The sequence below is a fragment of the Carcharodon carcharias genome, chromosome 15, assembly GCF_017639515.1.
Source record: "Carcharodon carcharias isolate sCarCar2 chromosome 15, sCarCar2.pri, whole genome shotgun sequence".
In the NCBI taxonomy this organism is placed as follows: Eukaryota; Metazoa; Chordata; class Chondrichthyes; order Lamniformes; family Lamnidae; genus Carcharodon; species Carcharodon carcharias.
The window spans coordinates 47683786-47755874 of NC_054481.1; the positions used below are offsets into that span (position 1 = coordinate 47683786).

General features: G+C 43.1%; 2 protein-coding genes across 6 annotated transcripts in view; one reads left to right on the forward strand and one right to left on the reverse strand.

The window, feature by feature from the left end:
- The first annotated feature begins 14346 nt into the window (after window positions 1-14346).
- On the forward strand, window positions 14347-49716 carry dhrs7b (dehydrogenase/reductase (SDR family) member 7B). 5 transcript variants are annotated; one of them, XM_041207334.1, is made up of 7 exons: window positions 14347-14399; window positions 30625-30800; window positions 34192-34307; window positions 39458-39668; window positions 46746-46838; window positions 47855-48007; window positions 48949-49716. In XM_041207334.1, the coding sequence occupies exons 1-7, from the start codon at window positions 14380-14382 to the stop codon at window positions 49152-49154; spliced, it is 975 nt and encodes a 324-aa protein (XP_041063268.1). In that variant the 5' UTR covers window positions 14347-14379; the 3' UTR covers window positions 49155-49716. The 5 variants fall into 5 exon arrangements, with proteins under 5 accessions (XP_041063268.1, XP_041063270.1, XP_041063272.1 ...); XM_041207336.1 differs by having other exon boundaries at window positions 14375-14508; XM_041207338.1 differs by lacking the exon at window positions 14347-14399 and adding an exon at window positions 17149-17168.
- A 20188-nt stretch (window positions 49717-69904) lies between these two features.
- Window positions 69905-72089, reverse strand: part of tmem11 (transmembrane protein 11) — a 27317-nt gene continuing 25132 nt past the window's right edge. The window contains exon 2 of the mRNA XM_041207158.1: window positions 69905-71972. Within this exon, the coding sequence (XP_041063092.1) occupies window positions 71456-71972 (517 nt within the window). The 3' untranslated portion in view covers window positions 69905-71455. The remainder of the gene's footprint in view (window positions 71973-72089) is intronic.

Below are 72089 nucleotides of genomic sequence, written 5' to 3' on the forward strand. Positions count from 1 at the left end.
TCCTGGAACTCCCTTCCTAACAGCACTGTGCCTGTACCTACATCAGATGGATGGCAGTGGTTCAAGAAAGCAGCTCACCACCACCAAGGGCAATTAGGGATAGGCTATAATTGCTGGCCTAGCTAGTGACACCCACATCCCATGAATGAATTTTTTAAACATGGAGAGAGAGACTGCAGAATGTTGTGCTACATAGGATCTGGGTGTCCACATGAATCATAAAAAGTTAGCATGCAGGTATAGCAAGTAATTAGGAAGGCAAATAGAATGTTGGCCTTTAGTGCAAGGCCGATGGAGTATAAAAGTAAGGGAGTATTGGCGCAACAGTACAAGGCACTGTTGAGACCACTCCTGGAGTACTGCGCAGTTTCGGTCTCCTTAATTGAGGAGGGGTATAATTGGATTGGAAGCCGTTCAGAGAAGTTTCACTAGGCTGATTCCTGGGATGAAGGTGTTGTCTTCTGAAAAAAGGTTGAGACTATACTCATTGGAATTTAGAAGAATGAGATGTGATCTTATTGAAACATTTGAGGTTCTGAGGAGGCTTGACAGGATAGTTGCTGAGAGGATGTTTCCCTCGTCAGAGAATCGAGAACTAGAGGAGACAGTTTAAAAATAACGGGTCTCCCGTTTGAGGCAGAGATGGGAGGAATTTCTTCTCTGAGGGTTGTTAATCTTTGGAATTCTCTGGGATAGAGAGTAGTGGAGGCTGGGTTATTGAATATATTCAAGACTGAGTTAGACAGATTTTTGATCAACAGGGAAGTCAAGGTTTATGGGAAGTTGACAGGAAAGTGGAGTTAAGGCCACAATCAGATCAGCCATGATCTCATTCAGAATCACAGAATTTTAACAGCATGCGAGGAGGCCATTCAGCCCATTGTGTCTGCACTGGCTCTCCAAATGAGCATTTTGACCTAGTGCCATTTCCCTGCCTTTCCCCGTACCCCTGCACATTGTTTCTATTCAAATAATCATCTAATGCCCTCTTGAATGCCTCGATTGAACCTGCCTCCACCACACTTCCAGGCAGTGCATTCCACACCAGAACCACTCATTGTGTGAAGAAGATTTTTCTCATGTCACATTTGCTTCTTATGCAAATCATTTTAAATCTGTGCCTTCTCATTCTTGATCCTTTTTTGAGCAGGAACAGCTCCTTCCCATCTACTCTGTCCAGCCCCCTCATGATTTTGAACATCTCTATCAAATCTCCAAAGATGGTTTACAAATTGATAGCAAATGGATAACTAAGGAAACAGTAGGACCAATTAGGGACTAAAAAGGTAACTTGTGAGAGGAACATGTAGACATTATAGTTAAGGAGGAGGAGTGCAAAATGTTGGATGGGATAAACGAGGTGAGGGAGGAAATAGTAAGGTGTTTCGTATCCTTGAAAGTGAATAATTCACCAGGTCCAGATGTAGTCTATCCCAGGCTGCTAACAAGGGAAGAAATAGAGGAGGCTCTGACCATAATTTTCTAATCCTCTCCGGACAAGGGTGTAGAACCAGGACTGCTAACACTTTACCATTGTTTAAAAAATGAGGAAGGAATAGCCCGAGTAACTATGGGCTAGTCAGCCTAACCTCATTGGTGGGAAAATTATTGGAAAAATTCTAAGAGACAACATAAATCATCACTTGGGCACAGATTAATCAAAGACAGTCAGCATGAATTTATTCCAGGAAAGTAATGGCTGACTAACTTGACTGAATTTTTTGAGGTGGTAACCAGGAAGTCTACATTTGATGAAGTCTACATGGATTTTCGCAAGGCTTTGGACAAGGTCCTTGTGGCAGAGTAAAAGTTCATGGGATCCAAGGGAGAGTGGAAAGTTGGATTCAAAATAGCTCAGTGGCAGGAAGCCAAGGGTTATGGTTGATGGGTGCCTTTGCGACAGGGAGGCTGTTTTTAGGGTTCAGTTCTGGTTCCCTTGCTGTTTGTGGTACATGTCACTGATTTAGGCTTAAATATGGAAGAGGCATGATTAAGAAGTTTGCAAATGATATGAAAATTGGCTGTGTGATTGATGGAGAGGAAGAGAGCTGTAGACTGCAGGAAGATATCAATGGACTGGTCAGGTGGGCAGAAAAATAGCAAATGGAATTCAATCTGGAGAAGTGAGAGCTAATCCATTTTGGGAAAATAATCAAGGTAAGGGAATATACAACAAATGGTAGGATTTCAAGAAGTGTAGAGGAACAGGGAGATCTTGGATTGTATGTCTACAGATCCCTAAAGGTAGTAGAACAGACAGATAAGATAGTTAAGAAAGCACATAGAATCCTTTCCTTTATTGGCTGAAGCCTAGAGTATAAGAACAGGGAGGTTATACTAGAACTGTAAAAAAAAAAGACCAGTTGGACCGCAGCTCGAGCACTGTGCACGGTTTTGCTCAGTGCATTACAGGAAGGAAGTGATCATTCGCACTAGACAGTATGGAGGAGATTTATGAGGATGTTGTCAGGAATAGAGAATTTTAGCCATGAGGAAAGATTGGATAGGCTGGGGTTGTTTTCTTTGAAACAGAGGAAGCTGAGGGAAATTCAACTGATGTGTATAAAATACAAAATTATGGGGGACCTAGATAGATCGGATAGGAAAGGCCTATTTCCATTAGCAGAGAGGTCAATAACCAGGGTTACAGTAATTGGTGGAAGGATTAGAGGGGGAGTTGAGGTGTAATTCTACCTGGGGCTCTGGAACAAACTGCCTGAAAGGGTGGCAGAAGCAGAAACCCTTGGATATGCACTTGAGGTGTGGCAACCTAAGGGCTCTGGACCTAGAATTGGAAGGTTGGATTAGGCTGGATAGCTCTTTATGCGTTGGCCCGAAGGCAATGGGCTGAATGGTCTCTTTCTGCGCTATAAATCTTTCTATGTTTCCTGTCTACCTCATTATTCACTGGGAAATGAAGTGCAGCATGAGACAGTCAAAAAACACAACAAAAAACAAATTATGAATTATATTCCAATCTTTAAATTTTAATTTTAATTTTTACTGAAGGGGATTTGCACCAATGTATTGAATGGGAAAAGAACTTTCTGATATAGATTCATTTAGAGGAAGCTAGATAAACTGGTGAGGAAAAAAAGGATTGAAGGTTATGCTGATAGAGTGAGATGCGTTAGAGTGGGGGAAGGCTCACGTGGAGCATAAATACTGGCACAGACCAGTTGTCTTAAATGGCTTGTTCCTGTTGTGGATTCTAAATTGTAAATGATATCAGCTGGATTTTGTTTCCCCCTCATGGAGAGTCTCTGAGCTTGGAAAATGTGCTAAAAAAGGAAGATGACAAGCATTTTCCCCCAGGAAGAGAACATAGGAGCTGATTCCCTGACATCCTCCCTAAGTCACTGTTGATTGCATCCAGTCGGACAACACCAGCGGTTACCCACCCTCAAGGATTGAGGCACCAGCTATTGTGAACATTATAGGAACAGGAGTAGGCCATTCAGCCCTATGAGCCTGTTCCATCGTCCAGTTAGATCATGGTTGATCTGTATTTTGGCGTAATACCCTTAACTGGAAAATATCTATCGATCCCACATTTAAAATTATTAATTGAGTTATTACCTTTTTGTGGGAGAGAGTTCCACACTTCTACCACTCTTTGCTTTAAAGAGTATCTCCTAACTTCTATCCTGAATGACCTGCCTCTCCTTTTGAGAGTCTCCCACCAACAGAAAAACAATTCTTTCTACCCTAGCAATTCTGTCCTACTGAGTTCTTTAAAATTCCTAAAAACCTCAATCTAATCATTGTTTAACTTCCTTTATTAAAGGGAATACAAGCCTAGTTTATGTAATCTCTCCTCGTGATCTAACCCTTGGAACTCTGATAACGTTCTGGTGAATCTGCACTGTACTCCTTCCAAAATCAATATATTCTTTCTATGATGTGGTGCCCGATATACAGTACTCCAGGTTATCCTAACCATAGTTTGGTGATATAGAAATACTTCCTCCCCTTTATATTTTAGCTGTCCAGTTATAAAAGCTACAATACCGTTAACCTTTTTGACTATTTTGTGTACTGGCTACATTTTAATGATTCGGGAAGCCAGTAAAAAGAAAAAAAGGGAAGAAAATGAAACCTTTTTTTAAGGTAAAAGAAGAGGAAATTACCTCTGTGCCAGGCAGGTTAACGACTGGATCTGCAGCCTCGATACCCCGAATATGAATGTTACTTTATGAAATATTTCTACTGGTGTGAGAAGAGACGAAGTCACAGATTCTCTGAGCACTCTGTGAAGCACTAATATGCCATTAAAAATGAGCCCAAAGCTGGATGTGGGGCTTCCACCTGACCACTAAATATAGAGACAGAAAATGCTGGAAATGGTCAGCAGCTGTGGTAGCGTCTATGGAGAGAGAAACAGAGTTAAAGTTTCAGGTCAAATAATTGCTTTGAACACAGATGCTGCCAGACCATATATCCCAGTGAGGGAGAAGGATTCTTGGAAGGGGATAAACCAACCATGGTTAACCAAGGAAGTGAAGGATAGTATCAAATATATAATGTGGCAAAGAATAGCAGTAAGCCAGAGGGTGGAACTTTCCATACCCACTGGTAGTGGGTGTGATAGGTGGCATGAGCGGACAATATGGCGCAAGTGGTTTCACAATGCTGGGAAGGCAGATCGTGATTGTCCGCTCAGCCTGCTGATGGTGGGCCATGTTTCCAGCTATCGATTGTCAGGAACCTCATTGTAATACATCAGCATATCATTATCGAGCCATCCTACTAGGCTCTTGCAGCCCTGCTGGATCATCCATCCACGTCTGTGGGAAAGCACGCTGACATGTTTCACAACAGCACAGAGGCAATGTGCACCTGGCAGCCTGCACTTTGAGTGAACTGGAGATGAGTGCACAGCAACATTCTGCAGAGTTTGCCAGGGCCGCCTGTTGCTTTGCAGGCTTCAGGGGCACTGGAGAGGTCGTGGTTAAGTGTTACCCTGCCTCTGAGGCAACTTTTGAGGGGGATCAGGGGGGCGAGTGCTGTCCTGCCTCAGAGGCAACTTGCGAGGGTGACGGGGAATGGGGGCAAGTGCAGCCTTGCCGTTGAGGTGACTTGTGATGGGGGTAAGTGCAGCCCTGCCGTGGAATATAGTGCATAAGCATTAATGGTGGTGGGGTAGTGTGGGCAGGGAAGTGGCCACACATTCGGGAAACCTGTAGAAAGTGACTGTTCAGGCATAGCCACATTGGTGTGATTGGGGTTGGTCTCCTAGCTTATCTGCCCACTGGAGCAACACAGAGGCATCAAAATGCTTCCAAGTTCTCCAGAGCTTCCCCCACACCGCACCCACTCCCTCTGCCCACCAGGCACATTCATGAGCACTTTAGTGGACTGCAGAGCAGTTGGACTGCACACGTTGTACAATCTACTTGCTAAAACTGGCCATGTAACAATCACTGGTGGAGGCACTCACAGCCTCTTGCAATGTCAGCATCCCAGTTGGACCAGTCTCCCACATGGTTCAAGTTAACAGGGCAGCCTTGCAGTGCACTAATCTCTGGCCATCCAAGTGGTGGTCAGCATGCTCCAGGAAGCGTTAAGGGGCCGTCACACTTAACCAGGACAGGTTCATAGTACACCCATGTCTCTTCCTTTCATTCTGCAGGAAGAATACATCAGGATCATGGAGCCTGGTGAGCTAGCTGTTTGTCTGATAACCTACAGAGTGCGAAGAAGACAATGGAGAGAGTGACTGAGGCTCCTGGCTGTGCAAAGGCAGGAGCATCATCCTCAGGAAGAACGGGTGGCTGGGGCTCCTGCACACGTCTCCAAAGAACCACAGCGAGCCATCACAGGCTGGTGCCTATAGACACCCAGGGTCTATAGACATCTCCTTTCATTCCTGCAGATGACCGAGAAGCAGTGTCGCTGAAGACTGCAAATGTCCAGGGAACTGGTTGCTCACATCTGCCAGTTAATACAGGATTTGGTGCCACGGGGACATGGAGGGCATCCACTGCCAATGGCTGTGAAAGAGACTATGGCGCTCAATTTCTAGGACAGTGGCTTCTTTCAGGGCTCCACACATGACCTCTGTGGGATTTCTCAAGCCTCCACCCACAAGCGCATCCATGAGGTCATCGATGCCACCTTCTCCATGGCACACAACTTTCTGCATTTTGCCTGGCACCAGGACAGCCAGGATGCAAGATTCGCCCGGATCATGGGTTTCCCTTGGGCAGGGTGCGATTGACTGCACCCATGTGGCACTCAGATCTCTGTCGCAACACACAGTGGACTACATCAACCTCAAGGGCTTCCATTCACTGAATGTGCAGCTGGTATGTGACCATCAGAAACACATCCTGCAGGTCTGCGCATGGTTTCCAGGGAATATGCACGACGCCTACGTCCTCAGTCGGTCACAGTTTCCTGTAGTCTTCCAGGGTCCACAGAGGCTGTAGGGTTGGCTTCTCAGGGAAGGGCTATCTGCAGAGGCCTGGCTGATGACACCCGTGCGGTGGCCTCAGACTGCAGCAGAGCGGAGATGTAATGACACTCATGCTGCAGTTTGCACCTTGGTGGAACAAACCATCGGGATGCTGAAGGTGAGGTTCTGGTGCCTGGACCGGTCTTGTGGAGTCCTGCAATACAGCCTGTAGAAGGTGTCATGCATCGTTGTAGTCTGCTGCGCCCTTTACAACCTGGAGTTCCAAAGGGGAGATGAGATGAGGAGGAGCAGGAGCTGCACATCTCCTCCAATGAGGAGGTCGCCGACAGGGATGAGGATGAGGAGGTCCTTGGAGGCGACGATAACAAGGATGAGGCCCTCGCACTGGCTAGACAAGGCAGGCGCGCTCGGGAGGCCTTAAGTAACTGCTAGATTTGTAGAGGATGTTGGTGACATGCAGTGAGGTGGCCACTTAGTTCCTCACATCGCATTTATGAACATTTGATTCCAGTCTGGCTTATGGCAGTGCGAATACCCTCTGAGAATCTTCCTGTCATGGAGATGTAGTGAAGGCCCTAATAGTCACTCGATCGCAGGAGGATGATGACAACATGCAGTGAGGGTACTCCACAGATCTTCTCTCAGCCTCTGAGAATGTCTGATTCCTGTCTGGCCCAGGGCAGCTCGCTTGTGCTCTGCGATCATGGTCATATCACAGAGACACAGCCATGAAACTTTAGAAGCATCTGATGCTTTGTCCGCCTTCAGCACCTGAGCCCTTCAGATGCTGAAGAGATGGGGGCCAGCCTCTCCATAAAGGTGCTGAGAGCACACAGAGAGATTGAGAGAACTCTGTGACACCTGCATTCTGGCAGCAAAGACCAGCACCGCCGAGGTGCAGGCATCAGTAACGTTTCCAGGGAGTGTGAGGCCGGACCATCACTTTGGCCTGAAGGCAGCAGAGGGGACAGGGAAGAGGCATTGGACTGAGATACTTGCCTTTTGTGCAGAAAGGTTTCACATCTGAGTGACCAGAACACTGCTCATCAGAACAAGGAACCACAGGCAGGGTGACATTCTTGGGAGTTTATTGACAATAGTGAACAATATGTACAAGTGATGAACACCCATGCACAGGCTGTGCAACTAATTCTCCTTAACTGTCCTAACCCTGCCACTACGTCTTGGTGCTCCCCAGACATCCACAGTGGAGGTGGAGGCAGCTTGCTGTCTGTGACGTCCTGTCTGTGATACCTTGGCGAGCATTCTCTGGAGGGCCAAGACTTGGAGGGCCCCAGCCTGCTTTCAGGGTCCTGCTGTGTGGCAGTGGCACCCTCCTCGTCCTGTGCAGCTGGAGCTGCTGAGGTCACAGGAAGAGGGGCTGTGGGATGGGCTGGACACTTGGAGATAATGGATGGGCCCAGTGTGTGCACCTGCTGATCCTTCTCCCTATGGGTGCCCGGGGGCCCCAGGCTGTCTCCTTGAGGAACAGGGTTAGCTGGAGTGAGATTGAACTGCCTGGCACCCCTCTCGCATACACACCAGAGGTCAACTATGGCATCAGCGATGGAGTTGAGCCTGTGCAGCAGTGCAGGAGCGAAGTCCTGGACCAAGGTCTCCATGGCAGCCACCATCCTACCAGTGTTGACCTGGGTGCATTGGCATGGCAGCGCTATCACCTCAGAGTGAAGGTGGACGGACTCCTCCATCATGCCTTGTAATCAGAGGATTGCAGTGGACATCCCTTCCTGATGTTCCCTAGCTTGCCTTTGCAGCTCCAGCAACTGTGACATTATCGAGTGCAGATGCTCGTCATCTGACTTGGATTCAGCAACGTTCTGGCCTCCAGCAGTCCTCCGAGTGCCGGGGACCTGGGAAGTCCCTGCCTCCGCCTGCTATGGATCAGAAAGAGAGATGTGCTCACTAGATTGCAATCCCAAATCTACTCTAAAGCTTGGTCCCACCAAAGTGTGTGTCTCTGCTCTGGTGGAGGGTGTGGTTGAACGCTGTGATAGGTCTTCAAGGAGGGCGCCTCCAGATTCCTCTTCAGAGGTTTCTTCAGGGCTTAATTGGAGGCCCTGGATCGAGGACTCCATCGGCTGTTTGGCAGATGTGCCTGTGAAAGCAAGGGGAGATAATTAGTACATGGAAGTGGCCTGTGAAAGAGGACACATCACTCACGGCATGATTGTCTGATGGATGTTGCAATGCTGGATCCTCACTTGGTAGAGCAGCGCTGACCTCACCGTCAGCACAGGACCGGTCTCGATCCTTGCCGGCCAGCTGGATGGCTCTGTTTTCAAAGTCCATGGGGACCTTGATTTGAGGTATTCTGCCATCGGTCTGCGAACTGTCTCTCTTGTTGTGTGCCAGCTTGTCTTGCATGGATAGCAATGAAGAAAGCATAAGCAGGACACCTGCCTGGTCTGATGACAAGTATGTTTGGCCTTTGTGGGTGTTGAGTGGTCCCATGGACGGGATGAGGACAATGATGGTGAGTGTGAGAGAGTGAATGGTGATGTCCCTTAAACTGGCATGTGTGCTGGGTTTGTGAGCGTGTGAGTTGAGAGTGTTGAAAAGAGTGACTTACCCTGGCGTAACAGAGGGGATCATTCATCCTCTTGTGGCACTGGGTGGCTGTCCTCTTCTGAAGATTGTTGGCACTGACCAGCACTGCCACTGCCTCCCAAGCCAAATTGGTCACATCGATGCCCATCCAGTGGCCAGAGAGGGGGTACAGGACATCCCTCGTGGAGGACAGGGCCTCCAAGGCATCCAAAAGTCGCTTGAGAGACCCGTCATTAAACCGGGGGGCTTCAGTCTTCTTCAGTTTCAGGCCATGTCTTCCATGCAGCAGTGGTGAGCTGGAAGCAATGAGATGTGTGCTTGCAGCTGGACTTTAAACATGGTGCCCGGCATGATGCATGGCGAGCTAATGGCGGTGGGTGAATGAGATCCTGCCCGCCATGAAAATGGCATGTTTCCCATGAGTGCATAAATAGTGAGGTGGGTTTGGGATGATACGCCATGAAAACCCACCATCACGGCCGACAGGTAAAATGTTGTTTTACCCCGTGCTACTGCACTTAGTTTAAATTTGGGAAAATTCTGCCCAGAGGATTGGCAAAGTTTTAAAAACCAACAAAAGATGACCAAAAAAAAAAACAAAGAGGGAGAAAATAAACTTTCAGTGTCGAGTAGCAAGTAATATAAAAATGGACAGTAAAAGCTTCTTTAAATATCTGAAAAGGGAGAGACAGGCCAAAGTGAACCTAGGTTCCTTAGAGAAGGGTGGGGAAATAATAATGGGGACCCAGGAAATGGCAGAGCAACTGAATAAATACTTTGCATCAGTCTTCACAGTAGAAGACACTAATAACATTCCAAAAATACTAAATAATCAAGGGGCAAAAGCAGGGGAGGAAATAAATACAATAACTATCACCGGAGAGAAAGTACTAGGAAAATTAATGGGGCTAAAGGCCGATAAGTCCCCTGGTCCTGATGGGTTGCATCTTAGGATATTAAAGGAAGTAGCTACACAAATAGTGGATGCACTGGTAATAATCTTCCAAGAATCCTTAGATTCTGGAAAAGTTCCAGAAGATTGGAAAACTGCCAATGTAATGTCCTGATTCAAAAAGGGAGTCAAAAAACAGGTAACTATAAGCCAGTTAGCTTAACATCCATCATTGGGAAAATGTTAAAGTTTATTATAAAGGATGTAATAGCAAAGCACTTAGAAATGCATTATATAATCAAGCAGAGTCAACATGGCTTCATGAAGGAGAAATCATTGCTGACAAATTTATTAGAATTCTTTGAGGAGGTAACAAGCAGGATAGATAATGGAGAACCAGTAGATGTAACATATTTGGATTTCCAAAAGGTGTTCGATAAGGTACCACACATAAGTCTACTTAATAAGATAAGACCCCATGGTGTTGGGGGTAGTATATCAGCATGGATAGAGGATTGGCTAACAAATAGAAAACAGAGTTGGGATAAGGGGGGCATTTTCAGGATGGCAACCTGTAACTAGTGGAATGCCACAGGGATCAGTGCTGGAGCCACAATTATTTACAACATGTATTAATGACTTAGATGAGGGAAGCAAATGTACTATTGCCAAGTTTGCAGATGACACAAAAATAGGTGGGAAGGCAAGAGGTGAGGATGACACAAAGAGTCTACAGAGGAGTATAGACAGATTCAGTGAATGAGCAAAAACTTGGCAGATGGAATATAATGTGGGAAAATGTGAGGTTATGCACTTTGGCAGGAAGAATAGAGGAGCTGAATATTATTTAAATGGAGAAAGACTGCAGAAAGCTGCAACACAGGGATTTGGAAGTCCTTGTCCATGAATCCTAAAAAGCTAGCATAAAGTTCAGCAGGTAATAGGAAAGGCAAATGGAATGTTGGCCTCTATTTTAAAGGGAATGGAGTATAAAATTAGGGAAGTCTTGCTAAAACTATACAAGACACTACAAATACAGAATTACCTGGAAAAACTCAGCAGGTCTGGCAGCATCGGCGGAGAAGAAAGGAGTTGACGTTTCGAGTCCTCATGACCCTTCGACTGAGTTCGGTCGAAGGGTCATGAGGACTCGAAACGTCAACTCTTTTCTTCTCCGCCGATGCTGCCAGACCTGCTGAGTTTTTCCAGGTAATTCTGTTTTTGTTTTGGATTTCCAGCATCCGCAGTTTTTTTGTTTTTATACAAGGCACTAGTTAGACCACACCTAGAATACTGTGAACAGTTTTGGTCCTCTTATCTAAGGAAAGATATACTGGCATTGGAGGCAGTCCAGAGAACGTTCACTAGGATGATCCCAGGTATGGAGGGATTTTCTTATGAGGAGTGGTTGAGTAGGTTGGGCCTGTACTCACCAGGGTTTAAAAGAATGAGAGGCCACCTTATTGAAACATGTAAGATTCTTAGGGGCCTTGACAGGGTAGATGCTGAGAGGTTGTTTCCCCTTGTGGGAAAGCCTAGCACCAGAGGGCATAATTTCAGAGTAATGTCGCCCATTTAAGACAGATGAGGAAGAATTTCTTCTTTTAGAGGGTAATGAATCTGTGGAATTCTTTACCATAGAGGTTTGGTCATTAAGTATCCTCAAGGCTGAAACAGACAGATTTTTAATCAGTAAGGGAATAAAAGGTTATGGGGAAAAGGCAGGAAAGTGGAGTTGAAGATTATCAGATCAGCCAAGATCTCATTGAATGACGGAGCAGACTTGATGGCTGAATGGCCTACTTCTGCTCCTATGTCTTATGGTCCACAGATTCACTACCCTCTGAAAGAAGAAATTCTTCCTCATCAGTCATCAACCCTCAGACCAAAAAGGTGTTCTGCCTGCCACACAATTCGTTGTGAATGAATTTCAGTGCCAGTGTGATGCCAAGCGTTCTTGTCTGGAGTACAGGGTCATTGCGCCCTCACCGCTCATTCATCTTTGGCCTGTCCAACATATCTCTCTAATGCCTAAGATATCAAGCTGATAACCTATCTCACAGCCTCTGGGACATTTTCCCACAACGGAATAGTGTTTGGACATTCCAAGTGTCGATTCTGGTGTTAATTTTGGCTTTGAAGATTGGGCTTCTTTTTGGCTTCCATCCTGTCCCATCATACACACATCCTTGGATGTATGACCCTTTCTTTGCTGGGATTTACCTGCATGGCTAGTTCTTGCTGTTTCTGTAATGGTGATGGGTTTACAGGCTGAGGGTGCTAGCCTTATGCCCAGCCCTGCTCCCTTTTCAACCAGGCTTGGAACTGGCTTTGGCAGAATTACTGGGATTAAAGCATCAAAGTTGGTCTACGCATCAGCTGCAAGAAGACCAAGTCAGTGACGGCTGGGCAGCAATAAGGCCCTCCCATCACCAACAGAGGGCAGAACTTCGAGGAAGTCAACCACTTCCTCTACCTAGGAAGCAACTCCTCCAGAGAGGGTGATGTAGTGATCGATGTCCACACAAGAATCAGCAAAGCAGCATTGGTCTTCCAGCAACTCCATAGTCTGGGCATCCAACACCATCAACGCAGCCATGAAACTGCAACTTTATATGTCCATTGTAGTACAAGCTGGAATCTACGCCAGTGAGACGCGGAAAAGAACTGCAAAGGTGTTACATAAGTTGGATGTCGTTGACCAGTAATGCCTACATAAGATCCTGGGCATCACATGGAGAGACAACATCACCAATGAAGAAGTGTTACAGAAACCGGTCAGAGGCATCTAAGGCACATTGTGACAGAAAGATGACTGAGACTGGCAGAACATGAATTTCACCTCCTGGTTGTACAACCGCCAAAGTGGCAGTAGAATGGACACCATAAAATGGAAAAAGAAGACTGGGCCAGCCAAAGAAGACCTGATGAAGTACATTTAAGGAGGACCTTCCAGAGTGGGACACCACCTGGGCTGGAGCGAAATAAATTGTGATGAACCGGAGCCAGTGATGGAGTCTTACTACCCATTGTCCCGCATGGGACCAGAGGAACTAAGTCTAAGTAAGTGATGCCAGGAACGTAGGCCATACATCCCAACAATTGTCTACTTGAATCAAACAACATGTTCCTCTTACTGGTTGTACTAGGCAGAGTACAGACCATTCTTAACCAGGCCGCACTTCAAAACTCAAAACAAAACATCTACTGTTAGATGTGATTCCATGATTAGGCAGCACTTGTGGAACAATCCTCAGTGCACTAATAGCTAAACTATCAATCAATTTAAGATAATCAGTCAAGCTCATAATGTGGCTCATTTACACTTGTTAGAAGTGACATCCATTCAAACGGAGGGACCCATTCTCTGCAAAGAGAATACGTCCAAGCCTTCCGCTTGTAAAAAAAACCTAACCCTGTTGCTTTCTCCATGGCAATGCCTCGGCCAATCAGAGTTGACTTTCAAATAATCAGCACCCTTTTCTCATGTGACTCAAATTGTTATGATTGTTTAAAATTTGGCATTCTTGCGTTTGTCCTGATGAGTGCAAGAAGAAAAGCTTCAGCAAGATGTGTCTCTTTTGTCCAATATTAAGATTACTATATGTTGGTATCCAGAGGACATCGAGTGTCCTTATACATAAATCACTGTAAATTAACATGCGGGTACAGCAAGCTATTAGAAGGGCAAATGGTATATTATCCTTTATTGAAAGGGGGTTGGAGTCTAAAAATGAAGTCGTGCAACAATTATATTGGGGTTTGGTGAGACCGCATCTGGAGTACTGTTTACAGTTTTGGTCTCCTTACCCAAGGTAGGATGTACTTGTTTTACAGGAGGAACAAGGTTCACAGGAATGATTCTTGGGATAACAGGGCTGTACCATGAGGATAGTGTAGAATGGTCCGATGTTCTTTCGAGTATAGAAGAATATGAGGCAGTATCATTGAAAAGCAAAAAAAAAATCTTAAAGAGTACTTGACTAGATGCATCACCTTGTTGAAGATTCTAGACCCAGGTGTGATAGTCTCAGGAGAAAGGGTCAGACATTTAGGATTGAGATGAGGACATTGGAGGTACATGTCCAGGAAAGGGAAGGGAAGCTATGCCAGGTGATGCTCTGGCTATAATTAGATAAGAATGGAACTAGGTAAGCGCAGTCCCGCCCAGGAGGATCACAGTGGAGAGGCGTTGGAGGAGGATGGTGTCATCAACCATGTTATATATATATATATATATATATGTGAGTATTTTTTTAAGGAGTAAATAATCTTAATTTATTAAATATAAGATCCCAGGACAAGTGGAACCAATCTCGCCTCCTCTCAGGTTCACTACGGAAATTATTTACTCTCATGTTTCCCTGGTTTGTAGAGAATTAATATCCGGGTCTGGAACCCCGCCCACTAACCCCACTGATTGGCTATCATGAGCTAGCGCTGCGAACAGCGTAACTGTTGATTGGCTGTCGCTCACTGTGATTGACAACTGGCGGGGAGGATGTTATGTCAACTGAGCAGGTGAGTGCGAGTCTGGCCGGCTGGGATTAAGCGCCTGTGGGGCGGCTGCTCTGCCGGCAGTACCGGACTCCCGCTGGTCATTGTTCAGTGGCTGGATTTTACTGCCCAGGTTTGTTCTCTTGCAGGATCCTGTGGGCCATTCTGCCCGCGGTGTGCAATGGTCATTCATCATGGAGTCTGCACTGTGATTGGGTTAGGGCCTCATTGACAACAACAAATTACATTTATATAGCACCTTTAACATAGTAAACCATGCCAAGAACTTCACAGAAATGTTATCAAACAAAATTAGACATGGAGGTGATGTTAGGACAGGTGACCTACCTGTCTGGTTTTATACTGGGCAGTTTGGTTTTTCAGTTGGTCTGGCCACTATCCCATATCAATGGTTTTATGTCTGTTATGCTTTGCCTTAGAACACTTTTCAGTGAAGCACTCGCAGGGCATAATACTTGTTCCTTTCTCAGTCGGCAGCAGCCTCAATTTACCAACTGAGACATTGAAAACAGGTTTCTATAATCCCTCCCCCAATTCTGCCCCCTTTTAACCCCCCTGCCTGCCCGATTGTGTGACCCTCTCACACTTGTAATTGGGCCTTTTTCATTTGAACTGCAATAAATCTCTATGTGATGATGTCTCCAAGATGTTCAGTATTGGCCTCTGGCAGTGGTCACCCTAAGGTGGCCAACAGCTTGGTCGAAATGGTAGGATTCAAGAAGCACCTTGAAGGAGGAGAATGGGGGGATGGTTTAGGGAGGAAATTCCAGAGCTTCGGGCCCTGGCAGCCGAAGGAGCAGCAATAACCTGCTCATTGACACTAGGTTTGGTTTCTGCCAGGACTACTCGCTCCTGACCTCATTACAGACTTGGTTCAAACATAGACAAAAAAGCTGAGTTTCCGAGGTGAGGTGCGAGGGATTGCCCTTGACATCAAGGCAGCATTTGACCAAGTGTGGCATCAAGGAACCCTAGCAAAACTGAAGTCAGGGGAATCAGGGCAAATTTCTCCACTGGTTGGACTCAAACCTAGCACAAAGGAAGATGGTTGTGGTTGACACCAATCATCCTAGCCCCAGCACATCACTACAGGAGTTCCTCAGTCTAGATTCCTAGGCCCAACCATCTTCAGCTGCTTCATCAATGACTTTCCCTCTATCTTAAGATCAGAAGTGGGGATGTTTGCTGATGATTGCACAATGTTCAGTACCATTCACGACTCTTCAGATACTGAAGCAGTCTGTGTCCAGATGCAGCAGGACCTGGACAACATTCAAGCAGCTCTGAAGAAGAGTCATACGGACTCGAAACGTTAACTCTGTCTTCCTCTCCACAGATGCTGTCAGACCTGCTGAGTTTTTCCAGCATTTTTTGTTTTTGTTTCAGATTTCCAGCATCCGCAGTATTTTGCCTTTGTCTTAGTAATTTAAAGCCCTTGTTACTACCCTATTTATCCTTTCTGCTAGGACCCTGGTCCTAGCCTGGATCAAGTGGGGTCTGTCTCAATGGTGCAGTTGTAGAACTGGTACAGGTATTCCATGAGTTGGAGCCTCTCTACCCCATGCCACTCCATCCACCACTTTTTCACCTCTCTGATCTGCTTATCCCAATGTCAATTTGACATGGCTCAGATAATAATCCAGAGAATCCTTGAGGTCATGTCCTTTAATTTAAGCTCCTAGTTCCTTGTAGTCTCCAGACAGGACCTTACCTACTCCTTTGGATGTTTTTACCCCCAACATGAACCACAATGGCAGGATCCTTTCCTCTCCAAACTTCTTTCAAGCTGGTTCAAGGCATCCATTACTCTGGTGCCAGGCAGGCAGAAAACTATGCACGATTCTCAATCCTGCTTGTGGATGATATTATCTGCCCCCATAATAATTGAATCTTCTCAAACTATTACATTAGGCTCTCTGCCCTCTCATGGTCTACTGCAAACTTACCTTCACTGGTCAACATACACATTGGGATTCTTACAGTTCCACACGCTGAATGATTGGTCTTATCGGCAACCTTGTAAATAGGGCCTGAGCCATTTTCTCACCATGCAAGCTTGGTGTTCTGCAAAGCAGTCACCCAGTCTACGTTTGGTCTCTCCAAAACACCTTCAGTCTATCCGCAAGCATGACTCAGACCTCCCTATCGCTTGCCATTTCAACACTCCACCCTGCTCTCATGCCCACATGTCCATCCTTGGCCTGTTGCATTGTTCCAGTGAAGCTCAAAAGAAACTGAAGGAACAGCACCTCATCTTCCGACTAGGCACTTTCCAGCCTTCCGGACTGAATATTGAGTTCAACAATTTTAGATCATGAACTCTCTCCTTCATCCCCACCCCCTTTGTGATCCCCCTTTTTTCCCCAATAATTTATATAGATTTTTCTTTTCCCACCTATTTCTATTATCTTTAAATGTATTTCCATCCATTGTTTTATCTCTACCTCTTAGCGTATTTCAATCCCTTCCCTTCACCCTACCCGGGCTATCTGTACCTTGCTTGTCCTGCTTTCTACACTTAACTAGCACATTCCTTAGATAATATCACCACCTTCAACACCTCTTTGTCCTTTTGTCTATGACTTCTTTTGGCTATCTCCACCTATCACTGGCTCTCTATCCAACTCTACCTGTCCCACCCCCCCCTCTTAGTCCAGTTTATATTACACCTCTTTTCTATTTTTCCTTAGTTCTGTTGAAGAGTCATACAGACTCGAAACATTAACTGTGTTCCTCTCTGCAGATGCTGCCAGACCTGCTGAGTTTTTCCAGGTATTTTTATTTTTGTTTTGTACATACACTGTGCCTGTTTCAACTAAACTAAATAAGTGACAGCCATTCGCTGGCTCATTCCTAAGGGCAATGCCTCAACCAATCAGGGTCAAGCAATCTGATTTAAATTTCAAACAACGCTTGGCAGTTAACTGTCAGTCACCATCAATGTTTAGACATGTCTCATTTTTCAGCAATGTTCAAGTCTGTACCACCAAATGACTATCTAGTTTTTTTGTTTGTAAGTTTTGTTTTTCTTTTTCTACACAATAGCTTTCAGTAAGCAGTGGGAAAAAATTAAATGCAACTTCAAGCTTCCAACACAAGTGGTGGAGGTAAAAAAAAGCAGCACCTTCTTTCCCCCTCTGCACCAAATTCCTACTTGCACCACATTCCTTACTTTAGCAATCTGTTAGCGCTGCCCTCTTCAAGACTACTCTGTGTGGTAGCAGATACTGTTTACTTTTCTATACTTGTATTAGAGGGTGAAAATTATCAGCCAGGGTCCCACGTTTGGTCATTCTCCTGTTAGCTCTATTTGGTAAGGGGGATTGTTGGATCATATGTGGTATACTGTCCTTTGGGGGAACAATTTTTCTGTCATGTGTGATGTTTGAAGAATCACTTTGGGAACAGAAGTTGAAGATTAAGTTGTTTAAAAAAAAGCAAAGCCTAAACCATTATAATTCAGAAGATTTCCCTCCAGGGAGTTAAGCACAAGCCTGTTATGTAAATAATGGCCAGGTTAACTGCTATGTAGGATCACTTAATTTTCCATCTTTCTATTTACATGGCGACTGCACCACTTGTTTATTTCTGTCAGACTTCTTTGAAATTGTGAATCTAGATAACCATCTGGCAGTTTCCCTATTGACATTAGTTTGTAATCTCTGCTTGCATTGTAACCACTAGACTGAGTGTTTCCGTGCACTGCATATTTCAGTCATCAGACAGCAATGGGGTTTAATTGAGGAAATCTGACAGTGCCATCCTGTTTCATCCCAGCTGATTTTGGTCTTGGCTGTTTTGTCCTCCATGTAGTTCAGCTGTGATGACCCACTCCCTATAGGAAAGGCAATTTAGTTGTCACAGTTTTGGACTAACAGTCCAGAGGTCACCAATTCAAACCTTACAATCTGGTAATTTGCGCACAAGCACTGGAACAGTGGCCATGAAAGCTGCTGCCTCACTGTAAAATCACACTGATTTACTAATGGCCTTGAGGCAAGGGAAGCTGCCATCCCCACCCAGTTTGGCCTTAAGGGGAATCTCTTTCCCACACTATGTGGTTGATTGACTTTTAATCCCCTCAGGATAACCAAGAATTGACAATAAATACCACCCTGTGTTGCCACATGCCAAGAACAAAGCTAAAAATATCAATTGACTGATTTCAGTTGCTGTAAGTACACCAGTCCAGTTATCTATGCTCCTCAATGTAGGTGAAAATGTGCCATGTTTAGCACAGTTTTAAGTTGTAGGGTGCCTAAAGGCCTGTAGATACTCAGTAGCTAAGGTTGCTATAATAGATGGAAGTGATAATTGCATCTTTGATCTGATAATTGAATCTTTGATTAGATAAATGTAGCTGTTCAATACCATCATGTTCCTGAGGTAACATGAGAGAAGTTAAGAATTGGGGCTTCCCCTGCTGGTCCAGATGATAACGACAGACTAACTGAGCTACACAGATCAGAAGGCCCAAGGTTCAATTTCTGGTACTGGCAAAGAAGAAAATGGAACAGGAGCTCGATTCTTGTTTCCAATTACTATGCCAGACATATGTGTAGGTGTGTGTGTGTGGACATGGATTTGTCTTTAGTATCTTCACCCTATTCCTATTGTATTGGGAATACTCATTGGCTGATTACCAGTCGGACATTATACCAGCTGATAGAGTGGTTAGTTCTATATGACGATAGAGTTTATGGTCTCCCATACAACAAGGAAGCAGTCATCTACATTCATTGGACGCAAGCATCCCGCTGGATGTCAAGCCTGGATTCCAAGCTGGAGTTCCAGGAATCTAGAATGAGATTTGAATCCTGCACCTTCAGACTCAGATGAGAATGCTACCACTAAGCTTAAAGCCCTGTACTGTAGGCATGCGTGAGAATGGGCACAGTATGATAGCTCAATGATAACTTGCTATCCAATTTTCACAGTTCTGTGTAGAAGTTCCTGAGGGGCTGAAAATGCCAGGTACCCGGTGATAACATCGCTTATTTTTACACTATGAAGAGTCACACATGATGAATGGCAATATGGTGGATGGTTGACACCCACTGGACCAGAATCCAGCAAAGAGCCAACTCTCTTAACAGAGGAGGATAGGGAAAACAGTGATGGGACAGGTCATTTGACCCATTGCTGGGCAACAGAAGATTCTGAAAACACTCCGAAGGAGCAAGGTAACTCTTTCGAGTACAAACCCATTTCCATCTGTTTCAGATGAAGTTACATTGTTTCATAGTTTGCCATTGTGAGATTTGAACTCTTGATAATCTTTTAAATCTAATTTTAGTTTGTAACTCTTTTGGGTACAAACACCTTTCTATCTGTTCCTATTTAGATGAAGTTACATTATTTCATAGTTTGCCATTGTGAGATTTGAACTCTTGATCTTGGGGTTACAAGCCCAGTACCATAACCACTTGGCTATTTAGGCCAAGCCCGTAAGAGTACTGGTCCAAACTGTTTTTTCCTTCTGGATAATTACTTCTCATTAATTGAAGAGCATCTTCTTCAATTACAGAGTAACTCTTTCGATTACGAGCACATTTCCATCTGTTTCAGATGAAGTTAAATTGTTTCATAGTTTGCCATTGTGAGATTTGAACTCTTGATACTCTTTTGAGTAAACCTGTTTCCATCTGTTTCAGATGAAGTTACATTGTTTCATAGTTTGCCATTGTGAGATTTGAACTCTTGATCTTGGGGTTACAAACCCAGTACCATAACCACTTGGCTATTTAGGCCAAGCTTTGAACTCTTGATCTTGGGGTTACAAACCCAGTACCATAACCACTTGGCTATTTAGGCCAAGCTTAAATTGTTTCATAGTTTGCCATTGTGAGATTTGAACTCTTGATCTTGGGGTTACAAACCCAGTACCATAACCACTTGGCTATTTAAGCCAAGCTCAAAATCATTGTGTAGGTAACTCTTTCAAGTACAAACACGTTTCCATCTGTTCCTATTCAGATGAAATTACATTGTTTCATAATTTGCCATTGTGAGATTTTGAACTCTTGATCTTGGGGTTACAAACCCAGTACCATAACCACTTGGCTATTTAAGCCAAGCTTAAAATTGTTGGGTAACTCTTTTGAGTACAAACACATTTTCATCTGCTTCAGATGAAGTTACATTGTTTCATAGTTTGCCATTGTGAGATTTGAACTCTTGATCTTGAGGTTACAAGTCCAGTATCATAACCACTTGGCTATTTAGACCAAGCCCCAAAGGAGCAAGGTAACTCTTTCGAGTACAAACCTGTTTCCATCTGTTTCAGATGAAGTTACATTGTTTCATAGTTTTGCCATTGTGAGATTTGAACTCTTGATCTTGGGGTTATAAACCCAGTACCATAACCACTTGGCTATTTAGGCCAAGCAATAGTTTTGCCATGGTGAGATTTGAACTCTTGATCTTGGGGTTATAAGGCCAGTACCATTACCACTTGGCTATTTAGGCCTATAGTTTTGCCATTGTGAGATTTGAACTCTTGATCTTGGGGTTACAAACCCAGTACCATAACCACTTGGCTATTTAGGCCTATAGTTTTGCCATTGTGAGATTTGAACTCTTGATCTTGGGGTTACAAACCCAGTACCATAACCACTTGGCTATTTAGGCCAAGCAAAGGAGCAAGGTAACTCTTTCGAGTACAAACCCATTTCCATCTGTTTCAGATGAAGTTACATTGTTTCATAGTTTTGCCATTGTGAGATTTGAACTCTTGATTTGGGGTTATAAACCCAGTACCATAACCACTTGGCTATTTAGGCCAAGCCCGTAAGAGTACTGGTCCAAACTGTTTTTTCCTTCTGGGTAATTACTTCTTATTAATTGAAGAGCATCTTCTTCAATTACAGAGTAACTCTTTCGATTACGAGCACATTTCCATCTGTTTCAGATGAAGTTAAATTGTTTCATAGTTTGCCATTGTGAGATTTGAACTCTTGATCTTGGGGTTACAAACCCAGTACCATAACCACTTGGCTATTTAAGCCAAGCTCAAAATCATTGTGTAGGTAACTCTTTCAAGTACAAACACGTTTCCATCTGTTCCTATTCAGATGAAATTACATTGTTTCATAATTTGCCATTGTGAGATTTTGAACTCTTGATCTTGGGGTTACAAACCCAGTACCATAACCACTTGGCTATTTAGGCCAAGCCTGAAGGAGCAATGTAACTCTTTTGAGTACAAACCCGTTTCCATCTGTTTCAGATGAAGTTACATTGTTTCATAGTTTGCCATTGTGAGATTTGAACTCCTGATCTTGGGGTTACAAACCCAATACCATAAACACTTGGCTATTTAGACCAAGCCCCAAAGGAGCAAGGTAACTCTTTCGAGTACAAACCTGTTTCAGATGAAGTTACATTGTTTCATAGTTTTGCCATTGTGAGATTTGAACTCTTGATCTTGGGGTTACAAACCCAGTACCATAACCACTTGGCTATTTAGGCCAAGCAAAGGAGCAAGGTAACTCTTTTGAGTACAAACACGTTTCCATCTGTTTATTTCAGATGAAGTTACATTGTTTCATAGTTTGCCATTGTGAGCTTTGAACTCTTGATCTTGAGGTTACAAACCCAGTACCATAACCACTTGGCTATTTAGGCCAAGCTTAAATTGTTTCATAGTTTGCCATTGTGAGATTTGAACTCTTAGATCTTGGGGTTACAAACCCAGTACCATAACCACTTGGCTATTTAAGCCGAGCTCAAAATCATTGTGTAGGTAACTCTTTCAAGTACAAACATGTTTCCATCTGTTCCTATTCAGATGAAATTACATTGTTTCATAATTTGCCATTGTGAGATTTTGAACTCTTGATCTTGAGGTTACAAACCCAGTACCATAACCACTTGGCTATTTAGGCCTATAGTTTTGCCATTGTGAGACTTGAACTCTTGATCTTGGGGTTACAAACCCAATACCATAACCACTTGGCTATTTAGGCCAAGCGCCAAAGGAGCAAGGTAACTCTTTCGAGTACAAACACGTGTCCATCTGTTCCTATTCAGATGAAGTTACATTGTTTCATAGCTTGCCATTGTGAGATTTGAACTCTTGATCTATTAGGGAACCAGACAGGTCAGGTGACAGAAGTATGTGTAACTCTTTCGAGTACAAACATGTTTCCATCTGTTTCAGATGAAGTTACATTGTTTCATAGTTTGCCATTGTGAGATTTGAACTCTTGATCTTGGGGTTATAAACCCAGTACCATAACCACTTGGCTATTTAGGCCAAGCGCCAAAGGAGCAAGGTAACTCTTTCGAGTACAAACCCGTTTCCATCTGTTTCAGATGAAGTTACATTGTTTCATAGTTTGCCATTGTGAGATTTGAACTCTTGATCTTAGGGTTACAAACCCAGTACCATAACCACTTGGCTATTTAGGCCAAGCTTAAATTGTTTCATAGTTTGCCATTGTGAGATTTGAACTCTTGATCTTGGGGTTACAAACCCAGTACCATAACCACTTGGCTATTTAAGCCAAGCTCAAAATCATTGTGTAGGTAACTCTTTCAAGTACAAACACGTTTCCATCTGTTCCTATTCAGATGAAATTACATTGTTTCATAATTTGCCATTGTGAGATTTTGAACTCTTGATCTTGGGGTTACAAACCCAGTACCATAACCACTTGGCTATTTAGGCCTATAGTTTTGCCATTGTGAGATTTGAACTCTTGATCTTGGGGTTACAAACCCAGTACCATAACCACTTGGCTATTTAGGCCAAGCAAAGGAGCAAGGTAACTCTTTTGAGTACAAACCCATTTCCATCTGTTTCAGATGAAGTTATATTGTTTCATAGTTTGCCATTGTGAGATTTGAACTCTTGATCTTGGGGTTACAAACCCAGTACCATAACCACTTGGCTATTTAGGCCAAGCCAAAGGAGCAAGGTAACTCTTTTGAGTACAAACATGTTTCCATCTGTTCCTATTCAGACGAAGTTACATTGTTTCATAGTTTGCCATTGTGAGATTTGAACTCTTGATCTTGGGGTTACAAACCCAGTACCATAACCACTTGGCTATTTAGGCCAAGCTTAAATTGTTTCATAGTTTGCCATTGTGAGATTTGAACTCTTGATCTTGGGGTTACAAACCCAGTATCATAACCACTTGGCTATTTAAGCCAAGCTAAAACGTAACTCTTTCGAGTACAAACCCATTTCCATCTGTTTCAGACGAAGTTACATTGTTTCATAGTTTGCCATTGTGAGATTTGAACTCTTGATCTTGGGGTTACAAACCCAGTACCATAACCACCTGGCTATTTAGGCGAAGCGTTTAAAAAAATGTACTGTTTCAACAGAGTGTGTAACTCTTTCGAGTACAAACCCATTTCCATCTGTTTCAGATGAAATTACATTGTTTCACAGTTTGCCATTGTGAGATTTGAACTCTTGATCTTGGGGTTACAAACCCAGTACCATAACCACTTGGCTATTTAAGCCAAGCTCCTCAAAGGAGCAAGGTAACTCTTTCGAGTACAAACACGTTTCCATCTGTTTCAGATGAAGTTACATTGTTTCATAGTTTGCCATTGTGAGATTTGAACTCTTGATCTTGGGGTTACAAACCCAGTACCATAACCACTTGGCTGTTTAGGCCAAGCCCAAAGGAGCAAGGTAACTCTTTCGAGTACAAACCCGTTTCCATCTGTTTCAGATGTTGTTTCATAGTTTGCCATTGTGAGATTTGAACTCTTGATCTTGGGGTTACAAACCCAGTACCATAACCACTTGGCTGTTTAGGCCAAGCCCAAAGGAGCAAGGTAACTCTTTCGAGTACAAACCCGTTTCCATCTGTTTCAGATGAAGTTACATTGTTTCATAGTTTGCCATTGTGAGATTTGAACTCTTGATCTTGGGGTTACAAACCCAGTACCATAACCACTTGGCTATTTAGGCCAAGCCCCTCAAAGGAGCAAGGTAACTCTTTCGAGTACAAACACGTTTCCATCTGTTTCAGATGAAGTTACATTGTTTCATAGTTTGCCATTGTGAGATTTGAACTCTTGATCTTGGGGTTACAAACCCAGTACCATAACCACTTGGCTGTTTAGGCCAAGCCCAAAGGAGCAAGGTAACTCTTTCGAGTACAAACCCGTTTCCATCTGTTTCAGATGTTGTTTCATAGTTTGCCATTGTGAGATTTGAACTCTTGATCTTGGGGTTACAAACCCAGTACCATAACCACTTGGCTGTTTAGGCCAAGCCCAAAGGAGCAAGGTAACTCTTTCGAGTACAAACCCGTTTCCATCTGTTTCAGATGAAGTTACATTGTTTCATAGTTTGCCATTGTGAGATTTGAACTCTTGATCTTAGGGTTACAAACCCAGTACCATAACCACTTGGCTATTTAGGCCAAGCTTAAATTGTTTCATAGTTTGCCATTGTGAGATTTGAACTCTTGATCTTAGGGTTACAAACACACTACCATAACCACTTGGCTATTTAGTCCAAGCCCAAAGGAGCAAGGTAACTCTTTTGAGTACAAACCCGTTTCCATCTGTTTCAGATGAAGTAACATTGTTTCATAGTTTGCCATTGTGAGATTTGAACTCTTGATTTTGGGGTTACAAACCCAGTACCATAACCACTTGGCTATTTAGGCCAAGCCCAAAGGAGCAAGGTAACTCTTTCGAGTATAAACCCATTTCCATCTGTTTCAGATGAAGTTACATTGTTTCATAGTTTGCCATTGTGAGATTTGAACTCTTGATCTTGGGGTTACAAACCCAGTACCATAACCACTTGGCTATTTAGGCCAAGCAAAGAAGCAAGGTAACTCTTTCGAGTATAAACCCATTTCCATCTGTTTCAGATGAAGTTACATTGTTTCATAGTTTGCCATTGTGAGATTTGAACTCTTGATCTTAGGGTTACAAACCCAGTACCATAACCACTTGGCTATTTAGGCCAAGCCAAAGGAGCAAGGTAACTCTTTTGAGTATAAACCCATTTCCATCTGTTTCAGATGAAGTTACATTGTTTCATAGTTTGCCATTGTGAGATTTGAACTCTTGATCTTGGGGTTACAAACCCAGTACCATAACCACTTGGCTGTTTAGGCCAAGCCCAAAGGAGCAAGGTAACTCTTTCGAGTACAAACCCGTTTCCATCTGTTTCAGATGTTGTTTCATAGTTTGCCATTGTGAGATTTGAACTCTTGATCTTGGGGTTACAAACCCAGTACCATAACCACTTGGCTGTTTAGGCCAAGCCCAAAGGAGCAAGGTAACTCTTTCGAGTACAAACCCGTTTCCATCTGTTTCAGATGAAGTTACATTGTTTCATAGTTTGCCATTGTGAGATTTGAACTCTTGATCTTGGGGTTACAAACCCAGTACCATAACCACTTGGCTATTTAGGCCAAGCCCTCAAAGGAGCAAGGTAACTCTTTCGAGTACAAACACGTTTCCATCTGTTTCAGATGAAGTTACATTGTTTCATAGTTTGCCATTGTGAGATTTGAACTCTTGATCTTGGGGTTACAAACCCAGTACCATAACCACTTGGCTGTTTAGGCCAAGCCCAAAGGAGCAAGGTAACTCTTTCGAGTACAAACCCGTTTCCATCTGTTTCAGATGTTGTTTCATAGTTTGCCATTGTGAGATTTGAACTCTTGATCTTGGGGTTACAAACCCAGTACCATAACCACTTGGCTGTTTAGGCCAAGCCCAAAGGAGCAAGGTAACTCTTTCGAGTACAAACCCGTTTCCATCTGTTTCAGATGTTGTTTCATAGTTTGCCATTGTGAGATTTGAACTCTTGATCTTGGGGTTACAAACCCAGTACCATAACCACTTGGCTGTTTAGGCCAAGCCCAAAGGAGCAAGGTAACTCTTTCGAGTACAAACCCGTTTCCATCTGTTTCAGATGTTGTTTCATAGTTTGCCATTGTGAGATTTGAACTCTTGATCTTGGGGTTACAAACCCAGTACCATAACCACTTGGCTGTTTAGGCCAAGCCCAAAGGAGCAAGGTAACTCTTTCGAGTACAAACCCGTTTCCATCTGTTTCAGATGAAGTTACATTGTTTCATAGTTTGCCATTGTGAGATTTGAACTCTTGATCTTGGGGTTACAAACCCAGTACCATAACCACTTGGCTATTTAGGCCAAGCCCCTCAAAGGAGCAAGGTAACTCTTTCGAGTACAAACACGTTTCCATCTGTTTCAGATGAAGTTACATTGTTTCATAGTTTGCCATTGTGAGATTTGAACTCTTGATCTTGGGGTTACAAACCCAGTACCATAACCACTTGGCTGTTTAGGCCAAGCCCAAAGGAGCAAGGTAACTCTTTCGAGTACAAACCCGTTTCCATCTGTTTCAGATGTTGTTTCATAGTTTGCCATTGTGAGATTTGAACTCTTGATCTTGGGGTTACAAACCCAGTACCATAACCACTTGGCTGTTTAGGCCAAGCCCAAAGGAGCAAGGTAACTCTTTCGAGTACAAACCCGTTTCCATCTGTTTCAGATGAAGTTACATTGTTTCATAGTTTGCCATTGTGAGATTTGAACTCTTGATCTTAGGGTTACAAACCCAGTACCATAACCACTTGGCTATTTAGGCCAAGCTTAAATTGTTTCATAGTTTGCCATTGTGAGATTTGAACTCTTGATCTTAGGGTTACAAACACACTACCATAACCACTTGGCTATTTAGGCCAAGCCCAAAGGAGCAAGGTAACTCTTTTGAGTACAAACCCGTTTCCATCTGTTTCAGATGAAGTAACATTGTTTCATAGTTTGCCATTGTGAGATTTGAACTCTTGATTTTGGGGTTACAAACCCAGTACCATAACCACTTGGCTATTTAGGCCAAGCCCAAAGGAGCAAGGTAACTCTTTCGAGTATAAACCCATTTCCATCTGTTTCAGATGAAGTTACATTGTTTCATAGTTTGCCATTGTGAGATTTGAACTCTTGATCTTGGGGTTACAAACCCAGTACCATAACCACTTGGCTATTTAGGCCAAGCAAAGAAGCAAGGTAACTCTTTCGAGTATAAACCCATTTCCATCTGTTTCAGATGAAGTTACATTGTTTCATAGTTTGCCATTGTGAGATTTGAACTCTTGATCTTAGGGTTACAAACCCAGTACCATAACCACTTGGCTATTTAGGCCAAGCCAAAGGAGCAAGGTAACTCTTTTGAGTATAAACCCATTTCCATCTGTTTCAGATGAAGTTACATTGTTTCATAGTTTGCCATTGTGAGATTTGAACTCTTGATCTTGGGGTTACAAACCCAGTACCATAACCACTTGGCTGTTTAGGCCAAGCCCAAAGGAGCAAGGTAACTCTTTCGAGTACAAACCCGTTTCCATCTGTTTCAGATGTTGTTTCATAGTTTGCCATTGTGAGATTTGAACTCTTGATCTTGGGGTTACAAACCCAGTACCATAACCACTTGGCTGTTTAGGCCAAGCCCAAAGGAGCAAGGTAACTCTTTCGAGTACAAACCCGTTTCCATCTGTTTCAGATGAAGTTACATTGTTTCATAGTTTGCCATTGTGAGATTTGAACTCTTGATCTTGGGGTTACAAACCCAGTACCATAACCACTTGGCTATTTAGGCCAAGCCCTCAAAGGAGCAAGGTAACTCTTTCGAGTACAAACACGTTTCCATCTGTTTCAGATGAAGTTACATTGTTTCATAGTTTGCCATTGTGAGATTTGAACTCTTGATCTTGGGGTTACAAACCCAGTACCATAACCACTTGGCTGTTTAGGCCAAGCCCAAAGGAGCAAGGTAACTCTTTCGAGTACAAACCCGTTTCCATCTGTTTCAGATGTTGTTTCATAGTTTGCCATTGTGAGATTTGAACTCTTGATCTTGGGGTTACAAACCCAGTACCATAACCACTTGGCTGTTTAGGCCAAGCCCCAAAGGAGCAAGGTAACTCTTTCGAGTACAAACCCGTTTCCATCTGTTTCAGATGTTGTTTCATAGTTTGCCATTGTGAGATTTGAACTCTTGATCTTGGGGTTACAAACCCAGTACCATAACCACTTGGCTATTTAGGCCAAGCCCCTCAAAGGAGCAAGGTAGTTGTAGAAAACAATTAGAATGACCAACGAGGCCAAGAGATTGGATTATGAGCAATTATGTATATTGGGCATTTTCTCACTGGAAAACAGAAGGCTGAGAAGTGATCTGTAGGTCCTAAATACAATATATTCACTAATAAGTAAAATACCCTTTCATTACTGAGAGAGTGGTTAGAATGTGGAACTTGGGGAACTGGGAGTAATTGAGGCAAATAGCATTGACACATTTAAAGGAATGCTTGATAAGTACATGAGTAAGAAAAGTATAGTAGGATATGTCAACAGAGTATGAAATGAAGTAGGGTAGGAGGAGGGTTGTGTGCAGCATAAACACCGGCATGGAACTGTTTGACCTGTTTAAATACTGTTAATGCTTTGTAACTTGTGAATGGAGCTAAGAAAGCAAGATTTCTCCTTGTGTGCTAGCCTGTCATGTATTAAAACATGACCAGTCTTCTGGGCTTAACCCACAGCCAGACAAGCACTTCCTCATACCCAAGGATTCGTTCTGCCTTCTTTCTGGTTGTGTGTTCAATGTCTTTTTCAAACAGACTTCCCACTTTGTCAACTTTGATCCTTTTGTTTTGCAGTCCTTTTATCCTCACCCACTGTGTCTTCTGATTGTTTATTTAATTTTCTCCTGCTTTGGCTGGCTATGGTCTCTTCCTGGTCTGAATAGGAAATCTTGATTCAGAAAATAAACAAATTCCACCATTGTGAAAGATTCCTCAGCCAACTGTGGTTGTGTTGGGTATTTTCACATGGATTAACTGAACTTGATATTCATTTAAAATCTGCTCCAGTTAGCATGAGACTGCCATAAGGAAGTAACAGGAGAGGTGAACATGGTGATGGGGGGAGATAGAATGTTTTATTTCATGCAGATCAAACTTTTTTCCACTTCTGAAGGTGTTGACTTGCACAGAGATACAGCAACCAAGCTCCTCAATTTTGAGCCTACACCATAGGTGTCAGAGACTTATCCTATTGTTGCAGGAGGAGATTATTCTGGTGTAACTCTCACCTCACCTCCACATGGACATACTACCCAGAATAGGTCATTGGGCAGAATCATGAAAAGGAGCCTGGGCTGATCTGCTTTGCACCAACACCCTCCCCTCCCCTCCCTCCCCTCACTTGTCTCTCTATCACTCCCCCACCCCCTTTCCCTCGCTCAGCTCTCTTCCCCCACACTCTCCCTTACTCCCCCTCACTCTTACTCTCCCTCCCCTCGCTTCTCCCTCCGCCTCGCTCACCCCTCCCTTTTGTGCCCCTTCCGCCTCTCCCCTCTCCTCCCCTGACTGCAGCTTGACAATAGGAATTTAAAATGTTGCCTGGGTTGAGGATCATAGCACCTTAATGCCATCCACGCTGACAGTTAAAGTGAGTCACAAAGACCCTGGTGTTCCTAACGTCATTCAGAGTTCTTTTCCAAGTATTTTAGTTACAGCTAGCCATTCCTCTTCAGGGCAGCCTACTCTCACATATCTATGCTGTGTGTCATTAAAGGAGGGCTTAACTGCTCAGTCTATAGACTGGACCTACAAGGGGGCTTAGCTCTGTTGAAGATACATTAATAGGGGACACCGATTACAAAGGTGGGCTTTGACTTATTTTTGTCTTATTTCTGTAAATGCAAAGTGAATATAAGCAGTTGTTTTCTTCTCTTGTTTAACAAATGAACTCCCAGTGATTGAAATTAAAGCCAAGTTCGGATAAGACTGAGTGCAGGTGCTGAAAATAGAATTCACAGCTGCTGTCAGGCTGATGTAATTGTACCCTGAGCATGCCCCCTCTGGCTTGGACTGGTCACTGATGGAGAATTAGAGGCAGACAAGCTAATCCTACATTTGCCAAAGAGACTACTGTGTAAAAGTCTAGTGCCGCAATGTTGCAGGGGCCGCCTTTCAGATGAGACGCTGAACTGAGACCCGTCTCCCCCGTCAATTGGATGTTAAAGATCTCATGGCACTAATCAAAAAGCAGGGGAGCTCTTCCTAGTCTGATGTTAATAGTCTGGGATTCATGTCTGACAGAATACCTCTTGAAGGGTAAATTCCCTTTAACTCTGGCACCAGTGATTCGTTGGCACAGCAAGTGATTTGCTTCATTTTTATATGTTCTTTTTCCCTTCAACCACCAGGAAAATGCTGTACAAAGGGACTCTCATGGAAATAACCTCTTCAAACGTCTTGCCATTGCTGCTGGGTAGTGTGGGCCTTATTATTTTATTCAGGCTGCTGCAGAGCATGAAGGAGCGAGCAGTCATTCAGGATGCTGTGGTGGTGATAACAGGAGCAAGCTCAGGCCTTGGTAAAGGTAAGGTAATAACACAGTATGTACAGCTTGTTCACTTCATATTTATGTTTCTGTTCCTCCTTAGCTCCCCCCTCCTCTCTAGGTTCTTCCCCAGTTGTATATTGTATTCCTTCTGAACGCCACCATTACCTTAGAGTGTTGCATACAAGATTCCAAGCCACTGAAACTTGGTGTATGATTTACATGTTACTGTTAAATCACGGAATTTTACAACACTAAAAGAGACCATTGTGCCTGTGCCGGCTGTTTGAAAGAGCTATCTAATTAGCCCCATTCCCCTGCTCTTTTCCCATAACCCTACAAGTGTTTCCCTATCAAGTATTTAACCAATTCCCTACTGTGTCATTTTGTAATGGATCCTTACAACCAGGTGGAATTTCAATGTTATTATTGAATCTGTTTCTAACACCCTTTCAGGCAGTGCATTCCAGATCACAACAATTCACTTGAGTTTAAAAAAAAGCTTCCTCAGATCACATCTGTTTTTTTGTCAATGTGTTACTGACATGGCTTGGTTACCCTTCTACCATTGGAAACAGTTTCTTCTTATTATTACTTACTCTATCAAAATCCTTCAGGAACACCTCAATGAAATCACCACTTAAGCATCTGCTCTGGAGAGAATAATCCCAGCTTCTTTAGTCACTCCACTTAACTGAAGTCTTTCATCCTTAGTACAATTCTTGTAAATATCTTCAGAACCCTCTCAAAGGCCTTGACACCCTTCCTAAAGTGTGATGCCCAGAAATGGACACAGTACTTCTGCTGAGGCCTAATGAATGTTTGAATGTGTTGTGGGTCAATACACTCATCATGATGAAAGATGTCAGTGCTGATGAACAGAACCACTTTATTCACTTTTGTTACGCATTTAAGTAAATCGGAATCAGACCCCTGTGGATAAGATGCATCACAGATCAAATTCACTCTGTTGTGCTCCCAGCCATGGGCTTCAACCCCAAACTCAGAAGAGCACTCCTTCCTGCTCTTTGTTGTGAACTTTTTCCACTGCGCATGCCAGCTATCCTTGTGAGCCCTCTGAGTGAATTTGCCAATTCAGCACCATTATGGCCTTTGTTCCCTATGAGTTGGCTGGAGGCTAGCCAAAGTTATAGATTCATAGAATGGTTACAGCACAGAAGGTCATCATTGGGCCTGTCGTGTCTATGCCATGCTGTGTCATTTTACAATGGATCCTTACAAGCAGATGTGATTTTACTGTCAGATCTGACAGCGCAGTGTGGTGACCCCCTCCCCCTCAACACAGACCCTGAAAGCTTTTGGTAAGCAATCTTTAGGAAGTGAAAATCTAAAGTACATAAATTATACTGGAAAGTATGATAAACAGAATTAGTTGGAAGGAGTGTCAATTATTTTTCATTGGAGCCATCCTAGCTGATTGTGGAGCAGCAATTTAATATGCTGGAGTGCATTGTGATGTTGCCACGAGGCAGGGGTGAAGGTTCAGGTGCTGGCCACTGCATTGCTGCCAGCCTTCTTGCAGAAACCTTTGGCCTCTTGAGCCCCAGTTAAGCTTAATCGTTCCATTGATGGCTATGCCTTCAGCAGCTGTTATGATCCCCAGTTGAGGTTACTCTTGGACAAGCCTGATCCTAGAGTGGAACCCAGCTCAATAGATCCTAACTTTGTTTGATTAGATACGTGGAGAGTAGCTACTGAACAGAGTCAAAGGAGTCAGCTGATGAACTTTTAACAAAAGTATAAAACGTTTATTCAACAAGAAAAGATGAACTATATTACAATACTCCTTCACCCAAAACTATACAGATATATACAGATTTGTAAGGATAACAAAAGTTACAAAAGCTATTTTATACTTTAATGTTCACAGTAAGTACCCAGTCCATGTAAACCTATAATAACCTGTGGTCAGACACACCACACTCTGAAACCAAGTGACAGATGTCACCTCAATCAGATGCTATGGATCCCTCCTCAACTCCACCCAGATGCTTGTCACACTGCGAGCCAACCAGTCTCACAGAACTCTGTCTTTCACACAACGGTTTCCAATCTCCACTCTCTAGGCCTCACTTTGGAATCCTCTCCCAAACCAACGCTTTCTCTCAGATGCCTTCTGCAAGGGTTCACCTTGTGGGTTTCGAACTCTCCATCTGATGTTCCTCTCCCCTGGGTCACCGCACGCATTCAAGCCGTCTTCCAAGCACTCTCTCTCACTGACTCAGCCGCCAACAGTACACCACTGCTTCACATGTCCATAGCGAAGAGCTACAGACCTTCAGCCATCTCTTTGGACTTTCTTGCCTCTTGCAAACTGTTCTTGCTTTAAACTTGCTTTCTGCAGCTTTTTTCTCCTTAAATCTGAAGCTTGGAGCCTTTCTCTATGCCCCTCACTCTTAACTTCACTTAACAGGACCTTTTTCCAGGTTCCTGCCCTTCCTTTGACTAGAAGGTCTTCTTTGGACTTTCCCCTTTTCCACTCCCCTGGATTTTTGAGGTTTTCCTTAGCTTGAGAGTGGTTTTCTGTCCCCTTTCCTCCAGTCTCTCCTGGCAGCAACTTTAAAAAAAAACAACTGAATCCCACAGCTTCCAAATCAAAACTGCTATTTCTTGTCTTGTGTGTGTGTCTGTGGGAGGGACCTGCCTCTCTGGCTTCCTGTTGCTAGGCAATAGTTCAATTCTTCTACCGTTGTTTGTTTAACCTAGCTGCAAAATTCATTAAAAACCTCATTAGAAATGCAAGCACCCTTTTAAAGTGAAACTAAAACTCCATTTGACCTTTCTTAACATACAGATGCAGAAATACAAATCAAACTTAAACATTAAAGTTAAAACTCATTCCCAACATCTACAAACACTAATATAACTTACTTAAACTATCCCTATTTTCTAAAAACAGCCTAGCTCCTAAACTCTGGGATTCCCTCCCTGAACTTATCTACTCCTTTCTCCTCCAAGACACTCTTTAGAATGTTTAGACTGAACCTGTCCTAATTGTTGGTCACAATAAGTGCTTGTTGTGGAAAGTTGAGTCCAAAACTAGTCTTTATTCTCAAGCCAGCTCTTCGGTGTTGCCATCTGTCCTAGTCCTTTCCACACTGAAGTGTTACAGCCATATCCATATATAGGTGAATCAATGCCCATCACCTGTTTTAACAATGCAGTTGCTTTAACAGTGTAATTGCTATACAATGTAATTGCCAGTCAACAAGAAGATTGTTATTGGACCTTGACAATGTAAGTACTGATACATTGACACGAATATCGCCTTATGCGGCTCCGTGTCGAATTTTGTTTGCTAACACCCTGTAAAGCACCTTGGGATGTTTTACTACATTAACAACATTACATAAATGTGAGTGTTGTTGCTGTTGAAGATAAAACCAATTATCTTTGTTTTCCATGTCAGAGTGCGCCAGAGTTTTCCATGCAGCCGGTGCCAGGCTGATATTGTGTGGACGAAATAAGCAGAAGCTGGAGGAACTCGTGAAGGAGCTAACAGTAATGGTGAATGACAAGAAAAAGGTAAGGAGTTCTGTGAGATACAAGTAATAGTACATGTTAGTTAGGGCGTCCAAAGGTAAGGAGTCATAAAAATCAGATGGCCACTAATAAATTCAGTTAGAAATTAAGGAGAACCTTCTTTATCCAGTGAGTGGTTAGTGGTACCGCATTGGATTGGTTGAGGCAAATGCCACAGATGTGGAGGCTAGATAAATACATGAGAGGGAAAGGAATAGCAGAATATTTGATGGGACAGGATGAAATAGAAGTGGGTGGAGGCTGTTGTAGAGCATCAACCAGCATGGATATGTTGGGCTGAATGGCCTGTTTTTGGACTTTACGCTCCATGCCCCCTGCTATGAAATGAGCCAAACCCAGATTGAAAAAGAGTTCCAAAGTTTCTATAATATCAGGGTTATTGTTGGGTTCGGACTGCCTCAACCTTTTTGAGGCTGTGAGTGAGCTTTAGCTCTTTTTCTAGATTGGTGTGGATGAAAAGTGGCTCAACCATGGATTACAAAAGAAATTAGGGATAGTATTAGATCCAAAGAGGAGACATATAAAATTGCCAGAAAAAACAGCAAGCCTAAGGATTAGGAGCAGTTTAGAATTCAGCAAAATTGGACAAGAAGATTGATCACGAAGGAGAAAATGGAGTATGAGAGTAAACTTGCAGGGAACATAAAAACTACATGTGAAAGCTTCTATAAATATGTGAAGAGAAAAAGATTAGCAAAGACAAACATGGATCCCTTACAGTCAGAAACGGGGGAAATTACAATTGGGAACAAAGAAATGGCAGAAGAATTAAACACACATTTTGGTTTTATCTTCATAAAAGAGGACACAAATAATTTCCCAGAAATGTTAGGGAACCAAGGGTCTAGTGAGAGGGAGGAATTGAAGAAGATCAGTACTAGTAAAAAAAAATGGTGCTAGAGTAATTAATAGGGTTAAAGGCTGAAAAATCTCCAGGGCCTGATAATCTACATCCCAGAGTACTAAACGAAGTGGCCCTGGAAATATTGGATGCATTGGTGGTCATCTTCCAAAATTCTATAGACTCTGGAGCAGTTCCTACAGGTTGGAAGGCGGCAAATGTAACCTCACTATTTAAAAAAGGAGGGAGAAAAAACAGCGAATTACAGACCAGCTAGCCTAACATCAGTAAACATCAGTAGTGGGGAAAATGCTAGCGTCTAATATAAAAGATGTGGTAACAGAACACTTGGAAAGCATTAACAGGATCAGACAAAGTCAGCATGGGTTTTTGAAAAGGAAATCATGCTTAACTAATCTACTGTAGTTTTTGAGGATGTAACTAGTAGAATAGATAAGGGAGAACCAGTGGATGCGGTGTATTTGGATTTCAAGAAGGCTTTTGATAAGGTCCCACATAAGAGGCTAGTGGGCAAAATTAAAACACATGAGATTGGGGGTAATATATTGGCATGGATTGAGAATTGGTTGACAGACCGGAAACAGAAAGTGGGAATAAATGGGTCTTTTTCCGGATGACAGGCGGTGACTCGTGGTGTACCACAGGGATCAGTGCTTGGGTCCTAGCTATTCATGATATATATAAATGACTTGGATGAGGAAACCAAATGCAATATTTCTAAGTTTGCTGACAGCACAGAACTGGGCATGGCTTCAGGACAATTTAGACAAAAACAAAAAAAAAAACTGCGGATGCTGGAAATCCAAAACAAAAACAAAAACAGAATTACCTGGAAAAACTCAGCAGGTCTGGCAGCATCGGCGGAGAAGAAAAGAGTTGACGTTTCGAGTCCTCATGACCCTTCGACAGAACTTGCGTTCGAGTCCAAGAAAGAGTTGAAATAAAGCTGGTTTAAGGTGTGTGTGTAGGGGGCGGAGAGATAGAGAGACAGAGAGGTGGAGGGGGGTGGGTGTGGTTGTAGGGACAAACAAGCAGTGATAGAAGCAGATCATCAAAAGATGTCAACGACAATAATACAATAGAACACATAGGTGTTAAAGTTAAAGTTGGTGATATTATCTAAACGAAAGTGCTAATTAAGAATGGATGGTAGGGCACTCAAGGTATAGCTCTAGTGGGGCTTCTATCACTGCTTGTTTGTCCCTACACACCCCCCCCCCCCCCCCCCCACCAATTTAGACAAGTTGTGTGTGGTGTGTGTGGACAAACACATGGCAGATGCAGTATAACGTGGATAAATGTGCAGCTATATGCTTCGATGTGAAAAACAGAAAGGCAGAGTGTTATTTAAATGGTGATATATTGGGAAATGTGAATGTACAAAGGGATTTGGGTGTCCTTGTACACCAGTCAATGAAAGTAAGTAGGCAGGTGCAGCAAGCAATTAGGAAGGCAAATGGTATGTTGGTCTTCATTGCAAGAGGATTTGAGTTCAGAAGTAGGGCTGTCTTACTGCAGTTATACAGGGCCTTGATGAGACCACAACTGCATGCAATTGCATGCAATTTTGCTGTCCCTACCTAAGAAAGGATATACTTGCCATAGAGGGAGTACAGCGAAGGTTCACTAGGCTGATACTGGGGTTGGTAGGACTTTTGTATGAGGAGAGATTGGTTTCACTGGGTCTGTATTCACTTGAGATTAGAAGAATGAGAGGGGATCTGATTGAAACGTATAAAATTCTAAAAGGGCTAGATATCCAGGGGAGGATGTTTCCTTTGGTTGGGGAGTCTTAAACCAGGGGCCACAGCCTCAGGATATGGGACAGGCCATTTAGGACTGAGATGAGGAAACATTTCTTCAATCAGAGGGTGGTCAACTTGTGGAATTCTCTATCACAGAAGGCTGTGGAGCCGGATCACTGAGTATACTCAAGAAAGAGATTGATAATTTTTTGGATATTAGGGGCATCAAGGGATATGGAGAGAAAGCGGGAATATGGCATTGAGATAGTCATGGTCATATTGACTGGCGGAGCAGGCTTGAAGGGCCGAATGGCCTACTCCTCCTAGTGTCTATGTCTATGTAACTGCTCCCAATGTGGGGATATCAGCATATTACTGTGTGACCCAGGCTAGCAGGACAAGAAAGAAAGTAAATTTAAATCAGATGTACAAATAAAGAATGATTTCACTCAAATGGTGATTAAAAATTTGAAATAATCTAGCAGTAATAGTGAAGAACTTTTGTAAGTGTTTGAAATGTAGTTGGTTGCTAGTTGGTGCAATATACAACCCATGATGCTTGAGTGGGGATTTTAATGTTAGTGGGATGGAGTGGGGGGGAAAGAGGGAGCCAGTGTATGTCAGTGCAGACAGGACTATTGGCTACGGGGCAAGATTTTCCTGCGGCCTTCAAGATTCTGACATCGGGACCAAAGGGGGGTCCCGAGCTCGTAATAGCCGGGAGCCAGACGAGCGAAGTTATTTTCCCCAGAAGTGGCCTTGTAATTGGCCACCTCCATGTTTGCTGCCCTTTAGCAGACTCCCAATGTTGCCAGCCCACTCACAGGGCAAGTAGCCCTATAGACTCGACAGCCCCAACAGGCGAGGGGGGAGGCTGCTGAGACAGATAGGAGCCCTTGGAGGTGTAAGGGTAATGAATTATTTTAGAGGAGGGACAGCAGCATGCCCCTCAGATTGGGAGGGGGCGAAAGCGTTCTAGCTGGATTGTTGGAGCTGTCTTTCCAGCTGGTGACCCCCCTTCACAGCGCGATGGAACCTCCATCTCTGAAGGCCCCCTGGACTGCTGCAGAGAGGCTGCCTCCATGAAGCTGGTGGATGCCAGCACAATAGGGTGGCTGATCCACTGCCAGCAAAATGCTCTCAAAAATCACCCCTAGTTGGGGCCTTGACTATTTAAATTGGCTTAAATTGTACTCTCTGTGCAGTAGGCAGCCGACCCATTTCCCAGGGTGTCCATAGGAAACTTGCCCTGCTGTGGGAGTGTTTCTGGGAGCTGTCCTGTCTCAGCTCTCCGCTCCTCTGCCTCACATCACCACGGGGCTGGGAAAATTCAGCCTTTAGTGTGGAACAGGTGAGAAAGCTCTGGACAAGTTGGAGTTTGAAGAGGATGGGAAGCAATGACATGTGTAAGGGGTGGGGGTGGGGTCACAACTGCATGGGGAGGTGCGCAGTATCATTGGGATAGAAGTAGGCAGTCTCGGTGACAGGTAGGTTTGGGGTTTAAAGCTCATCCCATTGTCATACAGAAAGCCGAGATCTTGTTTGGTTTGAAGGAGACGCCAAGGAGGGAGTTGGGAGTTTGTGAAAAGGAAGCAGAGAGGCTAGCAGGGACCAAACACAGTGGTTCCAGTCTTCCCACTGCTGAGCTGGGTCAACTTCTGGCTTATCCGTGTTCTCATGCCAGACAAACACTGCTATGTGGCGTCAACAGCAACAACAACTTGATTTAATATGGCGCTTTTAATGTAATAAAATGTCCCAAGGAGCATCACAGGCATGTAGTCTTAAAATTACGTAGCATTCTCATAAGGGAAGAGTCCATTTAGTCTAGCTGGTCTGTACCGGCGTTTATGCTGCACACAAACCTCATCCCACCACTACTTCATCTAACCCTATTAGCATATGCTTCTATTCCTTTTCTTCCTGTGTATGTACATGGCTTTCTCTTAAATGCCTCTATAACTACTCTCTGTGGTAGCAAGTTCCACATTTTAACCAGCCTCTGGGAAAGCAGTTTCTCCTGAATGCTTTATTAGATTTATTAGTAACTATCTTATGTTTATGGCTCCCCCCACAAATGGAAATGTATTTCTCTATTTCTGCCCTATCAAGGCCTCTCCTAATTTTTAACAACTTTTATTAGTTCTTTAAAAAATGTCAGACAAGCTCTGATGGTTGCTGCCAACAGTGAAATAAACTAGAAACTAACCAAACTCCATATAAGAAAATAGACTGTTTTTAAATTCCAGGAAGTGTTTTCATGGCTTTAGCCTTACCTTAGGGTTCAGGGAAAAGTTAAAAGCTGGTTAGTAATAGTGTCAAGTATTACTTATTGTCTGTTATTGCTTCTGTCATATATTACTCAGTACTTGGTTTGTGATGAGGAAGCTCTGTCCCATCCCCATTGCAGCCCACCCAACACATTTTTCTTTCCCGGTTTTCCCCAGTATTCCGAGTTACATACAATGGATACAAAAAATGGATGTGTTTAAATTTTTCGCTGTGTGTTTGGGTTGTATTCACAGACGCACACGCCTCACGTGGTAACCTTTGACCTGGCGGACTTGGACACAGTGAGAAGCAGCGCAGAAGAGATTCTTAATTGCTTTGGCCAAGTTGATGTGCTAATAAATAATGCAGGGATCAGTTACCGAGGCAACATCCTGGACACTGCCATTGGCGTTGATAAAGATGTGATGAATACCAACTATTTTGGACCTGTTGCTTTAACTAAAGGTATCACCTTGTTAGCTTTTAGGTCTGTGTGTTTTCCTTTATTATTGATCCTGGTTTCTAAGTCCCCTCCTCAAACCCAAATCTACACACTTAAGAGGATGGAGGCATATACATGCCAGTTCTCTGTAAGCATTGTTCCATAATCATTCTGGAAGAGAGAGGTGAAAATGACCTGGGATGAGGCCCGCTCTGTGTTTTGTGTGACATCCCCCCCTCCCCATCATTAAAAGGAGAGCTGAAATCAGAGGCCAGCGCAATGTGGGAAGAGGCAGAGAAAAGGAAGTCTTGCATTTATTTAGCACTTTTCATGTCCTCAGGATGTCCCAAAGTATTTTATAGACAGCAAAGTACTTTTGAAGTGGAGTTACTGTGTAATGTATGAAATATGGCAGCCAATTTGCACACATCAAGATCCCAAAAAACAGCAGTGTGATAATGACCAGATAGTCTGATTTAGTGATGTTGATTGGGGGACAATCATTGGCTAGGACGCTGAAGAGACCTCTTCTGCTCTTCTTTGTAATAGCACCATGGAATCTTTTAGATCCGGCTGAGAGGACAGAAGCCTAGGTTTAATGTCTCACCTGAAAGGCAGCCCCTCTGACTGTGCAGCATTCCCTCAGTACTGCGGTGGAGTGCCAGCCTAGATTTCATGCTCCAGACTCAGAGTGAAAATTGAATTCACAGACTCAAAGTCAAGAGACTACCCACTGACCTATGGCGGATAAAGCCCCTTTCCTGCTATCTGGCAGCTTTTTAGGCCACTGTGTTAGCTTCCAACATGTACCCCTTAATGCTGTGCTATTCTGTAAATGTGAAGCATTCGATATGTCACTATTATTGAAGGAACAGTGACTAAACTGTTTTTGTTCTGAATCCTGGCTCCGAGTGGATCACTGTCAGAATGTTTAAGGAACAGCTCCACCAGTGGCCAAGTGGGCAAATACAACATATACTTTGTTACTGGACGAGGAAGATGTTCAGTCAGTCTGCTGAGAAAGCTGATCTCAGCTGGTTTAGTGTTCCAGTAATAGCATACTCGCATCTGAGTCAGGTGATTGTAAGTTCTGGTTGCATTCTGCAGACTTCAGCACACGACCTAGGCTGACACTCCCAGATCAGTATTGAGGTAGCATTGCATTGTCGGAAGTGCCACCTTTCAGGTGAGATGTCAAACCAAAGCCATCTTCCCTCTCATGTTGACATCACTCACCTTCGGGAAGAGCGGTTGGAGAGCTGGACCTGCGAGAGATACATGGAGTGGAGAGAGAATAAATTCAGCTGGGGGAGCACGGCCTACATCACTCACCTTTGGGAAGAGCGGTCAGAGAGCTAACCCTGCGGGAGACACACACAACGGGGAGAGAATAAATACAGCCCAGGGAGCGTAGCCTACATCACTCACCTTCGGGAAGAGCGGTCGGAGAGGTGGACCTGCGGGAGATATACAGAGTGGGAAGAGAATAAATACAGCCCGGGGAACAGCACCCATGTCACTCACCTTTGGGAAGAGCGGTCAGAGAGTTGGACCTGTCAGCTGCTCGGGACCAGCCCACACTGAGTTCGGAAGGAGAGTGAAAAAAAACACATTGTGACATCACAGGGAAGAAGCAATTTGATTGGTTGGAGAAGAAGCTCGCTGTTTGGTGAGTGTCCAGTAAGTGTTTAAGGTTTATTCTATTCCCAAGGTTTAGAATGAAGTAGGAACTGTACCTTTTGGTAAGTAGCATTTAAAAGTTTAAGGTTAAGGCATGGCAGGACAGCTCAGCCAAGCGGAATGCCCCTGGACATTTCTCATGACCCAGATGAGCCCACAGGAAGTGACACCAGCTGCATAAGTTTGAGCTTTTTGTCAGAGCTTGAGCAGCAGCTGGAGTCACTGAGGTGCATCCATGAGGCAGAGAACTATGTGGATAGCACATTCAGAGAGGTGGTCACACTGCAAGTTAGGGGAAAACAGGCAGGTAGAGAATGGATGCCACCAGGCAGTCCAAAGAAACAGGTGGGTAGCGCAGGAGTCCCCAGAGGTCCTGCTCACGAACTGCTTTTCCATTCTGGATATTGGTGAGGGCGATGGATCCTTGGAGGGGTGCAGCAAGAGCCAAGCTCGTGGCACCACAGGTGGCCCAGTTGTATAGGAGGGGAGGAAGAAGAGTAGAAAGGCAGCACTGATAGGGGATTATTTAGTTAGGGGAGCAGACAGGATTTCTGCAGCAGTCAACGTGACTCCAGGATGATTTGTTGCCTCCCTGGTGCTAGGGTCAAAGATGCTGCAGATGGCTGCAGGAAATTCTTGTGCGGGAGGGTGAACAGCCAGAGGTCATGGTCCACATTGGTACTAACAACATAGGTAGGAAGGGACATATGGTCCTGCAATCGGAATTTAAGGAGCTAGGTAGAAAATGAGCAAGCAGGACCTGTAAAGTAGTAATCTCCGGACTACTCCCAGTGCCACATCAAGTGAGTACAGGAATAGGAAGATGAGACAGATGAATGCATGGCTGGAAAGATGGTGCAAGAGAGAAGGCTTTAGATTCCTGAGACTGGCTCTGGCGGAGATGATGCCAGTACAAGCCGGGTGAGTTGCATCTGAACAGAGCCGGGACTGAGTTCCTTGCAGGTCATTTTGCTGTTGGGAGGGTTTAAACTAACTCAGCAGGGGTTTGGCAACCAGGAGAGAATATTAGAAAGTAATAGCAGGTGCACGGAATGTTGGGAGAGAAGCAGATAGCACTAAAATAGAGAACAGTAATCTAATAGACAGAGTCGGAGTAAGGGAGCAAGTAATGAAGTCTATATCAGGGTCACATTACATGTATGTGAATGCACGGAGTATAGCTAATAAAATTGGGGAGTTACAGGCACAGATTGCCTTGTGGGATTATGATGTTGTGGCGATAGTGGAGACCTGGCTTAAGGCAGGGCAGATCTGGGTGCTAAATATTCCTGGTTACAAAGTGTTCAGAAAAGATAGGAAAGAGAAAAAAGGAGGTGAGGTGGTGTTTTTGGTTAAGGAGAGTATTGCACTACTCGAGAAAGAGGACGTGTCAGAGGATTCAAGAACAGAATTAATTTGGCTAGAGCTAAGGAATACGAAGGGTGCAGTTACATTGCTTGGTGTAATATAATATAGAGGAACAAATCTGCAAGGTAATTACAGAGAGGTATAAACATCGTAGTTATAATGAGGGACTTTAATTACCTGTATATAGACTGGGATAGTGGTAGTGTAAGGTGCAGTGAGAGACAAGCATTCCTAGATCGTGTTCAGAAAAATTTCCTACAGCAGTATGTCTCCAGTCCAACAAGAAAGGAGACACTGCTAGACCTAGTTCTTGGGAATGAGGTGGGCCAAATAGATCGAGTGACAGTGAGGGAACATTTAGGGGACAGTGATCAATGTATCATAAGGTTTAGGATTATGGTGGAAAAGGATATTGGTCAATCCAGAGTGAGAATAATCAACTGGCGGAGAGCGGACTTCAATGGGGCAAGAACGGAGCAGGCCCGATAGACTGGAACCAAAGGCTAGCAGGTAAAACAGTAGCTGAACAATGGGCTACCTTCAAAGAGGAGATGGTTTGAGTATAGTCAAGGTATGTTCCCTCAAAAGGGAAGGATAGGACAAACAAATCCAGAGCTTCTGGGATGACAAAGGAGATAGAAATCAAGTTAAAGAAGAAAAAGTGTGCTTACGACAGCTGTCAGGTAGCAAATACAACTGCGAACCAAGCTGAATAAAGAAGATTCAGAAGGGATGTGAAAAAGCAAATACTAGAAGCAAAGAAGGATTATGAAAAAAGACTGGCAGCTAGCATAGAAAGAAATCCCAAAGTATTCTATAAGCACATCAATAGTAAAAGGGTGGTAAAAGGAGGAGTAGGGCCAATTAGGGACCAAAAAGGGGATTTACGCATAAAGGCAAGAGGCATAGCTGAGGTGTTAAATGAATACTTTGCATTTGTCTTTACCTACAAGGTAGATGCTGCCCAGGAAAATGATGACAGAGAAGGAAATTCAGTCACTAGAAAGGTTTAAAATTGATAAGGAGGAGGTATTGGATAAACTGTCGGTACTTAAAGTTGATAAGGCAGCGGGACCGGATGAGATGCATCCAAGAATATTAAAGGAAGTGAGAGTGGGAATTGCAGAGGCACTGGCAATAATCTTTCAATGTTCCCTGGATTTGGAGGAGGTGCCGGAGGACTGGAGAATTGCAAACATTACGCCCTTGTTCAAAAAAGGTTGTAAAGATCTGCCCTGCAATTACAGACCAGTCAGTTTAATTTCGATGGTGGGGAAACTTCTAGAAACATTTGGGATAGAATTAATAGTCACATGGAAAAATTTGGATTGATTCAGAAGAGTCAGCATGGATTTGTTAAAGGAAAATCATGTCTAATTTGCTGGAGTTTTTTGAAAAGGTATCAGAGATAGTTGATGAGGGCAAGGCCGTTGATGTGATGTATATGGACTTCCAAAAGGCATCCAATACAGTGCCACACAACAGACTTGTGAGGAAAGTTATAGGTCATGGAATAAAGGGGACAGTAGCAACCTGGATACAAAATTAGCTGAGGTATAGGAAACAGAATAGTGGTTAAAGGGTATTTTTTGGACTGGAAGAAGGTTTGTAGTGGAGTTCCCCAGGGGTTGGTATTGGGATCCTTGCTCTTCCTGATGTATACAAATGATCTAGATCTTGGTGTACAGAGGACAATTCCAATGTTTGTGGACGACACAAAACTTGGGAAAATTGTAAGCTGTGAGGAGACAGTGTAGAACTTCAAAAGGACATTGAAACATTGGTGGAATGGGCAGATAGGTGGCAGATGAAATTCAAAGCAGAAAACTGTGAGGTGACACACTTTGGTACAAAGAAAATGGAGAGACAGTATAAAATAAAGGAAACTACTCTAAAGGGTGTGCAGGAGCAAAGGGACCTGAGTGTATATGTACAGAAGTCATTAAAGACATAGGGCAGGTGGAGAGCTGTTTCTAAAGCATACAGTATTCTATGATTCATTAATAGGGGCGTAGAGTATAAGAGCAGGGAGGTTATGATGAACTTATATAAGTTATGATGAACTTAGACCTCAGCTGGAGTATTGTGTACAGTTCTGGGTGCCACGCTATAGGAATGATGTGAACAAATTGGAGAGAGTACAAAAGAGGTTTACGAGAATGGTTCCAGGGATGAGACACTTCAGTCATGAGTAAAGATTTGAGAAGTTGAGATTGTTTTCCTTTGAGAGGAGAAGGCTAAGAGGACACTCAATAGAAGTTGTCAAAATCATGAGGGGGCAGGACAGAGTAGATAGGGGGAAATTGTTCCCGCTCGTAAAAGGATTGAGAACCAGAGAGCAAAGTATTAAAGTGTTTTGCATAAGAAGCAAATGTGAGGTGAGAAAAAGCTTTTTCACACAGCGAGTAGTTAGGGTTTGGAATGCTCTGCCTGGTAATGTGGTGGAGGCAGGTTCAGTCGAGGCATTCAACAGGGCATTGGATGATTATCTAAATAGAAACAATGTGCAGATTTACGCAGAAAAGGCAGGAGGTTGGCACTAAATTAAAATGCTCAGAGAGCCGGTGCAGACATGATGGGCTGAATGGTTTCCTTCTACACTGTAATAATTGCGTGATTCTGCAAAAGATCCCCTCGCAGTTGTTTGAAGAACAGGGGAGTTATTCCTTGTCTATTGGCCAATAATTATCCCTCAACCAACATTGCTAAAATGTTATTTGGTCACTAAGACATTGCTGTTTGCTGGAGCTTGCTGTCTGCAAATTGGCTGCCGCATATCCTATGTTTCAGCAGTGACTATACTTCAATAGTACATCATTTACTGTAAAGCGCTTTGGGATGTCATGTGGATGTGAAAAGTGCTATACAAATGCAAGTCATTTTTTAGGGTACTACAATTGGCTATAGGGCCCAAGTATAGGGGGGCGTGGGAGTGAAATCAGCTGGGCTTCCTATTCCCAATTACTATCCACCGATCCTTGCTGCAAAATGCAGGTCTACATACCAGTCGGGTGAAGGTCGGATTGCAATCAGCTGGGATTCCCTCCACAGTCAGATAGTTACCAATGTTCACTGTACACACTCACGCTTAAATGGGCAATTAAGCAAGGAACCACATCTTTCTGATACCTGGGAACTGTAGTTCAACACCAATCAACCTCATCAGGGGCTTAGGGGAGAAAAACATGGTAACACCAGTGGAGTTCTGTGGTTTTATTATGGGCAACCACTAGATGGTGTTGCAGCACCAGAAGCATGAGAAATGTCTTGTCTCCAGATAGTAAAATGGGATTAAGTTGTTCACTTTTATGCCATATCTGCAAAAGTTTTGATAAACTCTAGAAAGTTGAACATCAGTCTTTTTCAAAGGTTGCTTTGGTTTTGCTCATTAAAAACAACAGATCCCACAGGTCAGGAAATTCCTCTTTTAAAAAATATTTTGAGTGATACTGATCTTCAGCAGTGATAGTGAATCCGCAACTTGTTTTACACTGGAGACTGAAACTAACTTATTCATTCTCGGGATGTGACCAATGCTGGCAAGGCCAGCATTTATTGCCGATCCCTAATTCCCCTAAAGAAGGTGATGATGAACTACTTTCTTGAACTGCTGCAGTCCATGTGGTGTAGGTATAAGAAGGGTTAGGGAGGGAGTTCCAGGATTTTGCCCCAGTGACAGTAAAGGAATGGTGATATAGTTGAAATTCAGGATAATGTGTGGCTTAGAGGGAAACTGGTTTGAGGTCTCATCGACACACAGGACAAACTCACTGTTATTGGGGGAATTGCTCAGAAATTTTCTATCGCCTGAACCAAGGACACAGTACAGAGCCTGAGCTGGCTCTATTATATTTTTCATGCTGGCTTGTGTAACTGCTGCTTGTGAGGGTCATTCTGTACAGTCTATATATTCATGTATATGAGGGTGCCCACAGCGAAGGAGTAACAGTTGTGTCAGATTCACTGGCAAGAGCTGCTGACTGGGAAGCTCACCCAGTGTGTAAGGCACTGCAATGAAATGCTTTAACTCTTCAAATCACTTAACATTGCAGCCATTCTGCCTTACATGGTGCAGAGAAGAAGTGGACATGTCGTAGTGATTAGTAGCGTCCAAGGGAAAATAGCAATTCCATTTCGATCTGCTTGTAAGTATGGCGTAGCAATCATCAAATACTGTTTCATGTACATTTCATTCACTAGTATAATTGGGTGGCATATACATTAACTAGATCATTTCTGGCTCTGATGTATACATGGAACCAGATTTTGAAGGAGTGGGGTCTCTCTTAGCTATGCATGTTTAGATTTTCATAAACTGGGCTAACAGAGTTGCTCAAAGTGCCAGCCACTAACTTTGTGGTGAGGACAATGGGGCACCTGGGACTTTGGTGAATGACAAGACCAACAATCTATCTCCTTAACCACTGAGATTAAAGGATTGAGAAATAAAAAGAAAGGACTGAGAAGGATTGTGAATTAGAATCATATAAGGTACAGAATGAAATAAAGAGAGGGAATCAAGAATTTGACAGAGAAAAAGAGACAGAAAGGAAAAGTCAGAAAAAAATTGACATCATTAAAATTTCTTAAAATAATTCACAATCTTAAGGAATGAAACTCCATACTTATTTTGTTCACTTACTGGGCATGAGAGGTTCATTGCCAGTCATTAACAATTATTACCTTGTTAAAAGGGTTAAACACTATTAATCACTAGATTTAATTTTCTGTGGCACATTTAATGGGCAATTAATGTACAAATGCAGCAATTTCATGAAACTCGGAGTTTGAGGGTAAGCTGCAATTTTTGCAATGCTGACGGCAGAGCAACACAAATCAGCCAGCAACTAGTGGCGATTCACAAATCAGCTTGTCACAAGCTTCATCACAAGCTGCTTGTGAATTTACACATGGATAACAGTGTATTGTTCCGATTCTGTTATTCTTTTCAGCAAAATCTGGGCCATTGTTTGAACTGGTCAGGCACTGTATTCATATTCAGATTGTATGATAAAGTTCACCACATATATTATTCTGATCTGATGCATTCCAATAATTGCCTTTAGATGGGTAATTTTAAGACGACTGTCACATATTTTCCTTTTTGTTAAATTCCTGGATTATACGGAATCAAAGTGTTCCTAATTGGATTTCATTCTAGATGCGGCGTCTAAACATGCCACCCAAGCCTTCTTTGACTGCCTACGCGCAGAGGTGGAGCAGTACGAAGTTAAGGTGACCATAGTTAGCCCAGGATACATCCGTACCAACCTTTCCCTGAATGCAGTCACTGGAAATGGATCCAAGTATGGCGGTATGCTTTCAATCACTTTGAACTGTACTGTGCATTGTGAGGATCTCCTTTAGTAATAGGTAGTGCCAGTGTCTATAACATAATTATTGCTATGAGTATGACAGCATAAATGGGTCCCAAGAGCCAATTAAATGGCACAAGATAGCAGCGTCATTTCTATGCACATCAGTCACTGCTTTTCAAGGCAACTCTTGCGTGAAGCAACCACAACTTGCATTGATATAGTACCTTCAATGCAGTAAGAAAAACCCCAAGGCATTTCATAGGGAAGTTACCAGAACAGAAATTGACACTGAGCCAAAGGGGGTGGTAAATAGATGAGTTTTAAGAAGAGTCAAAAGAGGGGAGAGAGAGGCAGAAAGGTTTAGGGAAGGAATTCCAGAGCTTAAGAGTTTAAGCAGCTGAAGACACATCTGCCAGTGTTGAACCTAAGAAACATGAGTATATAGAAGAGGCCAGAATTGGTGGAATACAGAGATCTTAGAGTGTTATAGGCCTGGAGGAGGTTACAAGAGCCAGCGAGGGGCAAGGCCAAGGAGGGATTTGAACACTAGGATGAGAATTTTTAAATTGAGGCGTTGTTGTTCTGGGATGCAATGTAGATCAATGAGCACAGGACTTGATTGAATAGGACATGGAGCAATTTAGGATATGGGCAGAAGAGATTAGGGTGAGCTTAAGTTTATGAAGAGTGGAAGAGTACTGGGAGACATGATGAGGCATCCGCCATTTGTAAAAGTTTCTGTTCTTTTCCTACTACTTGATCCACTGCCTTGTCTTTCTTACTCTCAAACCTCAGCGGTGTTCTGCACTTTGAGCCTCAGCCCAATAGTGAGATTTCTTAATTTGATAGTAAATTCTTTGGAAAGACTGCCTGAGAAATGTTGCGGATTGGTTACCAGGCACATTATATTGACTTATTTTTCTTCTCTTTAAACCAGTGATGGACAAGAGTACGGCGGAAGGCTACGAGCCTCGTGTTGTTGCTGAAGCTGTCCTCACTGCTGTTTGCAGGAGGAAGAAGGATGTCCTGCTCGCAGGGTTACTGCCAACAGTTGCAGTTTACATGCGAACCTTGATTCCGAGTCTCTTCTTTCCCATTATGGCAGCCAGAGCTAAAAAAGAGCGCAAGATGAAGGATAATTAACCTTGTCCTGGGTCCCCTAACTCACTCTTTTTCTGTGAACATTGTTAAGGCCTCTTGGTGCAATTCTTCTGTGATTGGCCACCACACTGAATGTGTCAAAATATGTCTTCTGAACTTGTTTGGAATACTGTCTTCTGGTTACACTGAAACCAGGGTAAATTAAGTACATTTGAATGTGAGCTTAAAAATTTGAATCCTGCTTTTAAAGGGTTTCTAAGAGCAGAACAAATATGGAACATTGTATTTACACTCCCTGAGTTTAATGTCAGTGCAAAGCTGAAAGCACCCTGCACAGATGCTAAACTTGGACTGTGTAGCAGGCATGAACATCTGAACTAATTCTGAAGTGGATTGAAACTGCTTCCTTCAGGGACTCTCACTACACTTCATTCTGTTATCATGTCTGCCCAGAAAGCAATTTCAGACTGAGCTTGCACTATAACTGCAGCATCAGTGCAACGTAAAACCCCTAGCATTCAAAGTATTTAAATATGTAAGTGATCTGTTTACAAATTTTCAATGTGTTACATTTCTGTGAAAGCAAATAAAGATAATAGATAAATGTTTGATGTTTGTCAATTAACAGGACCTGTCACTTTGAATATCGTGCTCAACTGCATTGTCTGTTTGAGAGAGTGAACTGGTCATTATCTGATTACAAAATGCATTGAAATACCACACACAGCCATATTGACCAGGCAGGCCCTGCTGTGGTAGCTGATTTCAGCAGTTAGGTGGGGTTGAGTTGGGAAAGAGCAGATAAGCTGGTTGCACTGAGTGTAGAACAGTTCTACATTTTATCTTGTATGCATGGTCCTTGTGACCTCCTGGCCTTGTTTGAATCGCTGGAGGGAATCTGAGTGGAATTTTCCATTGCCCCCCCCTCCCCCACTTCTTAGCTAAAACATCTGATTGCAGTGTCGAAGAGTTCACTACTGGTAGGAAGTCTTCTATTGGGATGACTATAATTCTAGACCCAAGGGTGGATGGCTAGTTAATTTCTTGTTAATGCTGTCAGACAATTTTACATGTAAAGTGAGGAATTCTAACAGGAAGATTAGGGAGAAGAGGAGACAAACGCTCGTCTCGTCAGTCATTCAGGTATCATGTTAAAAAAAGGTTCCCATCTATATATTTAGATGGATGTCACAGATTTTGTGGTATTCCAAGTGCCCGTACTGGCCGATATTATCTGGGATCTAATCCCAGGAAATAAAAATTGTAACTCAACTGACAGTTCACTGAATTGCTCTTTGCTTTATGATAATGCAGATTTACTGCTATATTTATCTACACAACATGTGACTGCACTCTATAAACCAACTCATTGCACACAATACTCCCAGAAATCTTGATGATGTAGGTGCTAAGTATAGAATTATTTTCACAATGCAGCACAGGCTAAATGTAGCCGTGATAAAGAGGACAACCCTCCGCTAATTGTCACATTACACAAATGGAATCCTGCACTCTTCCTTGCCAACACATTCCAGGGGACCTGGGTTCAAATCCCACCATGGCAGATGGTGAAATTTGAGTTCAATAAAAAATGTCTTATGATGACCATGGAACCATTGTCATTAAAAAAACACCATCTGGTTCACTAATGTCCTTGAGAGAAGGAAATCTGCTGTTGGCCTACATGTGATTGTAGACTCTCAGCAATGTGGTAGACTCTTAAATGCCCTCGGAACAGGGGCCATAAATGCTGGCCTAGCCAACGACACCCCCATCCCATGAACGAATTAAAAAAAAAGTCACCATCCCAAAAGTGGCTAACTTGATCATTGCTGCATGCATATTGGCTGCATTTCCTGACTGCTGCCAGCCTTCCATGATTAAGCATCATCTGGTGTTTGCTGCAGAGGAAGACAATGAGCTGAGAAGATGCAGGATTTGTTGGCCTCTGTTTTCTTTGGGCCCTCTTTACCAGCCTAGCTTTTCATTTCTGCCCGCCCCTCTCCAAACAGGCATCCTCCAGTGGTCATGGCCATTGGTGACTGTCTCTCAGTTATCAGTGTCAATATCTACCATCTTCATGCAAGTGTCCTTGTAGCAGAGGTATGGACACCCAGGAGGTCATGACCCAGTGGTCAATTCACTGTGCAGTAGGTCTTTAGGTATACGGCTGCCATCCATCTGATGAATGTGACTGAGCCAGCGCAGATGTTCTTGGTTTAGCAATGAATGTAAATTGACAGAATTAGCACACTCCAGGACCTTGGGAGTTGGTGACCTTGTCCTGCCTAGAGATGCCAAGGATAGAACTGAGACAGTGAAGGTGGAAACTTTTCAGTCTTTTCCAATGCTGTCCTGGCCCCACTCGAGAGCGCACTGAGGATGCAGGCTTGGCAGAATTACAGTTTGGTGTTCTCAGTCAAGTTGCCCTTGTTTCACACTCTCTCACTTAGCTTGGACATAACAGCTGCAGCTTTAGCGATGTGTGTGTTGATTTCAGCATCAAGTGACAGATTGCTGATGATTGTGAAACTATCAAAAACCTACAGCGTCACATTGTCAATGCTAAAAGATGGCACTGTGGCAACCTTCTGTGCGGTATTTGTTGTCTTGAGGCTGATGGTTAAACCAAACTCTTTACAGGCATAAGAGAATCTGCCCATTTTCAGCTGAAAGTGTTCCTTGGTATCATCAGCATAGAGTAACTCTCTGTTGAGGGTGCACCTTTGTCTTGGATCTCAGGTGAGCAAAGCTGAACAGCTTTCCATCAGTTCTGGTATGCAAGTTAACGCCCTCCAGATAAACTGAAGGCATATGACAACAGCAAAAAGAAGAACCCACCAGAGTGTTGGTGCCAGAACACAACCCTGATTGACCCCACTGCGAATCACAAAGGGTTTTGCTGTTGCCCAGTCATAGCTGACCTTACCCATCATATTGTCATGGAAAGAGGAGATCGCATTGAGCAGCTTTGGGTGGGGCAGCCAATTTTCTCTAGCAGTTTAAATAGGTCAAATGCCTTGGTGAGATCGATGAAGGCAATACATTGTGGTCTCCTTTGTTCATGACATTTCTCTTGCAGCTGCCGCACTGAGATGATGTCAATTATAGACCTTCCAGTTCTGAAACAATTCTGGGATTCAGGATATATGCATTCAGCCAGGATCACAGTCTGACAAGGACAGATACAATACTTCTCAAAAGGACAATACATTTCCCATGATGCTCAGCATGGAAGATGCCTCAATAGTTGTTGCAATCGCTGTGGTCACCTGTGTCCTTATACAGGGTCACAAACTTTGCATCACGCATATCTTGGGGCACTGCCCCCTCCCTCCCTCCAGTGGAGACAGAGAAGTTCATCCAGATGCTGCAGGAGTGTTGGTTTCCTGTGCTTGATGAGCTCAGGTGGTATAGCATCAGCAACTTGAGCTTTTCCCATGACAAGCAAGTCAATAGCTTTGCTAAGCTCTTCTATGGAAAGCTCCTGTTCAATCAAGTCAAGGAACTGTTGGTTCTTATCTGGGTAAGCAGTATGGGTGACATTGATATGAGGACAGCATTTCTGCTTTGAATGAAAAAACTTAAAGGCATGCATCCTAACTGCTTCATACTATGGAGTGATCGGTATTACAGGCAGTGCTGTGGCAGTTGCATGTTGAGAATATCCAGAACAAAAGGATATATGGTGAGAAGGGAAAGTCCGAGAGATCCAACATTAGGCTGACCATCTTGAAGCTTTTGTGAAGTGACCAGGACCACCTATAGACCAAGGTCAAATGGACAACCTCTCCCTCGTTCACAGGATGGTATTTCCCTTCTTAAAGATTACAATGCCATCCATCAATGTTGAAAAGAACATTTTGAACAACTGAACTGTGAATCCATGGTGGCAGCTGAACTCTCCAGGCTATCCCCCTGTACCATGGTAGAATCCATGGATGGACCACCATTGATGGGAGAGCTGCAGCAAGCAAAGAAATGGATGAAAAACAGCAAAGCCTGTGACCTCGATGGTGTTCCAGCTGAGGTCTTCAAAGCTGGTGGGCTTTTGCTCACATCAGGACTCTGTGCAGTCATCCTATGGATTTGGGAGGAGAAAGAACCTCCATCAACACCACCCCACCCCACTCAACTTCAGGAATGTGACAATTGTAATTACCTTCCAGAAGGGAGTTAAATCATGCCGTGGAAACTATCGAGGTATTTCCCTCTTGTTCATGGCAAGAAAAATCATGACATGCATTCTCCCGAATTGTCTACTAAATATGGCTGAAGAAACCCTCCAAAAGAGAGAGTGTGGCTTTACACCTTCCAGAGGAATATCCGGCATGGTCTTCATTGCCAGACAAATCTAAGAAAAATGTCAAAAACAACACCAGGAACTTTTCGGGCAGGACTTCCCGGTCGGCGTGCAGGGAGCGGGGCTTGCTCACTGACGCGTAAAATGACGCAGGATGATGTCGGGCGGAACTCCCGACGTCACCCTGCCTCATTTCCATTTTCAGGTCAGCTGGGATGCAGCAGAATTAGCTGTGCGCCCGTCAACCTGTCAATGGCCTATTGAGGCCATTGGATAAAGTAATTGCACGAGTTAAAGGACCTGCCTGTCCAACCTTAAGTTGGGTGGGCAGGCTGGAAGCCCTGGAGGGCTTCAGAAAAAGCATGAAACCTCATCCACGGGTGGGATGCGGTTTCATGTGGGTTTTTAAAAATTTAATAAAAGTTTAATTAAAAGTGATGGACATGTCCCAACTCATCACATGAGGGGACATGTCAGGGAAATTTTATTTTTCTATTTTTAACATTTTTGAATTTGGCGTCAATCTCCCTGAGGCAGCACTTAGCCTCTGGGAGGTGAGTGCGATCTTTCATGCACATGCGCAAAATCAGCTTAGGGAATCCCCCTGCCCGCACAGGGAACGCACAGCGCTTCCATGCGGACATCACGCTGGATGGGCCTTAATTGGCCTGCCCATGTAAAATGGCGGCCCGCCCCCAATTGGGGGCGCTGATTGGAGGCGCACCTGCATGCGCCCGCTCCTGAACTTCCCCCACCCTGATGGGGGGATAATTCTGTCCTTCACTGCATTCATCGACTCGACCAAAGCATTTTACTCATTAAATTGTAAGGCTCTGTGGATTGTACTCCAGAGATTATATGCCCAAGAAACTTCATCACAATCCTGCAATTGCTTCATGAGGATATGACTGCAACTGTCTTGAGTGGGAGATCTGAAACAGATGCCTTCAAAATTGGGACTGGGGTCAAGCAAGGCTGTGTGATAGCCCCCATACTATTTACAATCTACCTGACAGTGGCTATCCACATCATCAAAGATCAACTCTCGTCTGGTGTGAATATTAAATATCACATGGATGGAAAATTCTTTAATCTCTGTTGCCTCCATACCTAAACTAAACTGACCATCACTGACAGACATGATGATCTAGTTTACAGGTGATGGCAGTGTCATTGCCCATTCTGCCCCAGATTTGCAAGCTACTCTTGATCTCTTCAATTCTGCATACAAAAGACTCAGCGTGACACATTGACCAGCGACACCAGTCCAGTTGTCCTTGAAATAAGACTGATCTGAGGCCTGTAGATGAAGCATGGTGGTGGGCAGGGATAGGTCATAGTAGATTAGTATGTCAATTGAGAGCAGCATGGCATTGTTGCAACCAAATGATGGCTCTTGGCACATTCTCTAGCACCACGGCTGATCTTTCTTGAGAAGGTGCCACAGACGAGGTGTTCTGTGACCATCACTGACAGACATGATGATCTACAGTTTACAGGTGACGGCAGTGTCATTGCCCACTCTGATTGGGTAAAAATTTTGCCAACTGGCTCACCATAGCCAGGAGTCTCTGGAGGTCCAGAATCGAGGAAAGGGTTGGGAGCTTGCTGATATCTTTTGGTTTCTGTGGGTCCACCTTGATGCCATTGCTCCTGGCGATGTGTCCTAAGAACTGAATAGAGGACTTGGAAAATTTGCATTTTTCAATCATTGTCAGCCCTGCTTCTTTCAAGCTTTCCAGGATCACTGTAAGCCCTATGTCATATTCTTCCATTGTCACGCCGTGGATCAAAGCATTGTCCATTGACATCCTCTAGGCCTTGCAAGATGGCCTTAATCTTGCATTGAAAGATTTCCTGTCCGTTGGCGATTCGGAATGGTAAGTGGCTGAAGCAGAATCTGCCAAAGGGGGTGATGAATGTGGTCAGGAAACTCGACTTTCCATCTAGTGGAAGTTGCCAAAAGCCCGATGTTATCAAGCTATGAAAACACGGAGTTTACAGAGTTTGGTCAGGCTGTCAACCACTGAGATCATTGGGTGGACTTCTCTCTTTATTGAGCTGTGTCAAGTCGACGCATGTACAGATGAACCCATTCAATTTTGGGACTGGGACCATCCCAGAACACCGTTCAGTTAGCTGAGTGATGGGGAGATGACACCCATTTTTGCCATTTCATCCAGCGCTTGCTTTATGAGTGGATGGGGTATTTTCCATGGCATGAACAGGCACATGGGCTTAGCATCTTCCCTCAGTGTAATCCTGTATGTAGTTTTCAGTCACCCCCTAAACCAGTAAAGAGTTTCAGGAAGTCCTTTTTAAATTTTGAACCAGGCTCTTGCTGGTTGACCTCAATTTTCTGTATGAGGTTGAGGTTGACACAAGTTTTTTGGCTTAAAAGGGAACATTCTTGGTTGTGGATGCGAACACGGTGTCTCGTATTCTTTTTGTTTTTGAGTGTCACCTGCAGAGTATCTTTAACTGGGAGTTTGATGTCACCTGGTCCGAACTGGGTTGTGGGTTGCATCAGCTGTTGGGTCACCAGCCATGGCTCCTCGTCCGAGAGGACCATAACACTGGCTCCATGTCCAATTTAAAGTTTGCGAGATGACCATTAATCGAGATGTCCATGTTCCAGAATGAAAATCCTTGATCTTTGGCCTAACCCAAGAAGCATAGCTGTGTTTTCTCTTAGTGTGGTACCATGACCTCATGAATCATCTTGGGATCATCTGTGCGTCTGGTTGTTTTAGCTTTGCATAGCTTTCCAAAGTATCCTATGTGGTTGCAATTAAAACATTGTGCTAAGACTGCTGGACATTCATCTTGTGGAGGCGTTTGGTTCCACAGTTCTGGCATGGTTACCCTACCCTCCAGTGGTCAGTTAGGGTATTTCTTTCCTTAGTCGGGAGTCTCCCTGCTCCTCTGCTGCTTTACCAGCTGGACAGTGGAGTGGTGGGGGGGTTTCCCTGTACCATGGTTTTTTTTCACCCCACAAGATGGATCTGTGCTGTAAACGGATTTCAGATTGCCTGACAATTTGAATGGCTTCAAATCTTCCCTAGCTTGAAGCACGTCTGAGGGTGCATCATCAGCCACTCTGACAACAATTAGCTCTAATTTCAGGGCGCTGTAACTCTTTTGAGTACAAACCCATTTCCATCTGTTTCAGATGAAGTTACATTGTTTCATAGTTTGCCATTGTGAGATTTGAACCCAGTATCATAACCACTTGGCTATTTAGGCCAAGCTTCAGGGTGCTGTAGTTGCAGCCATTGTGTACAGCTCATTAATGAAGAGTTAACAGGTTCTCCTGGCTGTTGGACACATTTGTTAAACTTTGCTCTTACAAGGATCTTGTTACCTCTCAAATTAAAGTATGTATCAAATGATTTTAAAACTTCATCAAATTTTGCTGCGGGTTCATTGATTGCTTGTCTAGCTTTATATTAGTTATTATACTTACCAAATAAAGCAGTGTGTTAACCTGTTCAGCTCCTGTCTTTTTATCTAGACCTGAAGAAATCATGTATCTAAGGAATCTCTTTCCCAAATTCCCCAGTTTTGTGATTGGCCTGGGCCTTGGATGAGTCCAAACTGGTCTGGTAAGGTAGATTTCCGATTCATGTTCAATAAATTTTAAATGCTGTTAGGAAATCCAAGATGGTGTTATCGTACTCGCAGGTTTTGGTGGCCTGGTGCAGTAATGGCGTTTGCGATTTATTTGGTTTAAGTTTTCAGCACAGACTCCACTCCCTAGATCGACCTGAGTCGTGCCACCCCCCTCCCCAAGTATCTCAGTACTTTCGGGTTGAAGTTGTCAATTCCAGGCTTTTGCTGAGGTTCTTAACTGATTGTTTTTAGTTAATTACACATATATATTTTTCAATCCCAGCGAGCTCCATTGCCATGTGTTCAGGTGCCAACCCGTGACTCGGGCTGTATCTGGTATGTTCTAAAATGGCAATTCTGACAGCTGCTAATTTAAACTTGTCCTGCCCAAGAACTTAAGTTTTTAGCTCACCCTGTGATAGGTCTTCTGATTCTGCATTCTTTGGGTATTGAAGCTGGACTAATACAGGATTCAACTGCGTTTTCTGCTGCTGTGTCGAGTTTTATTTATGCCTTCTGCTTCCAATCCTGCCTTGAAGCTTTTCTCTGGCGATCTCCTTCTGTGCCTTCACTTCTGGTGCTTTTCGCCAGGTCAGAATGTTTCTGTTTTTTTCAGTCTTCCAGGTTTTAAATTCCTTCTTCAGCTCTTGTTCCGGGCTGTTCCAATTGCTGTCAGCATCTTGTAAGATGTGTGTAGTTCGGTAGGTCTCACAAAGAGGTTCAGAATCTTGTATAGCTTAACAGTAAGTGTTTATTAACAACTCATAACTATGTACATTTATACAGTATAAGGTTAGGAGCTAGGAGTTGCCTCCATGCTTGCCTCCACACACATCTCTGTCCAATGCAAGACTGCCCTTTGGACTTGGGTAATGTGTTCTTTTACATCACAGTATGGGTGGTACTGTGCCCAGTCCCACATTAACCAGCTCTGAAGGAAAGTCATACAGACACGAGGCGTTGACTCTGTTCCTCTCTCCACAGACGCTGCCAGACCTGCTGAGTTTTTCCGGCATTTTCTGTTTTTATTTCTGATTTTCAGCATCTGCAGTATTTTGCCTTTATCCTTATACTACATTTTTGATAACAGAGACCTCCAGGTGTTGTTGTGCTCAACAAAAGTCCTTGTATACAGAGCAGTTGTTGTCACCACACTCCTGTACAGGAGTGAGACCTGGACAGTGTATCAGTAACACATAAGAACACTAGACATATTTAATCAACACTGCCCTGCCATGTCCTCCAGATTTAATGGGAGGAACGAACAAATACTAGTATCCTTCTTGAATCGAACTCCACAAGCATTCATGCAAAACTTTTGCCAAATTTACTATGATGGACTGGACTGGACACTATGTCCGGATTGCCGAAAAGCATCTCTTCCGCCAATTCCTGTCTTCTCAACTTTCAAATGGCCAACGTTCCATTGGAGGATAAAGAAAACAGAACAAAGACACTCTGAAGCTCTCCTTGAAGCACGACAGCATTGACGTTAATGACTGAGAGGAGCTTGCTACCAATAGTTCAGGAAGGCAATAACTTGTCCATAAAGCCGTATTACATTGCATCCAAACATCTTAATGATGAGGCAGAGCGGAGCGGCAACCGAAAAGGAAAGAAAAGGAAGCAAATACTGCAATCTGGATCCCAGTACCACATGGGATGTCCTGCCCCATGTGTTCAAAGATCTGTGGATTGAGAATTGGCCTGTTCAGCCACATGACAGAAACCCATGACCCTGAATAGACCTCGAATTGAGGAACAGCTGATGACAATGTCGTCTGGTGATGATCAGGTCCAGCTGGTGCCAATGCCCTGATCTTGGATGTCTCCAGGACACTTTCTGACTCAGTTTCTTCTGAAAGGTGTTAGTTACACAAAGCTCGTGGTAGCAGCAAAGCTCAGGTAGGCTCTACCTGTTCTCATTTATCTTACGCCTTGATGTCCGAGGGAGGAGGGCTATGCCTCACAGGCTGCACCCACTCTTGTGTTGAAATCATCCAGTAAATAAACAATATTCCAACTTGGGTATTCTGCTGATAGCAGGTCTTTTGCCTCTCTGGTGGAGCACAATGCTGGAGCGTAGATACTCATGAAGTTAACTGGTCCTGTTTGAGTTGAGAAATAAATGGAGAGAACACATTCCAAAGTTTTTGAGTGGTGTGGGGTAGGGACTGCACGTGGGGCAAGTTCTATCATTGAGAGTAGCGAGTTACTTACGGAGAAGCCTATACCTTGCTCATGTTTTTCCACTGAACTTCCCCTGCCAGATGATCTACTCTCAGCAAGCCTCATCTTTTGTAGGGATGTTTTGTCAATGTTACACTTATCAAGTTTCATGTTGATCACAGCTGGCACATGTCATTGACCAGCTGAAAGTTGTATGTCAATCCCATGCACATGGTCTTGATGTTTCATTTGCCATTTGAAGACTTGGCATCCTTTCTTTTCATTTGTTTGCTTGGTGCAATGGATTTGGTCTACTTGTTGGGCAGAGGCTCAGAGCTCCAAGCATCCATTGAAACAGATGGACTGTGGTGGGTCAGCACCTTATTAGTTGGGGGCTGCCTGACTTGAGGTGAGCAGTGGCTGTCCAGTGGGACATGTTGGTCTCTCCCACTATCAGGGGCAGCCTGTAAAACCCATTCCCTACACCAATTGAGTTTGGTTTATCACTAGTAACTGCTGCTGCCCATGTTAAGTTCATGCTCTGCAGCAAAGCTGGAGTGTCCTCTCCAGTTCACAAGCCTGGGCAAAATTAATGGAGACCCTGGGCTGCCCTGTCATCAAGGTCCTTCTCTTGACCTCCCTGGTTGGGTCCAAAGGAATGCAGGGCAGTACATTTGGCACCATCCTGTTTGCAGGAGTTGCCTGAAAGATGACATATTTAGACATCAATCTGCCTTTGGACTCGACTCCAAATTTTTTTGTCAGGGTTTGCTCCCTTAGACCAACTCTCCTGAGGTGTCCACAAGGCAGTGGAATTATTTACCCATAGCAGGGAGTTTGGTTCATGAGTGCCAGGGTGTGTCCACATGCCAGTAGCAAACTGCATAGCTGGGATGTCAAATTTCCTCCAAGTTCCTAAGAAGCTTTATCCTGGGACCATGAGAGAACCAGTTTGTTTATGTTGTCATGAGGTTCTCCTTTTCGCATTGCTGTTAACCAGTGGTGTAGGTTGAAAATGAGAAGCAAACTAGCACATAATGAGAGAAGTGTCACAGGGATCAGTGCTGGGGCCTCAACTACTTACAATTTATATCAATATCTTGGATGAAGGGACTGAATGTATGGTTGCTAAATTTGCTGATGATACAAAGATAGAAAGGCAAGTAAGTTGTGAAGAGGACATAAGGAGTCTGCAAAGGGACATAAATAGACTAAGCAAACAGGCAAAGATTTGGCAGATGGGTCTTAACGTGAACCTGTCCACTACGGAGGTGGAATAAAATATTATTATTTAAATGGAGAGAGATTGCAGAATTTTAAGTACAGAGGGAGCTGGACGTCCTATTACATGAATCAGGAAAAGTTAGTATGCAGGTACAGCAAATGATTAGGAAGGCAAATAGAATTTCGAGTAGGGATGTTTCACTACAGTTCTACAGGGCATTTGCAAGACCGCATCTAGAGTACTATGTACAGTTTTGGTCTCCTTAGGTTATAAATATGTTAGAAACAGTTCAGAGCAGGTTCACTTGGCAGATTCCACTTACCCTATACATTTACATTCTCCCTAGCCTGTCAAGGATCTTTAAGCTTGCTTGCTTTATGGCAGCTAATGCTGTACAAACGAGCATGGCTTCCTTCACTTTGATGCTAGTTGCACTCGATGCTTTTTTAAAAAAATTCATTTGTGGGTTGTTGCCAGCTAGGCCTGCATTTATTGCCCATCCCTGATTGCCCTTGTTCAGAGGGAATTTAAGAGTCAACCTCATTACAAGGGTCTGGAGTCACACGTAGGCCAGACTAGGTAAGGGTGGCAGATTTCCTTCCTTAAAGGGCATTAGTGAACCAGATGGGTTTTTACAACAATCAGCAATGGTTTCGTGATCATCATCAGACTTTTAATTCCAGATTTTTATTGAATTCAAATTCCACCATCAGCTGTGGTGGGATTCAAACCTGGGTCCCTAGAGCATTACCCTGGGTCTCTGGATTACCAGTCCAGTAACAATACCACTATGCCACCACCTCTCCTAGGCCCTGGGGACGCACTGCACGACTCCAATCTCGCCTGGCCTGCACCAGAATGTCGGGTGAGACAGGATGTCAGGTAAGAAACTGGGATCGTAAGAAACTGGGATCGGAGTGGCAATCCGACCCTGATTGCTACTCCGAGAAAGCTAAGGCCCATAAAATCCTGAGGGGACTTGACAGGGTGGATGCTGAAAGGTTTCCCCTTGAGACGAGAGACTAAAGCAGTTTAAAAATAAAGGGTGCCCATTTAAGATGGTGATGAGAAGAGATTTCTTCTGAGGGTCGTAAATCTTTGGAATTATCTGCCCCGAAGTGCGAAGAAGGCAGGGTCAGTGAATATTTTTAGGGCAGAGGTAGATAGATTATTGACGAACAAGGAAGTCAAAGGTCATCAGGTTGGGGGGAATGTGGAGTTGAGGCTATAATCAAATCAGCCGTGATCTTATTAAATGGCAGAGCAGGCTCAAGGGGCCAAATGCCCTACTCCATATGTTTGTATGTATGTTCATGTTAGCTTTGCTTTTACAGACAAAGACGATGATAAGAAGGCAACTCACCACCACCTTCTCACGGGCAATTAGGGATGGGCAATAAATGCTGGCCTAGCCAGCAATGCCCACATCCTGTAAATGAAGAATTAAAAACCCTTCATCATTTCTACAAAGAGTCTAACTTCAATGCACATGCAATCACGCAATCCTAGACTCAAGGAAGGAGCAGTTGTAATGTTGTTGCGAAACTTGAATCCTTAACAAGGACATTGCCACGAAACTAGATTGGTTGTAAGTAAGGAAGCTGTTTCCTATGATAGATGCTGAAATTATAACAGACAGATCTGAAGAAAATATGTTTATTCCCCAACTAATACTGAGCCTATCAGATATAAACCTGCTTTTCAAATCAAGAGAAAACAGTTTCCAACTGGACTTTCACATTCTATGACGATAAACAAATCACAGGGCCAGACTCCTGACAAACTTTATATTTATGTTTCTAGGCCTTTTTTAAAAAAACACATTAACAGCTTTATGTAGCTTTTCCCAAAGAAAGTAGTTTTGGTTCTCTTTAAAGTCTTTGATGAAACAGCAACTAGAAAATCTGTATTTAAAGAAGTACTGTTGCAATAAAGATGCTGCTTGACCCGCAAATGTTTTGCAGGTCTCTGCAGCACATAATTAGAAGCAATTGGTTTCTGGCCCTATGGCACATTTATGCCTTCCTATCAGGGTCACTTCATACTGCAATGACACTGAAGCCAGTTGCACTGCCCCAAATACTGTTGCAGAACCTTGAAACTTTCTGGTCTGAATAGCTCTGTACACATTTACTGGACCCAGGCTGTGGTACTGAAATAACAGCGAGTTTAATGGTGCACACTATTACTAACGTGTGAATTGTCTAGCAATATGTGGCAAGGAAGACGGAAAGCCTGTAACTGGCAAATGGCCACAAGTTACAATTTGTGCCACTCTGCCATTCATCTTCTGGAAACAGTAGTTTACCCTCAATTTGTGTTTCGTGAAGTTGCTGCACTTCCACATTTAATTAACAAACTCACTGTATAAGCATGTTTTTAATTAGAAGGTTTATGTTCATGCAATGTCTCCAAACCTCCAACATGGTAAATTACTACACATTTTTTCCATATCAACAGGAGTAAACTATTTAGCCTCCCATGCATGTTCTGCCATTCACTGAGATCATGGTTGATAGGTGAGTACATGGAGTTAGGTCACCTTTGTGCCAAATCATTTTTGGTTAACAAAAATCTATCAGTCTCAGAGACAGCATCAATTGCCAGTTGCTGAAGAGTTCCAAACTTCCCTTGTAGAAGTGCTCCCTAATTTCACTCCCGGAAGGTTTGGCTCTAATTTTTAGACTATGTCCCCCAAGTCCTAGACTCCCAAACTAGTTGAAATGGTTTCTCTCTATCTACTTTACCATATTCTAAAAACAAAAGTCACTTCATAACCATCTAAATTCCAGGGTACACAACTCCAGTTTGCTTAACCTCTCCTTGTAATTTAGCGCTTGGAGTCCAATTAATCTGCACTCCTTCCAAAGTCAAAATATCCCCCCCCCCCCACCCAGGTGTGGTGCCTAGAGCTGTTCACCATATCGACAGGTGTGATTGATCCAGGGCTCCGTATAACTGAGGAATGACTTCTCACCCCTTGTATTCCAGTCCTCTAAACATAAACTCCAGCATTTCATGAGCCATTTTGATTATAATGATCTAGGTACCTAGACCACCACCCACCCCAAGTCTCTTTGGGCCTCCCATTTCTAGTTTTTCCACCATTTAGAAAGTACTCTGTTCTACCTTCTGCAGTGGTGGGGAAGAGACAGACACAGAGAGAGAGAGACTCAGAGAAAGAAAAGGGAGCGTCAATGGATCAGTAATTATACTGAGAAACTGCTGTGGAAACAACTCCTATCTTACAATTTGTCACATACGGAAATTGAAACTTTAATACTATTTCAACATCAGATGCTCAGGAGTCACCTCATCTGGGCTACTGTTGAATATTAAAGTGTTCTGAGTCCATACTGGCACAGGGCTGATGTTGTCAAAAGTATTTTACCAATTTAGTCTACAAACAGGAAGGGGCAATGCACAACAAATCTTATCACCACTGGTTGGAAATGTGATAGCAAAAAGAACAGATCACCTGCCCAAAAGAAAAGATCTTTTTCAAACATTTTATGATAAGGTCTCATTAGCACAGTGAGTTTACCTAATGATTAGCTGACCTGTTTGGATTTGATCCTTTGTACTGGATTTCTGCTACGTTAGCCAATGTTAACCAGGACAGCAGTACAGGCCTCTGCATTGCTGGATTATTCAGGGGTGGGGGAAGAAAGAACATCATGGTACAGTACTTCTGATTTAAAAAAGCAATTCAGCATACCCGTGTGGATGGCACATGACATGAGATGGTGGTGTGATGTAGTCACATTGCTGTCCAGGTTCAGTCATTATTTTCATTTGATCAATCAGCAGTTGAGAAAACAAGTCACCCCCACCCCCAATCAATCCATTACTACTTTGTGGATAGGATGAAAAAATGGGGGAAGGAGGGAGGAAAAAAATGAGACAAGCACCCATTTACAAAAAGATTTAAAAACATACAAATGCTGGAAAGAACCAATAACAGAAAATACAAAGATCATCAGTTCCTGGCAACAGGAGAGATGTTCTAGTAGCCCATTGGTAGTACAGATCTTGAGTATTACTGAAAAATGAGCAATACTATCAAAGTTTTTAATCTTGCACCCAGGATAACTCGCAAAAATTTTCCAATTGTAATGGGGGGGGCGGTGGTGGTGGGATCAACAATTTATACTGAGAGAAGGCAGTGCCAATTGGTTGGCATGTGGTCTGATTGGTGGAGGCATTGCCATGGCGACTGCAGCATGAAACAGCTAACTGCCCAGCTTTGATCAAGTCCAACCCTGGCACGTAGACTCTGATTGCCTTGAGGAATGAACCATGGAATGACTGTTCCATGAGCTTTTGTTTAGTTGAAAAAGGGAGTGCAGCTTAATTTACCAGAATGATACCTGGACTCCAAGGGCGAGGTTATGGATACGTTCCTTTTGTCTGCAAAGGGCAGGACACGTGTGTGAATATATGTGGCTTCTTGCATGCATACGTGAGCCACACTCCAATCCCAACTGACGATTTTAAATTGCTTTTCAGTGTAATTCCTAGCACAATCAGGATTGTTTATTTGAGCAACAGATGAAGGTAGCTGTTGCACACTGTTACTATGCAATAGCAACACAAGTGGTATTCCCCACGAACATAGTGCTGCTGTCAAGCCAAAAAGATATTCCGACTATCACACAATGTGGTATATGAATTTCAGTGCCGGTGTGATGCCCAGGTATGTAGCCCACACATCCCAACAATTGTATCAAACAGCATGTCCCTTCAGCTTTTTGCAACAGGCAAAGCACAGACCCAACCAGCCCTTGCTTGCAAAACTCAAAACTTAGTGCCTAACATTAGATGTGATTCTGCGATTGGACAACACCTAAGAAATCCTGATTGAGCCAAGAATTGCACTGAAAACCAGTATAAGATTGTCCGTTGGGCTCGCAGTGTGGCTCACTTACTCATACTGGAAGCCACATATATTCACACACAGGGTCCTGCCCTTTGCAGCCAAATGGGGCATGTCCACACATTGTGCCTTTTTCAACTACACAAAAGCTCAGGGAATGGTTAATTCCCTGGTGTGTTGCCCAGGGTAATGCTTTGACCAGAGGCAACCTGCCCGGTTTGAATTTGAACAAATCTGAGCAGTTAACTGTTTCATGCTGCTTTCTCCATGGTAATGCCTCCTAGAATCCACTTGCCAACCAATCAACACCCTCTTCTCATGCAGTATAAATTGTTGTTCCCTAGTTACAGTTGGGAAATTGTGAACTGTCTTGATGAGTGCAAGACAAAAGCTTTGATAGCAGGTCTCTTTTTTTCAGCAATACTCAGAATGGCCCGGTGTTGCAGGGTAGTGACCCATTCATCAGAATGTTCCGATTAAGACTGAAATATACTACTTTTCAGCACTGAGGAACCTGCATTTCTAGAGTTTCTTGTTTTTATCTCCACTTTAAGACCACTTTGAGTGTGCTGCTGCTTTTTAAGTAGGCCTCAGAGCTTGCTGAGGTGGTGTGGTGGAGTAGGAAGGAGGGAAAAGAGTCATTTTACATTTTGTTATCTATTTATGTAGCTTACACAAAGTGGACATTTCCCATCAGGTTCAGTGTTTTAAAGGGGCAAAATGCCAAATGCTGGCCGACCATCATCCACCAACCACTTCAGCCAGTGTAAAATATTACTGCTGCATTAAGCAGAAGGATATTGGAGGTACCATACTGCCATAGATTTATCCATGCCGGGGGGAAAAGGTTTACTTGTCCCAAGTAAGAAATGTATAATGCAGATGATCAGAACATTGAGCTGTCGAACACGAACTGATTACAGAAAGGTCTCTCTTCTACCAAAACGTCAGTTCTCTGCTTCCATAAATTTGGGTGTTAATCCACAGCACAAAATTCAGTACAAGTTGGCAACAATACTTACACTTGCCACAATGTCAGTTCAGAATGTTGTCAGTATAAGGCATATAAATAAAAGCAGTACAAGGTTTACCAACTTGTGCTCACATTCCGAGGCAGTGGAAAGCTTATTCCCCAAATCTAGTATACTTCATCATTAATGAGGGAGGAAAATGCTTTTATAAACCCTCTGTTGAATGGTGGATCAACAACAGACAAGTTTATCTCAAATCGATGCAAACACCTCTGTGCCATTTAAATAAGTGTCAACTGGGAGCTTTATATCATGGCAATTCTTTAAAAATGCTCAAAGGATTTATAACCTTGTGGTACATTAATTAATGCTCCAAAGACAAATGGCAACGCCACCTTTAATTCTAGAGCGTGGTTGGTTTTCACTTTCACAAATTTCTGATATATTGGTTGATCTAAAGTCTGATGAGCTACTGATTATGTCCAGTAAATTCAATCTACATAGAACCATAAAAAGTTTACAGCACAGAAGGAGGCCACTTGGCACATCACATCTGCGCTGGCTGAAAGAACGAGCCACCCAGCCTAATCCCATTTTCCAGCATTTGGTCCGTAGCCCCGGAGGCTTGTGGGACTTCGGGTACATATCCAGACACATTTTAAATGACTTGAAAGCTTCTTTCTTTACTACCCTTTCAGGCGGAGAGTTCCAGACGACTACCACCCTCTGGGTGAAAATATTTTTCCGCATCTCCCCCCTCTAAACCTCCCACCAATCATTTTAAATCTATGCTCCCTAGTCACTGACCTCTCTGTTTAGGTAAATAGGCCCTTCCTACCCATTCTTTCCAGGCCCCTCACAATTCAATCAAATCTCCCTTCAGCCTCCTCTGCTCCAAGGAGAACAACCCCAGCCTATCCAATCTTTCCTCATAGCTGCAGTTTTCCAGTCCTGGCAACATCCTTGTAAATCTCCACTGTATACTCTCTTAATATAATTACATCCTTTCCGCAATTAGGTGACCAGAACTGCATGCAGTATTCAAAGTTGTGGCCCAACTAATGTTTTATATAGTTCCAGCATAACCTCCCTGCTCTTATAACCTACACCTCAACTAATAAATGAAAGGATTCCATATGCCTTCTTAACCACTTATCAGCCTGTCATGCTACCTTAGGGACCTATGGACATTCACTGCAAAGTGTCTCACTTCATCTACACCTCAGTATCCTCCCATTTATTGTGTAACCCTTTGCCGTGTTTGAGCTCTCCAAATACATCACCTCACACTTCGCCGGGTTGAATTCTATTTGCCACTTTTCTGCCCACCTGACCAGTCCATGGATATCTTCCTGCAGTCTACAGCTATCTGCCTCACTACTAACCATACAGCCAATTTTTGTGCTGTCTGCAAACTTCTTGATCATTCCCCCTACATTTACATCCAAGTCATTAATTTACACCATAAAAAGCAGGGGACCTACTGAGCCCTTCTGAAACTCACTGGAAACAGTCTTCGTCGCAAAAACACCCAACCCCCATAACCTTGAAGCACATCCAAAGCAGTTTTATATGTGCATGGATTTCTTGTGGGCCTGGTGCTTAAGAAAGGGCCACTTGTTTTCAATCACTAGTGGATAAATTAATAGGAGCATCAAAATATTGCACCCTCTTTCCATTCTTGAAGCTACATACCGATGTGGCTGCAAAGACAAAAAGCTTGGTCACCCCTGATATAGATAAGCTTGCTGCCTGATAATTTAGCACTACATTAGTAACTTGAAAGAGATCTTGGGATTCAGATACCTGTTCATGGCTCAAAGTCAACTGAACCCTGGTTCACTGCTGCCCTGCAAATCCTGTGCAAAATCTTTGTAACATCACCACCTATACATTTTATTTCCTCCCTATAGGACCCTTGGCCTCTACACCATAAGATTTCCCACCTATGACTGTGTACTGAATCTCAAAAAAAAGGTGTTTGTATTGCAACAGGACAAACAGAAAAAAACAAATTTGCCTTCTTTTAGCAGCAACACATTTGGTTTGCTCACTAACATGTTTATTTATAGTATGCAGTTCAAACCATTTAACACTTAAGAAATGCAACACTTTAACAAACCTATTTAATCTAATTTGGCAGATGCACACCTTAACAGAAGAGCAAAGTAAAAAAAAATCCAGAACATCGGAAAGAATACCGAAACTATCCAAGGGGCATAAGTCAACTGTTCCATTTTTTTTTGGGGGGGTGGGGGGGGGTGGTAGGTGGGTTGTGGGGCAGGTCAGAGGAGCTATGCATTTTCACCATGATGGCACATTCAAATTATGCAATAATGCACTTCAATGCAACTCACATCATTGTGCCCTTTTGCCATGTCAAAAGTTTTTACATAGACATTGGCCCCTTGAATGACCAACTAGTTTCAAAATATTATACTACATTTTGTCCACTGTGTAAACTATTCTTCCAAAAAAGAAAAATGAAATACCTGTATATGAAAATATTTATGGGAAATTGATGGGGGAAACAACAGGATACAGACAACCTCAATATACATTCCCCTTTACTTCGGCCAGTGGTTTCAGATTTGAATAGTATAACAGTAACGTTTGGGAATATTACATTTTGGTGCACAATGCTGCTTCCACTGCCCTATAAATATTGAATGTGTACTTTGCATATTGCTCAACGTATTCAAGTCTAAATGCTGACGATGGTGTAACATGTACAAAATGTTCAACATTTCAAATATTATTTAAGGCAGTAATTGAAATAATGCTAGCTCTGGGTGAACAAATTACCATTACTTTCTGGAGGTGGGCAGGGAAGGAAAAGAAAGAATTTAATTTCAAATGAGGAAAATGACTCAAGATTTGTAAGGGAGGTATAATTTTCACTGAACAGTGTAAAGATAATTGATCTGTCAACTCTTACCTTGTTTTACATTAAATACTAGTGGTGAAGGTCAGTCTTGGACAAGCACTTTATACAGAACTCCATGTGAAGTGAATTATTAAGAATTGGAAGTGTTTTTTTCAATACTGAATTGTGACATGGAGTGAGTTTTTATGGAGAGGGTACAGAGAGAGTGGGAGGGATACAGAAAGAGGGAGGAGCGAAAATGAGAGGGAGATGGAAATATGATGAGAATGAGTGCCACAAATGCTGATGTTGTCTATTACCAGCATAGCTGCACAGGGCAAACAGCTTTGCAACAATCAGAATCAAGTGACAATTCCACAGAACATACTTTTCCTTTAATGTCACATGATGTGTCTAAATATAAAATGCCTTTAAATTGATGTCAACTGAAGTGTTTCAGTGGCACTAAACATCACAGATTGTATTTGGCAAATGTTTCAAGAAACCTTTTAACTAGTTTGCTATGAAAACACATTAATCAAGAAGCAAAATGCTGCTCAGCATATCCTCCTGTTTTCCAGTACAAAAAGGTAAAATAATTCCTTTTTCAAGTAATTACCAAGAAAGCTAGTGTCAGCCACCATTAAATATATCAATAGCTCAGGGTATAGTGTTTCATATAAACTCTACCTTAAAGAGCACAAACCTCACCATTTGGACGTTAAGTGTTAACCAAGTCATTGTAACATCATTTAGCAATTCCAGCACCATTTCTTCTCATTCTTTATTGGATTGTCTAAGAATGTCCAAGATACACGGATTTATAAAGGTTTCAAAAAATTACTTTAAAATATAATTTGCATAACGTACCCAACAATCTTTGTCTGAAGTGTGCCACGTTTTATCAGAGACAAGTCTTCGCCCCATTGTACACAGAAAGTTCATCACTGCATTGCATAAATACCATTTCCACAACGCAAGTCAAGGAAAATAAATGCAATTTTTTTAAAAAAAAAATTGCATTGTAATCCTAAAGTATTAGTACAACCTGGACCCACAATCCGGGCCCCTCCAATCCTCTTTTTTGCCCCTTCAGAACTTCATGTTGCTTCCCATGAAACATTACCATGAGGAATGAAAACAAAATACTCAAAAAACATGCAGTAAATACTGACCAATGAGTCAGGATGGAAATGTCACCAAAATGAAGATTAGGAATCTTGGTGACATTGTGACTGTGCTCAAAATGTTCCCTTTTATTGCCAAATTAAGAAAAAGGTCTTCACATTGCAGCAACAGCATGGTTGCAGGGAAACTAGAACCAGATGAAGTGCATTATATGCCAAATCCTAATTTCAAAGCTTTCTCAGATTTAGTTCGGAACTCAAACCCCTGAACTCAAACTGTATCAGAGCATGGCTTTCACAAATTCTAACTCCCAACTCAATCTGATGTACATTTACTACAAAAGAAGTGAGAAAAAGTGGCAGCATCATGAAAAAAAGTATTGGGGATAAACCTGTTACTGACAAAATTAAAATCCCACTGATGAGCATTTGGGTGCTGCACCTTTCTCACTGGCCTTTAAAATTCAGCATTTCTGACTACATCGCGGCGACCTACAGGTTAAAAAACAAACAACGGAGTTATCGCACTTTAAATTCAGACACACGAACTACATTTTGTAAATGAATTCATTCTATGCTTTTAATGCGGTAATTTCAATTGGAAACTGACTTGCTACAGTTTCACTAATAAAGTAATAACCGAAAGATTAAATTAATTCATCTCAAGTGCTGCAAACTAGCACAGGAAATAAATGTGAAGATCACATTTTATAATACATGTGCGATAATGTTTCTGCATTGCAGCAATATTAATTGGCAAGACCCACCAAAAGCCATCAGTTAAATTTTGAAAATATACATGCTCAACTCTGAACATATACTTAGGATCCTGGTGGGAATTCTGTGCTGTAAAATTTTATGATTACAACTCAAAAGCCAGGTAATGCCTTGTTTGTGGAAATGTGCAGAATATGAAAGTAATTGAGAGGGTCATTTGCCTGTTTATCACCTGAAACATCTCAGTAGCTCTGCATATATTGAATTTTTTTATATAAATGTCAGGTCTGTGGTCTTTTACAGAGGATCAAGATCATGAGGATGGGCAAGAACTAGAACATGGATTGGAAAACTCAGTGCACAAGGGGAGATACTTCTAAAAATCTATGAGACCTTGTTCCTGCAGTCTCCACTGACCACAACTTGTCATATCATCAGTACTCTATTAGGTGGATACAAGAGCTCCATTTGTCCCAATCATACTGCATAGATCTCGCAAATTTTCTTAACACAGTACATCAAGGCTGCCAATGCTATTGTGTTGTGAAGTCTTTTCCTGTGAATATCATCTTTTCTAATCAGAACTACAGGCGTGGATGAAGTGAGTGTGTTCAGGGGTAACCGGGAGAGTTTGCAGGTGTCATATTCCACTTGGTACTTGCAGCAGGGGTCGAATTGCCATGAAATGCCATAGAGAGCTGCACAGGCCACACTGATTGCCCCAATAGGCAGGGTTACGTAACGAGCATATTCTGGAGCCAATGCCAATGGGGCTAACAGGCAGACTGATCCCGCAATGACAGATGTTTTATGCAAGCAATTCCCAACTGTGATCCAGCGTGCCGTCTCATCTCCAATTCGAGTTGGCTCGATAATAATATACTTGTACTGGGTCTCCAAGGCTTGCTCCAGCTCATATTCAAATTGCTCCTGTGCGTTCTCTCCATTGTAGATTTCACGGACAATATAGCAGTCTGTTGAATTCAGTGGCCCCCTACAGAAGGTACAAAGAAAAACATCAGAACCATGCAAGTTAGGAAATGCTGGAGATAAGATTTCTAACAATCATGGCGACTGGATTATCCCCAACTCCACAAGGCAAAAAGGCTCC

What these genes read in the sequence shown, in the direction of transcription:
- dhrs7b (XM_041207333.1), top strand. Translation starts at nt 30,507, where the DNA reads ATGTCTGACAGAATACCTCTTGAAGG. An exon ending in ACCTGTTGCTTTAACTAAAG is followed by an intron (nt 39,669 to 46,745) that starts GTATCACCTTGT and finishes TTAACATTGCAG; the next exon opens with CCATTCTGCCTTACATGGTG. An exon ending in AAATGGATCCAAGTATGGCG is followed by an intron (nt 48,008 to 48,948) that starts GTATGCTTTCAA and finishes TCTTTAAACCAG; the next exon opens with TGATGGACAAGAGTACGGCG.